Source organism: Lissotriton vulgaris, chromosome 8 (genome assembly GCF_964263255.1).
Source record: "Lissotriton vulgaris chromosome 8, aLisVul1.2, whole genome shotgun sequence".
Taxonomy (NCBI): Eukaryota; Metazoa; Chordata; class Amphibia; order Caudata; family Salamandridae; genus Lissotriton; species Lissotriton vulgaris.
Window position 1 is genome coordinate 612,230,803 of NC_141696.1, and position 72,089 is coordinate 612,302,891.

Consider the following 72,089-nt stretch of genomic DNA (forward strand, 5'->3'; position numbering starts at 1 on the left):
ATTTGCTATATCAACAGACTCCAATTCCTCAGAATATTTCCTAAACCGTTCAACAACTTCTGCGGCAAACACCTCTGTAAAATACACTTGCTCTCTTTCCTGCCAATTCTTCATGTCATCTAAAAGTTCAGAGGCAGAGGCAGTATTACGGGCGGCCTTGCGAGCAGCAGATCTATGCTCAGCAGAATGCGCAGTGGGCAACATAGAACAAGTTTCTCGCGCTTTATCCTGATCTGTAGAAGATTCCTCATCAGACTTATGAGGAGCGGAAGGGAAAATATACGGAGGTGGAGAACGATCTAATAACGAGAAATCATCTTGCGGTTTATTAAGGATAGGATAAAGAGGTTGCCTAACAGCGTATTGGCCAGTTACCTGTAAATGGCGCTCCTTATCCTCTCTCTCTTTTAGTTCTCTTGTTTCCTTGTTTTTTTAACTCTAATGCTTTCTCATAAATGTTTTTTCGCTGTTCTTTTTCAATCAAGGCTTGCTCACGCTTCATTCGTTCACGCACTTCTTTCTCCCACATCCGCACACAGTCCAACAAATCTTGCCTAGTCTTTCGCTTAAACATACATTGTTCCACATACTGAATCTTTCGCAAATCAAATGACCCATGCATAGGCCAATGCAACTCAGGATCTTTACGAGTGTTTTTATTCCATAACGTGCTGTACATTATAGAAGAAATACCATACTCAATATACATGTCCCTATTAGGCGTCCCCTCCTGGGGGGCGACGGGGGGGGGGCGGTTGTGGTTCATCGATTCTCAAACTGGTACGTCTACAAAAGCAACACATCCTACGAAGTGTGCTAGAAACAGGCATGTAAAAAATAGTGCAAAATATACAGTATTATGATCAAAGTAGCGCTTAATGTACTCTTTGCACGTTGCGCCGTTAAAACAAATTCAAATGGAGAAAAATCTCCTCATTACCTGCCTATATAAATTGCAATTTATATATACCTTACAAACAAATACAAATATTGGCCAATCCTTCAAATCAAAAGCCACAGTAAGTGTTACTAAACTACCTTACCAATCCAAGGCATCAAAAACCAACAGCAAGTGCCGCAGAATGACTCTTACCAATCAAATGGTTTCCAGGTTCCAACTGCCAAGTTCTCAAATCGACCAAATGGTCACTGCAAGGCGAATCAACGAAGAGATCTCAGTCGAGGACCGGCACCACATGGAAGGTCAGATCAGAAAGAAAGGAAAAACGCCCTGGTTGCAAAGACTCGGGTCTCCTCAGGCAGCGATCGCGTCCAAAGCGAGATTCCAATCCTTTGTCTAGACCACTCCTTCGGGCATCCGTGTCGCCGATGAGCCCTGCGTTGGAAGCGCCAATTTGTAGTAGTGGGCCTCAGCAAGGCCGACCAGTGCAAGGGATTCGCCCTTCTCTGCACAGAGTCCTCAGACCAATAGGAAGAAGTTGGCACAGAAACTGAAATAGAAAATACAGAGTTTATTAATCCTCATGAGGTGGAACTACATTCACACAACACCCTTCAGTAATGTATAAAGTAGCACACTGAATGGAAGGAGCTTGGTCCTTTTATACCCACACAGGGGCTCAAATTAAGGCGGTACAAGTACAAAATGCTGGGTTTAGGTACACATAAGGTCATACAGAAAATGCACAGTCAACAAGTGGGAGGAGCTAACAGTTGCTAATTCTGGTGAAAACATCCTGACAGTTACAGACTGGGGACAGCTGCAAGGACAGCTGCAAGCTCAACTGTGCATGTGTGAAGCAGAAAAAGGCTAAATATAACCTGTCTCCAGGCAGATTTCAAGGGCAGACAACAGAAAGGTAGGACAGAGCACATGGTAGCACATGAAAAACAAAATGGCTGACAGAAATACAAAATGGATTCCACAAAGTGGACAAGATAGCTTCTAAACACAGGATGGCTTCTGCTAATGCCAACCTAATCACTGCCAAATTACAACGTCTTGGCTAAGCGTGTCAGGGGTTTGGGTCTGTGGACATGTGAACTGCACAAGAGACCATGTCACATAAAAAAAACATGATTAAAAAGAGCTGGATTAGAACAATTAGAGCTTCTTGGATCAAGGGTACAACAGTCATGAAGGAAAATAAAAAGTGCAGATAAAAACTGTTTTATTCTATTTCTAAACCTTTTTTTTAAACAAAAAAATGTCAATAAATATAAATTCCGATCACTCTTATAGTGTCAACATATTTACTTGCACCGGCTTCAGGGCACTCTGAGACAATGTTATCATAGAGAGAACTACAACAATTTCAGGTTTAATAAGATGCAGGGCTTCTGAGACCACTAAACATTGCAGTGGGCCCTTTAATATATTTTACTGTTTTTTTGTTACTTTAGATGAGGTGCTTGGAGATTTTTCCGAACCTGAATAATCACAGGCCATATGACTTTCTTTCCGGCTTTGCATGAAACCGGCACCTGCCTTGGTAGCCTTCCACAAGAGCGTTAAAACACATTTGTGAGGCATTGAAAATGGAAGGCAGAGCTGATCTGGCCCTGCTAATGTTGGGAGCTGTGTTTGTGAAGCACAGTGCAATTTATAACAATAAAAGGCACTTACTTTAAGAAAGGAAAGCTACTTATTAACTCTCCTAATAACTATACCAGCTGCAACTTTATGGGGACCGGACAGCACAACATTAAGGCGGACAATGAGAGAACACAAAGCCTCATTTTTGCAAATGAAAGTGAGGTAGAAGTCTGTAAATCCTGGCGTAGGAAGAGTGCCATGGGTACCAGTGGAAACAAGCAAAATGAGACCTCATGTCAGCAATTAAAAAGTAAAGCACAGCCACGATTGGTGTCGGAGAGCACGTTACATGTGTAGGTCCTGGGTTCAGTTTGTGTGTGAGTTTGAGCTGTAACTTCCATGACAGCTGACGCCCAGAGATGAAGTGAGGCTATTGCCTTTATTTGCATCAGGGCCCATGACAACTGTAAAGTATGACAGGAACAAGGTAGTATCCAAAAAGGGGTTTATTAGAAGAGGAAAAGGCACAGAGCATCCAAATGACAGGAGTACAGGATTAAACTGCCAAACAGGGAATCTGGAACATAGAACCAGGGGAGCTCACGCAGGAGCAAGGTTCTAGTTCCAGTAGATGAAATAAATAATTAACAAGGAACAGCAATGAAAGCAAAGGGTAAAATGCAACACATCACCTTCCTTTAAAACAAACTAAGTGAAGGAAGAAGGACAAATTAGGACAGAAACCTAGAAGGAAGAATTACAGGTCTGGCATTGGTTTTGACCCTATGAGCAACAGACTGAGAAGGTAGAACACAGTCGCTTTTGTCATGAGTAGAAGTCTGAACAGAACTTTTGTCATGAGTAAAAGTCTGAACAGAACCAGGAGGAACAAACTTACACTTTGCGACCTTTCTTATGTTCCAAGCTCTACCATCTTGGGTAATGACAGAGTTCCTGAAAACTTTAACAACCTTAATGGGATTGCTGAACTTAGAAAGACCCTTGAGAGTGAACCCAGGTCTCTTGATCCTAACCCATTCACCCACTGCAAAATCAGGAACTTTCACATTCATTTTACGGTCAAACAAAGTTTTCATAGTGTTCTGTTTGGTTTCAACACGATTGGCCACCTGCGAAATGTCCAAGTGGTCAACCTTAACATCCAATTTCTTAACCCACCAAGGACAGATATCTGAACTCGGAGTTCTCCCTCTCAGAAGCTGGAAGGGACTGACCTCCGTGACTGCATGCGGGGTGATGCGATACATCCAGAGTCTTTCCCTTACCACATCCCTCCAAGACTCACCCGAAGAACAAGCAAGCTCCACAGCATTTTTAAGAACACGGTTAAACCTTTCAACCTGGCCATCTTCTCTAGGCTCATACAATGAAGTAGTGTGGTGCTTGATACCACAAGAGACAAGAAAATCCTCCATGTCCCGGGAAATAAGTTGAACGCCGTTATCAGTAACCAAAATCTCAGGAGACCCCTCTCTAGCGAAAACCTCCCTAAGAAAGGAAATAATGACCAAGGTGGTGGCACAGGAGACAAATTTAACTTCCGGCCATTTGGTGTGATAGTCAATTAAAACCAAAGCAAAACGAGCATTCTCAGGAAGACGATGAAAGGGGCCTGAGATGTCAAAGGCAAGTTTTTGCCAGGGATGATCAGGTCAAGGAACAGGACAGAGAGGAGCAGAAGACACCTTAAGCATCTTGTCACTATTGACACAATCCAAACAGTCACAAACAGTTCTGTCTACCATCTTGTCAAGACCAGGCCACCAAAAATTGGTCCTAATAAGGCGTTTCATAGAAGACATTCCAATATGAGCTTGATGGGCCAAGGAAAGGATTTTCTTATACAAAGAAGCAGGAGGAATCATTTTCCCGGCCTTAAACAAAATCTTACCAATAGCTTCAATTTCGGAAGAAACTTGACAAAAAGGAGCAAATTCAGGCATAACAGACCTATCTTTGGGCCAACCTTTCTCCAAACACTCAAAAATAAATGAGAAAACAGGATCCTTCTCAACTTCAGACATCCACTCAACTTCAGAGATTCCCTTGAAATCACTGGAAACATAATCATTGACAACAGAAACAATATCAACCTCATGATTATCCGAGTTGGCACCAATGTCAGGGCAAGGCAGCCTGGAGAGAAAGTCTGCCGTGACATTACTTCTACCAGGAACATACAAAACATCAAAATCATACTCCTGCAACTTAGAAGATAAACGCGCAATGCGAGCAGTTGAATTCCAACCACCCCCAGGAGACAAGATTCCAACCAGAGGCTTGTGATCGGTTTTGAGAATGAACCTGTTGCCCCAGACATAATTGCGGAAGTGCTCAACAGCCCATGTGCAGGCTAATAACTCCCTTTCAATGACCGCATATCTTCTCTCAGTGAGAGATAAGGTCCGGGATGCAAAAGCAACACACCATTCTTCCTTGCCTGAAATTTGACTCAACACAGCCCCAAGACCATAACAACTGGCATCCACAGTGATGATGCACTTCTTGTTAAGGGAAAAAGATCTCAAGGTGGGAGCATTCACAATATCTTCCTTAATAGAACAGAAAGCAGACTCTTGCCTATCAGACCACACAAAGTCTGAGGACTTTCTAGTTAGCTCCCTGAGAGGTTCCATCTTAGTGGCGAAATTCTGGATAAACTTACTATAGTACTCGCATAAGCCAGCAAAAGAAAGTAGTTTCTCTTTATTATCCGGAGAAGGGGCATTCACAATAGCGTCAACTAGGGAACGCTTGGGAACGACACCATCAGCGGATAATGTGTGACCCAAATATTCCACACTCTTACAAAAAAACTTACACTTGTTAAATTTAAGGGTAAGACCAGCATCGCCTAACTTGTTGCAAACATCCTTAAGATGGACATAGTGATCATCCACATTCTTGGAGAAAATGAGGATATCATCCTGGAAGCACTTCACGAAAGCACAAACATCCTTAAAAATGTGATGCATAGCCCTTTGAAACACCAAAGCGGCGGAGGCTAGGCCAAAAGGCATCCTTTTAAATTGAAAAAGGCCAAAAGGAGTGATAAAAGAAGTAAAATGTTTTGCATCATCAGTCAATTCAATTTGGTGATAAGCGGAACGCAAATCAAGGGTTGAAAAGATGCAAGCACCATCCAATAAGCATACCATCTCATTAATGTTGGGAAGAGGGTGACAATCAGTGATTAAATTGGCATTGAGAGCCCTTAAGTCCACACACAACCTGATGCTTTTATCGGGTTTCTGTGCTAAAACGATGGGCGAAACCCATTCAGAGGACTCTACTTCCTCAATAGCACCTCCAAGAATCATGTCATCCAATAAGATTTTGAGTTCAGCTCTGATACTAATGGGTACACCCCTCAATTTCTGTTTAACCGGGATAGCACCATTTTTGACTTTGATTCTATGGGAAAAACCTTTAAGTTGGCCTAGCTTTTCAGAAAAAACTTGAGGAAATAACAAAGGGAGATCTTTCTCTAGATCACTCACACTCTTGGAAGTCTCAAGGACATTCTTACCACATTCAGACAGAAGTGCACTATCGCAACAGGAACCAGTGTTGTCCAAATGTGTAGCATCACAAGTAATGGCAACAACAGAGATAGGATCTTTGTTCCTGGGATTTAAAGTAATACCAAGTCTGGCTTGATCCCTCCAGCCCAAAACATTCACACCTTTGACAGCAATGTACATTTTGATCCAAGCATTATTTCCCCTAAACTCAATGAGGACTTCCTTATAACCAATAACATTTATGTAAGATTCATCAAAGTTGTGTGCAACGATATCAGGTTCACATAAGCTTGTTTGATCAACCAGATTCCCAAAAACTTCATGGCAATACACTTTGGTAATGATGGTCCATGGAGAACCTGAATCAGCCATTAGTTTGAGCTGTTTTCCCAAAATGTTAACAACACAATCAGGAGGACTCAAACTTTCAGCAGATTTGATATCAAAAGTATTGCGGATAGACACAACAATACCATGTTCAAGATCCTGAGATGATGACATACCCTGTGACACCGTAGAGACTTTGCCTTTAGAAGAAAGGTTAAAGGATGAATCTTTTCTTGCATTAGGGTCTTTGCACATTTTGGCAAAATGACCTACACGTCCACACTTGGTGCACTCCTTTCCAATAGCAGGACAACGAGGATACGAAGCAATGTGGCTGGGATGACCACATCTGAAACAGTAATAATTTTTTGAATTGGACTGAGTCTTCGTATTCGTATTAGGCTTGCCATTGGAAAACGAACTAGTAGGGGAGACAACATTAACATTACTTTGTTCAACACTAGAAGATAATTTACTAACAGAACCAGAAGAAGTTTTACTTTCAAGAGTTTTCATCCAACGTTCAGACTGTTCAAGAGCTTTGGAGGTACTAATAGTCACTTCTAAACTGGGATCACCCAAAATCCAAAGTTGTTCTTGAACCTTTTTACTTCTCACATGAACGATGATTTGGTCCCTGAGCATTTCATCAGTCATTAACCCAAAATTGCAATGTAGGGACAAAGCTCGAAGTGCAGTAAGGAAGTCATCGAAACTTTCATTTTCCTCTTGAGCTCTAGTGTAAAATTTGTATCTGTTCAATGCAACACTAGTATTGGGTTTAAACCTATTCTCAATGCGCAACAATGCTTCATCATAAACATTGTGATCACCTCCAGAACGCATAGGTGGAAGAGTTCTGAAGACATTTTGACCCTCTGAACCTAAACAATGGAGAAAAATATTTTTCTTTCTTTCAGCAGACATACGCTCACCATCAATGGCCTTTAAATAGGTAATAAATTCTTCTTTCCATCGTGACCATGGAATAGTCGGTTCACCCTTACTCTGTAGAAATTTGCTGGGAGGATCAAATTGCATGGTTAAATAATATGCTCACACGAACTTTATGAAGTACCTGTAAACTACAGAAAAGATCAACTTATCATTTAAAACTGTAAAGAATTGTGCCAAAACGTGTACAAAACGAGGAAAATATCCCTGAAAATATCAAAATGTTACTTGAAATAACAAAACTTAGTGAATGGATATCCAAAGGAACATGAAGCACAGTTTTAAATTATGAAGCGCAAGATCCTCATAGTGCAGTTGAATCTTTGTTGAAAATAAGACACTGGAAAATGTTCACGAGTCTTTCCAGAAAGTGGTGACAGTTTAAATCAAAGTTTTCCAAAGTAAAAGTACCAACCAGCATACACGCCTCAGTCTTGAGATGCACCGCCCAGCGCGTTGAAATTATGTGAAGTACAGCACAGCGCGTTGGCTTTTAATAGTGTAGGAACTGTTGTTGCGTGTCAGGTGTCAAGCACACAGCGTATACAGCTTGCGCGAAAGGCTTGAGAAGCGTCATCCAGAGTGGACGCTTTGTGACGTCAAAACAACGTGAAAAACAAGGCACATCTAGTTTAGAAAGAGCGTGATGACGTTGTAGAAGACTGGTGGCTATGGCAACAAAATAAACGTCACGTTGCCGAAGAGAGACTCGTAGCTATGGCAACTGAATAAGTAAGGTCTCGGAATCAAGAAAAAATCATAAATTCCATAACTCCCGAAATGTACATACCAGGAAGTTGCCGATAGGACGTTCAAGTAGAGATTTCTTTTAACAGCGAGCCGAAATTGTTGAAAAACGAAGAAGTTGACGGGTTCGTTATTTTGAAGAAAATTTTTCGCACCTGTGCCTTTAATGCCGCAGAAAAGATTCTTCAAGTTCTCCAATCGTCGCCAATTTTGTAAAGTATGACAGGAACAAGGTAGTATCCAAAAAGGGGTTTATTAGAAGAGGAAAAGGCACAGAGCATTCAAATGACAGGAGTACAGGATTAAACTGCCAAACAGGGAATCTGGAACATAGAACCAGGGGAGCTCACGCAGGAGCAAGGTTCTAGTTCCAGTAGATGAAATAAATAATTAACAAGGAACAGCAATGAAAGCAAAGGGTAAAATGCAACACAACCTTATGATGTCACTGTGGAAAATCCATATTTTCCAATACATAGGTTTCTATCTTAAATGATACAAGTGGTGCAGCATCGCAACAGTGAAAAAGGAATAATAGATTTACTAATTCGTCTCCTTTTTACGGAGGCGCTTTATAAGTGACAAAGGTAGAATTTTCGTAACATTTTTAAATTATTATTCATCAGTGCCACAGACATTCTCAAAAACTTATTTTGCCACCTCCACACCCAGTACTGTCCGCACCATCTTCAGATGCATCATGCATGTCCCCTCAACTCCGAATCATGTTCTGGTATTCCCCGCTCTTACACCCTTCCAGTTAAACCTTCTCAGACGTCACACATTTTTTTCTTGAACCCGGTCTTATCAAAAGTAATTGACCTGTGTCTTTCACCGCTATCTGACCCCTTTGCAGTTGCTGCTCATAACTCTAGGGCGGGGAGGGGAGGTTGTAAAATTAAATTAAAACTTACCTGATCCCAGTCTCGCTCCGCCTCTGCTCCTGGGCTGGTCGGAGCAGCAACAGATCTTGGTCGGTTTGGAGCAGGAAAGTAGGAACAGGTATGCTACCTCCTCCCCTCCCCTCCTGTTGCCAATCACAACGCTGGAATGGCAGCGTTGTGATTGGTGGGGAGTCCCTTACAGCGCCCAGCAGGGCACCAGTAGGGATGCTGTTTTCTCTATGTAGGCTGCATGAAGCCTACATAAGAAAATGTAGAGTGGGCATGACTGCTTTGGTCAGCCACAGGGCCGACCAAGCAGTCAAGGCACTCAGAGTGGTGCAAGGCACTCAGAGTGGTGCAAGCCACTCCTCCCCGACCTGCCTGGTCACCCGCCCACCCCCTACCAGGCATATCCTCCCACATGCCCCAACCAGGCATACCTCTGCATTCTTTGAAAATAAAATGCTATTTAAAATACCATTTAATTTTCTGTTTCTCATACTGCGAGAAAGCAGTGGGGCGGCGCTCCGACGCTGTAATGGAACAGCTGCCACTGGTTCAGAGGTAGAAGAGGCTGCAGGCACCTCGCAGAAAACGTTTCCCCCGCAGTGGCCGCCATGCTGTGTGATGAATCGCCACAGCCGTGAAGTCGGCGCTGCACTGAGCATGAAAACAAAACACAAGCACTGACAGAAAGTGCTTGCGACAGCCGTGAAGTGGGCACAATATTTGCAGATAATTGCCTCCGCATGAGCTGAAGCCATTTTAGTTGTGGCATCCATTTTGTTAGCCATGTGAATCTGCTGTCTTCACTATTGCCTGCCTTTCTATTCTGCTTGAGTCATCAACTGTAGTTAACTCCTTCAGTACTGAGCCAGAATACTGTGTAAGCTCAGAAAGGCCTGTAGTTGCTATAATGTACTTGTTTTAGAATTTAACTGTCAGGCTATTTAAACTGATGTAAGCAGTTATATCTCCCCTCCCACTCTGCTGACAAAGTAGTTTCTACCTGTCCATGTTAGTCAGTATATTCTCCTGTGTAGGCCTGTACCTTTTATTTGAGTCTCCATGCTTACTGTGCAACAAACGGGGTATAAAAGACCCTTGGTTTCTGTATTCCTTGTACTACCTCATCCAGTGCCCGAGGGTGTTGTACTGATATAGACCCACTCATGAGTAATTAATAAACGTGTTATTTGATATTCCAGGTTCCCTGCCAATCTCTATTTTGTTAGTTTAAGGACCAGTGGACAGATAAGGGTGAACCCCTGCACCAGTGGGCCCCTAAAAAGGCTAATTTCCGCAAATTGGCACCAGACTAGTAGGGCTCATCGGAGATGTGGCCATACGAAGGAGCGGTCTTGACAGAGGAATGGAATCTACTGAAGAGGTACCCTACACGAGGAGACTCTTTGTTTTTGCAGACCGACGTGTTTTTCCGGTTTTCCTGATCTGACCCTCCAGGTGGTGGCCGGTCTCCGACTTAGATCTCTTTTGGCATAAGTATTGTAGTGACCATTAGGTCAACCCAGAGCTTGGCAGGTGGAGGCTGGAGACTTTTGTCATTTAGTAAAATTCGCAAGTAGAGATACAGAGCGCTCTTGAGTGTTCCGCCAGCCACTTGGTAATTCGGTCTCTTCTTGCAAAGGCTTGGGGGTTTACCCTATCTTGTTTTGGATGGGTCTGCAGACCCCTGTAATAGGCATGTCTTATGATTTGGTAAAGACACAGAGTGTTTGTGAACACTCTGCCAGACCAACTGGTAATTTGGTGCATTTTGGAAAAGGTCTGGGGCCTAGAGCCTGTCTTCTTTGGTGAGGTCGCTGAAGGGGCACTCTTGATTTTGAATTTGCTTGGCCAAGATTCTGGTTTTATTTGTTGCAATAAACAAAGGCAGGTAATGAGGACATTTTTGTCTCTACTTTTTATACTTCGGATAAAGACTATTTGATTATAATATTATATTTTATTATATTTTTGACATGCCGGCTCCTAGCACATTTCGTAGAATGTGTTGCTGTCTTGGAGGTACCAATATGGATCTAGAAAGCAGTCAGCTGGCTCCCCTAGAGGGGACACTTAATAGGTTTATGTATATTGAATATGGTAATTCTTCCATAAATGTATAGTACACTGTGGAACAAATATACGAAAAAGGATCCTGATCTACGATGGCCAGTAAATGGGTCATTTGATTTTCAAAAGATTATATGTTTGACTGTGTATAAATGTGGATATTTTTCTCCTTATGATATTTGTAACATGGAACAGTCTTAGGGCTGTTTACTTGTCTTGGTGCACTCGCTGGACTACTTTTGAGAGCTCTTTTGTTTGTAAATATGATTTACAATTGGTTTAGTTTGATTACATTCTGTGGGCTGTCTCTTGTTTTTGTCCTAGTGTTGATTTGTAGGTTGATTGTGTGTTTGAGTGTCTATGAGGTTTGTGGACTGACACCAGTGGTAATGCTTGTGAAGTACTTGTTTGAGTGAGTAGCGACTGTGCTCTTTGTGTAAGGATGGCTTGCCTTTGCAAACTGTGTGTGTGTAATGAGTGTGTGGCCTCTTCTTGAAAATGTCTGGAATGAGCTCAATTTGGTTTGTTGTCGTTATTGTGTTCTGTAGATGCAATTGGAAGAATTAAACTTTAAATTTCAAAGAATGAATTATATAAAATATGTTAAGTAGCTGCACACTACTATGCGAAGTAAAAGCAGTAACAAAGTATAGATGTGTGAACATTCAATTATTATATTGCCACAATGGTAAAAAATTAGAATTAAAATTCGAAGCAGAATTGACTAGCATTCCATATAAAAAGAGAAAATGTTATCTCACAACAAATAAAGCGCTTTGAGACCTTTGTGTATAGCAAGAGTTATATAATGTTAAAGCTTACTTTACCTAGAAAAAGGTACTCAATAGGAAGTAGAGAAAAACGAATGTGTGTTTTATACAACTAGGACTTAACAAAATTAAATATAGATACCCAATATTTTATTAGTACTGCCTATCAGCTAATGATGTTACAGCATTATTCTTAGATAAATCATATTAAATATTAAAAGGCATTCACATTATATGTGTAATTGGTTGCTGCTAAAACAAAAGCATATTCCTTTTACTGCACTGCAAACAATAGATTTTGGCATTAATAGACATCAATTACAAATCAAAGATAAAAAATTAAGTAAACTAAAAAGGGATGAGCGGGACTATAATGAAGGAAGGATTTTCACGTTTGCCCACGGTTATGATGAGGTGGCCAGACCTAAAACTAAATTAAATCAGGCATCTGGGAAAGCTCAATCAGGTGATTTGAGCACATCCACGAATTACATCAGTTCTAGTATTTCTTCTATTGATGATACTACAGCTGGGGCTGTAGGAGGCACCCCCAAAACCAATTTGTCTTTTTGCGATGAGTTAAAAATGATAAAGAAAGGTCGGAGAAAGTTTACAGGGGGGTCAGAAGGGGGAGGAGGAAATCCCACAAATACCAGGATGGGTACCAGGAGTCAAAACAGAACCAAGAATTAGACCAAGATCAGACTACCAGGGGAGAACTAGAAGTCATTAACTTGTCGGATAGACATTGAATGAATATGAAGTATCTGTATTAAAAAAAGGCTTGAAGTACTGTCCTGTTAATAACTGTGATTACACTAATCTTGAAATTGACTTGTTCAAGTTTTGTAGAAATTTAAAACTTAAAAGTTTCTTTTCACTTCTGGATACAAATGTACAGAGAAAAATACTAAATAAAAACTCAGAAATGACAACAGCAGAATTACAGAATATTCATTTATTTGGGGGAAATGGATTTGAATTTGGATGATGTAGCCAGTCTCTGCGATATAGAAACAGATTATCACTGTACGAGTGGGTTACGTTGTAAATCTAAGTTTATCCCCCATGGTAGCCAGTTCGCAGCCATAGATCTATTTATGGAAAGAACTCTAGAAATAGTTTCATAGATTACAGGATAAGCCGTTTCGAAAAGGCAATAACAAAGATAATTTGTCCCAGATGGAAAGAATAGCTCTATCAGACCTTAAACAGGATACATCAATCATAATTAGGGAAGCCGATAAGGGGGGAAATATTGTGGTTATGAATAAATTGAACTATGTATCTGAAATACGTGAACAATTGAGTGACCTTTGTTGTTACAAGGAAAATAAGAGGTAATCCAATGAAAGAGGTCACAAAGATTATATCAGAACATCTTTATGTTTGGAAGGAAGAGGGTCTGATTGAAGCGTCAGAGTATAAGTATCTGAACGTTATTCACCCCACCTTTCCATTTCTATACACATTATCTAAAATCCACAAATGCAGGGAGAATCCCCCCGGGAAGACCAATAGTCTCCAGCATTGGCAGTGCCACTGAACACCTTTCAGAATTTGTAGATGGTTTTTTAAAACCCTTAGTGGTTAATCTACCCTCCTATGTGAGAGATACAATAGATATCCTGAACAAATTAAATGATTTCAAGTGGTAAGACGGTATTATTTTAGCCACGTTAGACGTGGTTGGTCTATACACCTGCATTCATACAGATAAAGGAATAGAAGCATTGGAACATTTTCTTAGCAGCAGAAGTGCGAGTCTAAGGCACCACTCAAATGCTTGTAGAAATGAGTCGGTTGATTTTGAACAATAACTATTTTCTCTTTGAAGATGAATGGTTTCATCAAATCAGAGGTACTGCGATGGGTTCTACATTTGCTCCCTCGTATACCAACCTATTTATGGATTGGTATGAGAGGGAGCATGCCTGGAGCCGCAGAGCAGGTGAATGGATGGATCTGTTGGTATTTTGGGCCAGATTCATCAATGACATCTTACTAATATTGAGAGGCACTTCCGATGAATTGAAAGACTATTTGAATTATCTTAATGATAATGATTTCAATGTAAGACTAACGATGAACCAGAGTTCATCAAGCATAGAATATTTGGACGTGACATTAATGGTAGATGGGGAAAATATAACAAGTAAATTGTTCAGAAAGGAGACTGCCACCAACTCCATCCTAAGGGCAGACAGCTTTCACCCAGAAGCTGTTATCTCAGGCATACCATATGGAGAAATGGTTCGGGTTAGAAGGAATTGCAGTCGTGAGGAAGACTATACTAGGGAATTGAACAAACTGCAAGAAAGACTGGGCAGGAGAGGTTATGCCAATAAAGATTTAACACGGGCAAGAGATAAGGTGTCAAAAATTAACAGAGAAACCACTTTAATTTCCTATAGGAAAGAAGCGATTAAACGGGGACCATCTTTTGTTACGACATATTGTATACAAAAAGACAAAATTAGACAAGCCTTAAGGAGAAATTGGGCTTTACTTAAAGGTGTGCCAGGTTTGACGACTGAGTTAGATGATAAACCACGAATAATTTTCAAAAAATGCCCAACGATTAAGGACAAGATCTCAGCTAATTATATTCGTCCGATGACCGGATTGATACAGGACTGGCTTCCACCACAGCCTAAAGGTTTTTACGTCTGTGGTTCATGCATAATATGTGCACATGGCATGAATAAAACTAAAACTTTTAAGTACAATAGCAATAGACAATTCTGGATCAATGAATTCAGAAATTGTAACAGTACGGGGGTTATTTATGCCATTTTATGCAGTTGTACGAAAGTATACATAGGGAGTACTAAGAGGCCCCTTAAAACCGGGATACAAGAAAATAGGCGGGCGATTATTAATAGCGATGTGAAATCCTCATTATATGTACACATGGAAAAGGAACATAGTTCCAACTAAAACTTCAAATTTCATGGGATACAGAAAGTATCTCAACATGTCAGATGCGGGGATTGGGAGTTACGAATCCGACAGACAGAAGCACGATGGATAATTAAATGTAGAACTATGAAACATGGTCTCAACATTGACTCGGAGTTACATCATTTTTTGGCATAATGTACGACTTAAAAAGTAATATCAAGGTCAAAATTGGGTATTTGATAAAATTCTGGAATATACCAAAATAGATCATGCAAATGATTTGAGTTTCAATGTAAAATTTGGCGAAATAATTTTAAAATGTATTATCAACAGGTATAAAGCTCTGTACACATATTGGGATAAATATTAGGCAACCTGTTTTATATATAAAGCATACACATTGATGAGGTATTACCATTTAGTTGACCCGCTAAAAATCTGAATCTTTAATTCAAGGTCGCATCTATTTTTAACATCAATAGATCGATTTAGTTAAACGTAACCCATTCGAATCGGTTAAGTAAAACATGTGTCATTTATTACACAAACTACATGATTCATGGACTTTACGTCTTTGTTTATCTTTCGGAACAAAGAAAGGTAAACATGAATGGCAGTAGGACCAGGGCCCTATCAGATAGGGGCATACATATTAGAACAGCGAATGACGTCGCTGTTTATAAAATTGTGCTTAGAAAATTGACGCGATCTCGGCATGTTGATAAAAACGGAAATGAATGGGCGCACACCGGATGTTATCCATAGGACGGACCACGCTGTAAGCTAGATTTGGAATAGCAGGAAGGTTGTACGTATAAACGGAAGTTGCCGGGATCAGACCGGATATAATAGAGGTGTCGGAACTTGGTGTAAACAGGTTGGAGTACACAGGTGTATCTTGTTTAATTTTGCCCGGGAAGTTGATTGGATATTGGGCTCCTTATATTGCGCAGGAGTTTATGGGATGACTGCTATCGGGATTTATCGAACCCGGGCGGAGTTGGAGAAAAATGAGGCTTCCAGTGCGTTGGTAAGTGCCTAGCAAACGAGGAACGGTTTAACTAGACCGAGTTAAGTTAGATTATATTAATAGTGTGACGTGCTTGTCTTTTTCTACCCTTGTAGATTATGGTTTTTGCAGTGAAGAAATGAGGTCTGAAACCAGAATTGTCAAAATATTCATTTTTTAGATACTCTTTTGGGTGAGTGACTATCAGCGTTATATATATTTTTTTAACATAGTAGGTGATGTACAGATGTTAGACTCTTCATGTTTAAATGTACGATGAGTCTAAAGTATGAACTGTTTAAATCACAATAGGTGAGATAATTGGAGAAGTTTACTTGAAGAATTGAAACGTTGAACGAAGGGGCAGATCCGGTGTGGACTATATTAGCTTATTGGCTCAAAGGTACATTTACTTATGTTGATATAGAATTTAGCAACAGTGATGCATTGGAAACGATTATAATAAACCGGTAGGGGCTACATGCGCCTACATTAAATAATTGGACATAGAATAACAGAAATTGGAGAATGTATTCTAATAAGGGGTTTCACAATTGGAAATCTCTTTTTTAAAGAACATGTTTTTGTAGTTATTAGGAGTGAGGAACATGGCAGACTCAGATTGATTGAACCCTTTTCCATTCCTAATATAAGTATGGCATTATACTTTTAGATTGATGAAGGTGCGTGACTAACCTTGGGAGCCTCCTAGACTTAAGGCATATAAACATTGCAGATTTGGAAGCATCGAAATAATAATTTTCAAGGTGAGCTTAATAAAGTCGATTATTAGTGAATGTAACCCATTTGGAATCATACTTGCCTATTTTTAAGGGGTAATTAATAGAGTTGATTATTAGTGAATGTAACCCACATGGCATCATATTTGCCATTAGAGTTAAATTTTGAACAGGTTGCCCATACTATCCCGGTATGTCAAACACATGCAATAAAACAAATGTACAGATGTTTTTGTATACATAGTTCCCGCAGAATCTCTTAGTTGGTGAACAAATGCTATAAGAACATTTTGTAATAATGTTACCTTATTGGCACCAGGTTGTAAGGTGTTGTAATAATAAATGTAAAATAACCCTTTGGTCTTTCCACAGAAACAATAATCTGTGCTATTTGACTTACGTATATGCATTTTGTGTTTACATTTACAGCCCTGATGACGTCCTACCTCTAGGACGAAACGCGTCGGCTGTTGGCAGTACAAAGAAATACACTTGGAATACAAGAATTACATTGTTTTCTTGATGAACTGTTTGAAAATCATTGATTTTGTTGTGTCAATTGTGGTCAATTGTAATTAAATAATTGTACTTTCTTGAGAAAATTTAGCACTCCCAGCTCATTCTTTGAGTACCTATTTGGATAATTTGGGGTTGGACGGTGCCTTAGTAGCTGGTAGTAGTGTAACCAAAAGGATATTAATTGATAAAATTATCCCTCAGAGTGCACCGAAGTATACCCTACGTCGTCCACTTTTTTTGTTAAAACAATAGATTTTGACTGGCTTGGAATGCCTGTTTTTTAGAATGGACCGAGCCTCATAACCAGCACCAGAAAGAGAGCTTTTTATTTTTTTTAAAAATATTTTTATTTGCATTTTGTGTAAAACTCAACAGTACAGTCATGCATTTAGCAACAGTCTTCCCTCTGTTTCCATTCCAGCCACCCCACAATCGCAATCTGTTGGTACACGTCCCACCACATAGTTGTGAAAGAAAACTGAGCAATGAGTAGGCATCTCTCAACTTCCCTCCCCAGCCCCTCCCGCCTCCACTCGTGTGAACTGGTAAAGTAAGCATAGGTTCAACCGTCCCCCAACCCTCCATCGAGTCCATGATAGTGCCTCCACTTGGACCAAATCTTGCGGAACTTCCTAGGGCATCCCCTGGATTTGTAGGTCACCCTCTCAGCCGCCATGTATAGGTCCAGCCCATATCTCCATTGTAGGAGAGTAGGGTCTGCAATCCTATGATCACCCCAGATTTTTGCTTTTTGCTTCACTGGTTTACGACTTCTCTGGCTGTGGGCCTGCTAATCAGACCCACAGCCTTGCTGTTCTCTCACTAAATTGACACGTGTACCTTAGGTGCATTATCCAATTGGTACTGGGCCACCTTATCAGACCCTGTAACTCAGGGCATAGGTGTACCCAGGGCCTACCAGGGGCTGCAGCATGTATTATGCCACCCCTGGCTGGCCATCTAAATCTGACACAACTAGCTGCATGACAGCTGGGGCAAGGTGGTGTAGTCACCCTTTGCTTTAGATATAGTATACCTATATCTAACCCTAAAAATGGACACACAGATTCCTATCAGTCACTCCTATGGCAGGCCTTGACAATCCTGAAGGCAGAGTGCTTGGAATCGTGTGAGATGGTGCTCTGGCATGAGCTGAGCCCGTTTGCAGCTTGCGGAACCAAGTCCTAATAGCTGTTCCATGATAACGCATACCATATACTCTTAAGTGCATTATAATCCTCGCGGTTAAGTGCCAACTCTGGTATCGCTTTATCAAAACATGTCGAGTAAGGTGTCATACGAATTGGAATACTAACCCCTCGCCAATTCTGGCGACGGGGTTAGCCTTCCACCCTTCTATTTGGACACGACATGTATGTAACTGTGAACCCCGGTTAAAGTTAACTCGAGCCTCAGCATCACAAAATGGATGCTGCCACCACAGACACAAGTCTGACCCCCTGCAGCTGGGAGTCCTTCCAGCGAGGGGAGCTTGGACAAAGGGTTTCCTGTCAGGGGCAGTGCTAGCACCATCCCAGACAGGGTTTTGTGTATCCTGGGTAGGCAGGGCTTTAGAGGAAGGTGACTGCAAGTGGCACCCCGGTGCTCACTATGCATCTGCCGGCTAGAACCAGTTCCAGGGGCACACCAGCCCCTGAGCTGGGGAAAGTCCGGCATGGGAGAGGGGTGTAACCACCCCCCTTCCTGGTCCCACCCATGGGCAGGACCTAGTCGCGTGCCAGCCCCTTTTCCTAGTATAAAGATAGGAGCGGGCCCCCTTCCAAATTAGATCATCTTTGAATCCTGAAACTACTTTTTTTTTTTTCCTCCAAGACCTTTATTGCAAATACGTGCTCATACACAGCAGTGTGCCCACAACCCTGTATAGGGTCGGCTGCTACCAAATCAACAGTTAGCAATTAGAAGCACATATCAAATGACATCAGGCGAGCACATACAAAGATCGCAGAGGGCAATAATATGTCACAATCCAAACCTAGGCCATCCTCCGCAGCCGTATCTCGCTCATCATATATAGGTCTTATTTTACAGTTTTTATAACCAACAGGAACAACCCCCAACCCCCCAGCCCAAACATTCCCGGTCCCCGGTCACAGTAAAAGTCCAGTATAGGAGTACAGAATGGTAGATTAACACAGAAGGTACGTAAGACACCATCAGTGGTCGAGCAAGTTGTGCAACCCCGGACACAAAACCCCGCATGAGTCCTCAGTCATTGGGTGAATACCATCAAGCCTACTGAACAAGACAGCCCTTCCGCACGGTGCACATACATCAAATAGGAAGGACAACTCACCCCTGGCAGCGTCACAGTACAACCATTCAGTTAGGTAAACACTCAGGCTCTCCATCTCCAGGTAACAGACCCTCGCCCTCATCGTCGGAAGCATCATCACCCGCCAGTGATAGCATGTATGCAGTGTATGGAGCCCAAATGTCGCGCGGACGCGACCTCACCGGCAGATTTTCAGCATAGCAAGTCAATTGGTCCCTGCAGTAGGCCATATCTCTCAGCCACAACTGGACATCAGGCGCCCGCCTTCCACCCCACACCATAGCCACCCTCCGCTTGGCAAGTTGTAATGCCAGGACAATCAACCTCCGTTCCGTACTAGGCACACCGGAGGCGAGCCCCAGCAAGCACAGGCGTATATCCACCTCAACCTCCGTAGTCACCATCTTAGTCAGTGCCTCAGTCACAGCCACCCAGAAGTCATACACTTGTGCACACCCCCATGCCAAATGCACGAAATCCGCATCATCTTCTCCGCACCGGACACATTGAGCAGAGTCGCGTAGCCCATACCTAGCTAGCTGCGTAGGTGTATAATACCATTGATGTAGAAATTTAAAATGTAAGAGGCGAAAATTGCCGTTGGCCACATACCCCCCCAGTCATGGAGCAGCGTTCAGTCCATTCATCATCTGTTAATGGCTCTGGCAGACATTTATCCCATCTGGCCCTAGCTAGTACAGCACCCCCTCCTTCGTCCTCCTGAGCAGCTCGGTATAATCTGGAAAGCAATTTAACTCTGTCAGTCGCGGTGTAGAGTAACTGCAAGGCCCCCAATGCTAAAGGCTCCTCCGGATATGTAGGGTATAAGGAGTGTATAGCCGCCCGAAGTCTGACATAAAGGAAAGTGGCCATGATCACATTCGTGGACCGCTCCGTCACAGTCTGTAACGAGAGGAACGTGGCCCCTGGGAAGAGATCCCCCATATTGTGTAGTCCAGCTCCCTGAAGGATCTGCAGACCACCGACTTCACCCGACACCGATATGTCCGAATGATATAATAGCGGCATGCTTGGGGCGTATAACGGCAACCTGCCCGCTCTCCTACCAAGCTCCCGCCACGCATTAGCCGTGGAGCGCACAGTGTCCACCTCGCCCTTTTCGAATACGGAGTGATTGTTACCCACCATAGCTCTCAGCGGGTATGGGAGAACAGAACTGGCTTCAAGCGCCACATGCGGGGTATACGGGGGCGCAGACACCCAATATGCAGCAAAATGCGCTTGCGCACACAGATAATATAACTTCATATCCGGCACAGCGTAACCTCCTAAAGTGTATGGTTTAGTCAGCACATCCCACGACACTTGTGGCTTTTTCCCAGCCCAGGTTAACGTGGTCAGCAAGGATCTCAGCCTGGCAAAGAAGTGCGACGTCAGCGGAAGTGGTATGTTAACAAAAAGATACAAAAATTTCGGTAGCACAACCATTTTAATTAAAGACACACGATCGGCGAGGGTGAGAGGGAGCTTAGTCCATCGAGCCACCTGATCCTCCAGCTTGGAGATAGCCACGGCATAGTTGGCTCTAATGACTTCTTGACTATCTCGATGAATCCAGATCCCAAGGTAGCGCACCGAGTCCTCCGCCCATTCTAGTGGAAATTCCAAGGGAAAAGGAAGGGTAACATCAGTGAGAGGTAGCATAACAGACTTATCCCAGTTGATGGTCAGACCCGAGTGGCGCCAAACCGTATGAACTCTCTAAGGATAGGTTCAAGATGGCGAGCAGGCTCGCGCACATAAAGAACCATGTCATCGGCATACATGGACACAGCCAGCGAGCGAAGGGGGAACTTTAGAGCCGCGTCAGCATACGGTTGCCTTAAAACAGAGGCCAGGGGCTCCATCACAATGGCGAACAGCAAAGGTGAGAGAGGGCATCCCTGCCGAGTGCCCCTCTGTACCGAGAACAAGTTTGAGACGTGTCCGTTAACCCTCACCCGTGCTATAGGGTTAGTATAGAGAAGAGTCACCAACGATGTGAAAAAGAATGGCACCCCCATCCGGTGCAAAATGGCTATCATATACCGCCATGCGACTGAGTCGAAGGCCTTCGCGGCGTCAAGCATGACAGCCACCGCTGCCAACTCCGGTTTGAGCAAATGTAATACAGCAAAAAGAGCCCTGAGATTGTGGGTGGTAGACCGGAACGGCACAAACCCCGATTGATCAGGTAGTACCATTACCGGGAGAAGCAGTTTCAGCCTAGTAGCGAGCACCTTGGCTATGATCTTAAAGTCCGTGTTCATGAGGGAGAGAGGCCGGTACGAGTCACATTGGTTAGAAGGTTTCCCGGGCTTTGGCAATGCAACTAGAAGCGCTTCTCTCATTGTAGTTGGAAACTGGCCCTGCTCTACAGCCTCCTCCAGCACCATCGCCAGGTGCGGGAGCAGAAGATTGACATACTCTTTATAAAATTCGGACGGCAAACCATCTGTGCCTGCAGCTTTCCCATTAGGAAGCGCAGCTATCGCCTCCCGAAACTCCTCCACCGTGATGTGGTGCATTAGAAATTCCTGCTGTCCCCTCGAAAGCCAAACCAGAGCTATGTCCTCAAAATATCGATCTATTTCCTCCTCCGTCGCCGTCTCCCGATGCTCATACATACTTTCATAATATTTCGCAAAGCAGCCCAGAATGCCCGGCGTGTCTGTCACAACCTCCACCCCATCCACTATTTCCTGCACCGTGCAATGCTTGGCCCAAGGCTCTCGTATGCGATCTGCCAGGCCTTTCCCCGGTCTGCCCCCTTCACCATAATAACGCGCCCTGGTATGCTTGGATAAGAACTTCACCTCCTGGTCAGCTAGTTCGTTGTACTCAGAGACTTTCGACCTAATGTCTGCTAACAAGGCTTCTCCAGGACAGTCCTCCAATTGGCGCTCAAGTGTCAACAGGTCTCTCTACAACCTAGACATGGAATCTCTTAGCGATGTCAGGACCCCAGATTGAAGACCAATGCACGCCCCACGGGTAGTCACCTTAAAGGCCTCCCACACCGTGCATGCACTATCAACCGTGCCAACATTTTTGTCGAAAAATTCCTCAATAAGAGTTCTGAGCCCCTCGCGCAGCACCTGATCAGTCAAGGTTCCCGGCGACAGGCGCCAAGTGAATGGAGCAGGCGTGCACGTCGGTATCCTCAACACCAAGCGGACCGGCGCATGATCGGAGAGCATGCGCGGCAAATGATCAACATCCATAACCCAACCACAGACATCCCGAGTCACCAACCAGTAATCCAATCTCGACCACGTATCATGAGCTGACGTATAGCAAGTACCTTCTCTCCTACCCGGGTGCCTCAGACGCCACACATCCACCAGTCCAAGTCCGTCCATTCCCTCATGAACCTCAGCAGCCGCTTTCTTTCGTACGTAGGGCTTGACTTGTTTCCTGTCCATCTCCCCATCCAGTACAATATTAAAATCCCCCCGCAAAGCACAGCCGACTGTGGTAACATGTAGACCTTATTACATAGTGCAACATAAAAATCAGGGTCGTCCACATTTGGTCCATAAACATTAAGAAGCGTGACAGGAGTTCCACACAAGTTGCCATGCACTATAATATAGCGACCCTCCTTGTCAATATCCTCATGCAGTTTAACAAACGGGACAGATTTTTTAATCAGAATCATCACACCACGTGCGTAAGAGGAGTAATTCGATGCCGATCTAATTCCCGCCCATCTACGACCCACAGTCTCTGCAGCCCTACCCCCCAAATGGGTCTCTTGAAGGAAAGCAACTTGTGCACCATGTCTGTCTAGAAATGCCAACATTTGCCTAGTCTTTTGAGGGCGATTCAACCCTCTCACATTCCAAGTAACACATGTAATTTTACCCCCCCGGCCATCCATCCAGATCAAATATTTGTCCCAAAGGCTGTAAATCCATCCCATCAGGCCACATTGAGCATAACGCACACAACCATGCCTTCCATGAGGTCCAGTAAGTAGAGTCACCCTTCCCAGGCACAACAGCGCCCAGTAGCCACCCAACCCCTGCATAGCCCTCACACACCTCCCATCATACTCAAGAAAATACTGCGACCGCACCCAGGAAAACCAAAACCCCCCATCCTCCCTCCACCCACTTCAGCAACCCCAACCTGCCAAAGCTGACCCCTGCCCCCCTCCCCTAGCCACCCCAACCATGCATACATAAGTGTGTGGGGATCTCCCATGTTTGGGGACGCAGTGGCGCACAACCCCCGCCAGAAATCTGACGAGAGAGTGGACCGCGCAAGCAATTAGAACATCCCGCCCCTCCCCCCCAACCCTCAGAGCCTCAAGGATCATTGCAAATCTCAGCTGCCTGACGTAGTCAGTAAAGGAAATGACTCTCCCAACACCAGCACATCAGATCCATCGGTACGCCAATATCTAGGAGCTAAAAAGCAGCTACATATCAATCACACAACTCCATATGTGCAGGTGCCACTGTGCACAACCCGCTTATCAATCTGGGCGTAGGAGCCCCTAGTAAGTAGGGAACCAATCGACATCCGCCCCACAAATGAAGCACAGTGCAGCAGTACGCCAGTATCAAAGGGCAAGCAAGCAGCTACACAACAGTTCCACAACCCCAGCCCTATGAGCGCGTCTGTGCACATCCCAAGTATCGTTCTGGGCTCAGCTGCCCCACGCAAGGAGTGATGCAATCGCCATCTGCCCCTCAAGTGAAACACCTTGCAGTACAGGAGAATTTACAAAAAACTTTGAAACTGCGTTCCGCAGAGTAAGGCAGGGTATACAACGCAGCAGGGCAACAAGCCACACAGTACCAAGCAAAAACGTCTCTCGTAGGAGCAGCCTCTTCAACCAAGAGTTATTTGCAAGGCGTCAGATGCCTATTCCACATCGTCCATCAGGTCCCCTTCTCCCTCCTGCTGCACATTTGAGTCCCTTTTGCGTTTCCTCTGTTTTTTCGCATAGTCCATAGCAGCCTTAGGGGTAGCGAAGATTTTATTGTCAGAAGGGGGCCCTATCCGAAGCCGCGCAGGGTACAGCATGGCATATGGAATGTTCTCCTCTCGAAGCAGTTGTTTTACCGTAGTGAACTCCTTTCGCGCTGTCTGCACCGCCACAGTGAAGTCGGGGAAGAACTCCAGTTTATTCCCTTGGTATTCAATGGAGCCCTTCTCCCTGGCAAGCCGAAGTATCACATCACGGTCCTTGTAGTTAAGTATGCGAGCGATGATTGGGCGTGGATTTGTCCCAGGTACCGGTCTCTTCGCCAGCGTGCGGTGTGCCCTTTCCACGATGAAGACCCATGACAACTGGTCCGAGCCAAAAATGTCCACCAGCATTCGCTCCATGAAGTCCTCCATCCGCCCCACATTCGTGGATTCCGGCAGGCCAGTGACGCGAATGTTATTGCGTCTGGACCTCCCTTCCAACTCCTCGTTCTTCGCCTGAATCACCGCCAGCACCCTCTCCATATTAAATACCTTAGTGGTCACTGTGGCCAGCCCATCCTCCGTGGCGGATACCCTCTGTTCCACCTCGCCCATCCTCTCGTTCTGCCAGTCGAACTGCGTCGCCATATGGTCAAGCCTATGATTGACCGCCTCCATGGTGCATTCAATGGACTGCAACGTTTTTTGCATCGCCACCAGCGTATTCTCCAAGGTCGGGCCTCCGCCCGCCGCCCCCGCATTCTCAGTGTCCGGCGGTGATTGTGAGGAGGACTGCACAGTTTTTTTCGCCTCAAAATTGATCTTGGGCTGATTACGCTCCGGCCTGCCCATGGCGCCACCTCTAAATCAGTCTCAGCCCAGAGGTAGTAGTCCGTGGGGTCGGTCAGGCACCCCCGCAATTCTGGCCCAGGCGATCTTCAAATCCAAGCAGATGGGCTAGCGCTGCAGGACCAAGGACCCAGTAGGCCCTCTCACCAGCAGCAGCAGATCAGGGAGCAGCAGCGTGGTCAAGGCGTCAGGCCAAGGACACCGACCAGAGCAGCAAGTCAGACCTCCCACGCGGGGTCACAATGGTAAATGGCCCTCCAAGCACGCGGGGCCGCAACGCTCCCCCAACACCCTTCCGTAGCGGTTCAACACCGTCCCGCACCCCAGCCAGCCGAAGCTTGCGCGACGAGGCCCAGTGCGGCCCAGCGCCGCCTCCGCAGCCCCGGTCTCGCGTAGTCCCTCGCCCCACTCACCACCACCAGCGGGATCGGACTGCGGTCCGCTCGAGTTTCAGGCACCGTCCCACCGTCCTCAGTGCTCCGCCACCTTCCGCAGCTCAAAGTTCAGGGCACCAGACCGGTCATCCGGGCAGGAAGAGCAGGCAATAAGTTCCAAGCCGCTGTGCGGTTCACGCTGCTGGATCACACGCCTCCGGCCGTCTAGGATGCGGCGCTCGGCACCTCCGGAATCACGGGTCAGTCGACCCTCTCGCTCAAGGGAGAGCACCGCTCTCGAGTCACAGGCACTTCAGGTGAATGACGCCTTCAAGCTGGGGGGTCAAAGCAGCAGGATGTGCAGGATTTTAGCGCATATTAATTACGGTCCCGGCAGAGCCTCACATACGTGCGGCCATCTTGCCCGGCGCCCTCTAGACCGACGACATCAACCCCACTGGTCTGGTTGCTCCAGACTGGCCCTAGCTCCCTTCCAAAAGAGGAGCACCCCGGACCCTCCTGGTCCACTCCAGACGCCATTTTGGGTCCACCGCGTGGGCTTGAATTTGCCAAGACTTGTTGCCCCAATCCTGGATCCAGCGACGTCGACAGCAGCAACCATCGTGGGACAGCTCGCACCTCCATCCTGGTCGCCGACAACACCTCCTGGTCCGTGAGACTGCAGAGCCCAGCGTCGCCCACTCACCTGGTCGAGGTGACTCCATCCGGTGCCATCCTGGTGCCCATCTAATCACTGGCTAGTGATTCAGAACTTGGTCCCCTCTGCTTACAGGTGTCCTCCATCTTCGATCCAGGCTTGGATCCACCGAACAATCTTCACTGGTCGCCTGCCAGCAACTTCTTCTTTCAGACTCCATAGACTGCAACGAGGATTCCCGACGTCTTTTCAGACCTATGCAGCCGCAGCCCCTGGGCTAGGTAACTTCGGCATTTCGGTGCCCCAGCATAGCCTCACTATCCAAGGGTCCAGATCCTTTTTCGTTTTCAGCCTAACTAGTCGGATTCGTCCGATATTCTTAACTTTGTAATTCCTAGCAACCATAGACTTTGTCCCGCATCCCGCGTGAGAGTGCACACTCTGCACCCGAGTCCCCTAGGCCTCCTGCTAGTAATCTGAAGGTTCAGTAGTCAAGTCCTAGCGATTCCAAAGCCTATTAGTATAGTACTTACCTGCTAGTAATTTCGCATTCCACTTTTGTAGTATATGGTTTTTCGTGCCCCTCGGGCATTTGTGTAAATTGTGCAACTTAAAGTATTTTCATAAGAGTTTTGTTGTGTGCATAGTACCCTGTCCCCATAAAGAGTACACGGCTGTTGTGATCTAAATAAATACACTGTTTATTTTCATAACACTTGTGTGGTGTCCTTTCACTTGGTGTTCAAGGGGTATATGTGATGGTATAACAGCTGGCTTAACACGCCCTCTAGAGTTTAGCCCGAAGACTGCTCGTATCCATGCTACTAGGATAGCTGGTCTATAAGGTTGACTTACAACCAATCATCAATAAGGGTTGTTTGGACTAATACAAAGTGCTCACTAGAATAGTGAACATTATATATCAGGCCAACTTCTCACATCCATTCCTCCAGGTCAGGAGGAGTCGGGGACCCCCATCGTTTCGCAATGTCTCTCTTGGCCACCACCAAGGCCAGAACCAGGAAGATTATAAGTGGGCATGGCAGATCTACATCATTGGACATCCCCAATAAAGCCAGCTTAGGCTCCTGTGTCAGTGGTACTCCCAGTATCTCCTGTAGTTCTAAAAAGATGTGAGTCCAGTAGGTTTGAATTACTGTGCAAGACCATAAAATATGATAAAAATCTCCGTCCGCCCTGTGGCATCGAAGACATCTACCGTTCTCTATTTTCCCCATCTTATAGAGTCGTACCCTGTCAAAATAAGTTCTGTGCAGCACATTGTATTGAATGAGGCGTAATCTGGACTTAATTGCAACCTCATGGGGATGCATTAACATCATGTCCCAATCTAAGTCATCAAGTGTTCCTACCTCACTCTCCCAAGTACTTCTAAGCTTCGCCAGGTCCCATAGCATGTTATTGGTTAATGTTTTGTAAGTGAGTGAGACTGATTTCCCCTGCATCCGTTCTTGTAGAAGCCTCCCCTCCAATGGTGCATATTCTGTTATCCCCGACAGGTGTATATGTTGTGCCTTCCAAGCGTGGCGGAACTGGGTATACTTAAAAAACTGTGAATGTTGAAGTCCGAATTCGGCTCTCATAGCCTGAAAGGATTTCAAATCCCCCTTAGCTATCACATCACCGATGGTGGAGATACCGATGTCATCCCATCGCTTGAAACCTTTTAGTTTGTGTAACTCATGTAGCCACACACCGTGCCAGAGTGGTGTCTGTCGGGTGGGAGTCCTGTCCCAGCCTGTGCGTTTCATGGCCTTATTCCAGACACGTAGTGTTATAAGGGTTGCCGGAAGCAGTGTGCGATGTGCGGGGCCTCCATACAGGTAGTGCAGTAAGTTGTGAGTGGATAAGGTATGTCTTTCCAATGCGGACGTGAGATGGTCTGCCGGCATATGTAACCATTCATTAATTGGGGTCATGTGTTCCGCCCAATAGTAGGCTTCCAGATTCAGGAGTGAGATTCCTCCGCTATATTGGTGTCTTTGAAGCGTGGTTAACGCTGTCCTAGGTTGTTTTCCTAGCCAGAGGAAGGTTCGGAGATCCGAATGGATCTTACGTAGTAGTGTGTCCGGGAGGGAATAATATTCATTTTGTAAGGCGTACAAGTATTTGGGAAGAACGATCATTTTATACATGGCCGCTCGCCCTAAGAGTGTGAGTGGCAGGCGTTTCCATCTCTCCATGTCCGCGGCTGAGTTCAACGAGACCCTTTCTATATTTCTCTGAAGCGAGAGTTTCTTATCAAGGGTGATGTAAATCCGTAGGTATTGAAAACCCTCTGTAGTAGTTATTAATTGTTGGGGCAACGTCGTCCAATGGTTACCGCCTCCAGGGTCGTATAGGATTGATTTATGCCAGGTAATTGTATAACCAGAGTGTTTACCATAAGTTTCCAGCTCCCGGAAGAGCTCCGGGATGGTTGTCGCCGGGTTAGTGATGTATAGGAGGACATCATCCGCATAGAGGGACAACTTCTCCTGGGCAATATTTGTGTTTGTTATTCTAAATCCGCTGATTGTCGGGTTCTGTCGAACCCGGGCCGCCAGGATCTCAATGGTGAGTGTGAATAGAAGGGGCGACAGAGGGCAGCCCTGTCGGGTTCCTCCCTGGATCTGGAATTCCCGAGCTAGACTTCCATTCACCCGTACTCTGGCTCGTGGCGCAGTGTAGAGGAGTCAAACCCAGGCCTGAAATTTGGGGCCAAATCCAAATTTCCCCAGTACCCCCTCTAAAAACGGCCAATGAACCGCATGAAAGGCTTTCTCTGCATCGAGGGAGAGGAACCAGTGTGGTGATTCTCTGTCCCTTACCTCTTGTAGCCAGTTGTGTGTGTGCCTAAGGTTAAATTTAGTGGCCCTGTCAGGTAGGAAGCCGGTCGGATCCAAGTGTATCAGATCCGGTATCACCGATCGTAGTTTGAGTGCCAAGACAGTTGCAAGGAGTTTCACCTCGGTATTCAGAAGGGATATAGGTCTGTAGGACGCGCAGTCCTTTGAGGTTTGCCCTCTTTGTAGATTGGGATGATGGTAGTCATGGAAAGGTCATTGGGGAGTCTCCCCTCCTGATACGCTCCTAGGAAAAGATTTCTCAAGTGTGGAGCCAGGATGTCCGCCGTGCACTTGAAAGATTCTGTCGGGAAACCATTGGGTCCCGGAGTCTTCCCAGATCTCAGCCTAGTAATAGCCCTAAGAGACATCGTCAATCGTGATGTCGGCCTCAAGGGCCTTAACGGTTTCAGGGTCTAAAAAGGGAATCTCAGTCTGGCTCATATACCGAAGAGCATCATCGCAGGAGCCGAAGTCTCTGGCGGTGTAAAATCGCTCATAGTGGGTAGCGAAAGTCTCAGCGATGAGTGTATCTGTGCAGGCGAGTCTGCCGTCTGCATCTTTGACGTGTTCTATCCATCGCGCTGCCCGTTCCTTCCTACTGAGCCACGCCAGGAGCCTGCCAGATTTGTCCCCCACGTCGTATAGGCGATGGAGGGTGGCCAAGTTCTGAGTCTTAGCCTCTTCTGTCACTAGCTCTCTTTAGTGGCGCTGTGTACCTATCAATTTCCGTAGGGTAGTGGGGGATTTTGTAGTCAGGTGCTCTCTCTCTAGGTCTAATATGGCCCATTCAACCTCTCCCTGGAGTTTTTTCCTTTCCTCTCCTAGTCTACTCATTATCCTGCCTCTCATGACCAGTTTCAAGGCTTCCCAGAGGATTACCCCTGAGTCAACCGACCCCTCGTTTTCGGCCAAGTATACTCGCACATCTGCCCGCACCCCCTTAAGGACCGTTGGATTTTTAAGTTCCCAAGCGTCTAGTCGGCAGGTAGCCCCTGTCGTTCCACTTCTCTGACCCACTTTGATCAGCAGTGGCGAGTGGTCTGAGATGCCTCTCGCCCTGTAGTCTGCAGTAGTGTCCATGGTCAAATCCTGTCTGGACATAAAGATGTAGTCCAGCCGTGAGAATACCTTATGTGAGGCTGAGTAAAAGGAGTATGAGAGTTGACCCGGGTGCAACCACCTCCAGACATCAGTAAGGCCGATAGCGGTAATCATCTGGGCGAGTGGGGTCTGGGTATCTTTAGTGGGTGGTGTCCCCGAGCGGTCCATCTTCCTATCCATAACGTCATTGAAGTCTCCGCCCACCAATTGAATGGTGTCAGCCGTTTCGAGAAGTATGTTTGCCAGTGTCTTGAGTGCATTGGCCTGTAGTTTCGGGGGTGCGTATACTGATATTAGCGTGTATGTGCGTCTACACCATGACCCCTGAACCCCCACGCATGTCCCCTGTGGATTCGCCCATGTGCGTGTGATGCAGAATGGGGAAGTGGTCTTTAGAATAATGGCTACTCCTCTGGAATCCGTGGTGTATCCCGCGTGGGCCAGCACTTTATAACGTCCCCTGGTTATGAAGGAGCAATTAGATCCCTTAAGGTGTGTTTTTTGTAGGAAAATTACATCTGGTCCTATTCTTTTAATGTATGCATTTACTAGTCCTCTCTTAACCTTGTTACCAAGACCATTTACATTCCAGGTCAGGACGCTGAGTCTGGATTGGTCAACAGGTTGTGTAGCTAATGCACTTGCCATTCTGGGGTATTAACAAGGTAGTGTGGGTGATCCCTGGTGTTTGAGCGTAGAATGTTGCAACAATGGACATGACTGTGATCAACCAACTGTTTCCCTCCCACCTCCCCCCAAAGTCCCCCCCGCAAACTGTTCGAACTTCCCAAACCCCCGCCACCCCCTCCCCACCTTCCCCTCCCGTCCATCCCATACTTGTAACCAAGAGAGCACAGGACTTTTGGGCGGTAAAGGTCTGTCGCCCTCCCACTAACCACCCCAACTAGGAGAACACTAGGGCTTCAGCCGTTGTTGCAGAAAGAGAGCTTTTAACAGCTGCTCAAGCTGTCTGTCTGAAGGAAGCTGTCTGTTAGAGCAGAGGGAGGTAATCAGTGGTTTATCAACTTTTTGGGGTTTCTGTGAGGACATTAGAATAGAGCACATTGCTGTCATATTGGAAACAGACAGCATCATAAGGGGCCATGTGCCATTAAATAGCAGACAAGATTTATCAGTCTGATAGCACAAGGCCTTCTCTCCTGAAAAAGTGTAGAAGCTAACACCTGTCAGTCGTAAAACACAACTAAATAAATAAGATAGGCCTTACCCAGGCATAAGCTACAAATAAACACTGTGGCAACTAGGTTTTAAGTTACTACAAAATGGCATAAAAGCAGGTGCATTAAAGACTACTAATTTTGAAAGTTGGAAATACAGCTTCATTATTGTGGATAAAAGAGAAAGGATAAAAGTAAGGACTTTCTTTGTGTTGCTTTCCTAAGAAGCACCTCTGTGGATCTGATGGTAAATAATAACGGCTTTCTAAAAAGTGAAACAAACTATTCTATGTTTTAGTAAAGCTGCTATGCTTAGTTTCAAAATAAGTTTTGTAAGTGTTATAAATAAATGCACGTAAAGACAAAAGAAAAGGAATGAGGCTTGCTTTTCATATGTAGGAACAAGGAAAGGGTTAGTGATCATTATAAAAAAATGACTACATGAAGCACTTTATTAAAAGTTATTGCACTAAAATCGTTTTTGCATTATCATGATTTTTAGTAATAACATCACTGTGAAAAGTCAGTAATATTTAGCACTGTAGAAAATTACCCTGTGCAAATTGTGCATTAAGATTTCAATGTTTAAATGGTTAAATATATTGTGCATCAAAATTAAAAAGGCGAGTTAGTTTCTCTAGCAATGACAATATTACTTATCTTAGTGACAAACTTAAAATATGATTTCTACTTTGGCCTAATGCCTACAGTCTCAAATACAATGAAGTATTATACAAAAAGAGTAGTTCTAGAGACATGTGAATTACATCACACGCCTTAATGCAAAATAGTTCTGAGCACATTATGGCGTTCTGAAAACTAAAATATTGAGATAGTTCGTTAGGTGCTAGAACGCACAGTGCACAAGAATAAAAAAAATAAAGAGTAAAAGTTACATCCTACCTTTAAAATATCAGCACAGAGGCACGGAGCAGGGATGCCTTTAGGCATTCTTCTGGAAGAGTTCCTTTGAATTGTAATGGCCACATAGGAATAACTTTGCTCAGATGAGGGACAACAGGTTTAAGGGTCAGAGGCCAAGTTCTGTATTTAGCGAACTAGCACGACTGAAAGCAAAATACCCACACAGGAGGGTTTCTTTCTGACAGGCTTGCTCTGGCACACTGACCTTGGAAGACATTCCGAAGGAGGGGTGAGAGCGTAGAGAAAGAGGGGAAGCTTTGCTTATTATTTTTGGCAAAAAACCAGGCAGGTTCTATGAAGTCATAAGAGAGAAGGAGGGGCAGTAGCGTCTGTGGGCCATGTGCAGCTCCTACCAGCTCTGCCATGCATACCGAATGTTTTTCAACTTAAGGTTGCTGTGCCAGGACTAGATAAGGAGGCAATGAAATTAAGTTTGCATTCATGCGTCATCATGTTAGACAGAACAATAGCTAAAGGAATTGGTAGTTGGTCATTGGATTCATGTTTTCTAATTAGCTAAATGTGTTTATACACCAAAATTTACAAAGTGGTACAGTCTAATAGTATTGGGCATGGTCTCCTCGGTATGGATTCCCCTATCTACCTCCTACAAGTCTGTCCATGTCCAACTGCCAAAAAGGGGTAAATATTGTCGATAGGCGGTCACCTGCTTAGCTTACCTACTGTCGAAGGGGGGTAGCTCCTGGGAAAATTAATGGTAAGCAAAATTAAGTAACATACTATATTACTTTTGTTTTTCGTTTGTTGTTGTGTGCTCTCTCTCTCTCTCTTCCTCTGGCCTGTATAAGCTATCCAGGAACGGCCATGAGACAATTGGTTGGGCTCGCTTTTGTCATTAATTTCACAGGATGCTGTGAATATGTTCTTGAATAAAAAGAGACAAAGCACCTCACCAGTGTATATCTAATAGTCTATTAAGTAATACTGTTTGAACAAATTGTTAGAATTAACTAAATGAATAAATAAATATGCCATGTTACAGCCCATCCTGTCTGTAAACTGATGAAATTGGAATTAGATAAGGATGTAAGGATGGGTAGACTAGACTGATGTTCCCTTATTTAAGAGGAACTATATGTTGGGGGGTTTTCCAAGTGGCACTAACATTATTGTTGATGTTATTACAGCGCTACATAAGTTGCAGAAGCATTATGAGTCCCTCATTAGTTAGTCCATATAATCAAGCTGACAGCTCTTGCTAGAGCTGGTGAATAGGTTTCTCCCCTAAATATGATATTACATGGCCCAGATCGTGAAAAGTATGATTTTTTTTTTTTTTTTTAAATATATTTTTATTGCAGGAATTAGTAAATCGTTACAATATCGACCAGCATTGTATCATAAGCAATATCAACACAGTAAAACCCTCTGGCCCCCCACCGTAAGTTTCGTACACAGCCATCCGGCCCACAACCCTGGGGTCGGGCGGCGAAATGCAATGGGGGCTCAGCAGGATGCTTGAGCTGGTCCGGATGATCCACTGTCCGTCATCTGCTTTTCCAAACAAGGCTATAAACCCAAGAGAAACCCCCCACCCTCAAAATACTACTAACCAAAAGAAACCCCACCCAACCCCGCCACCAGCGCCTGGGAGCTACCGCTACAGGATCTGCCATGGGACCCACGGGGAAAGCAATAGGACTAACGGTGCAAACGTTTACCGGGACTCGGGGCGAGTCGCTTCTTCACCTTCAGAGTCGCTGGGGGCACAATAATCCCTGAGGGCCTGCACCAACATTTCCCACTCCAACGCGGCCTCCTGCACCTTCTCATTACGCTGCCTCCAAGCTAGTTGATATCTCAGCGCGCTCTCCCCCGCCGCCCACTTCAAAAGCTCACTGTGCCATCTGTTGCCTGTCGGACCAACTCGTGCCTTCCAGTTCCTGGTCACCTCTCGTTTAGCAAGGAGGAGCCCTAGGTCGATAAATTTACTAGAAATTTTATTCCTGGGGGTATGGGGGAGCCAGTGTAGGAGCCCCACCGCCGCATCAAATGATAAGGACCTCCCCGTCACCTCCTCCAGGGTCTTCTCTACTTCCTGCCAATAAGATGACAATCCCGGACAGGCCCATAACATATGAAGGAGGTCCGCCTCCTGAGCTGGGCACCTAGGGCATTCCGCCGAATTCGTGGCAAAATATCGCCTAATTTTCACTGGGGTCAGGTACGCTCTATGGAGAACGTAATAGTGGACCAGCTGGAAACGGGCGTTACGTGTGCCCTTCCAGGCTCGTCTCACCAACTGGTCCCAGGTCGTCTCCGGGATCTCCCTGCCAATGTCCTCCTCCCAGCGGTTTCTCAGAGTGGTAAGAGGAGCCAACCCTTCGCTAATCAACCTGCCGTAAAGGCAAGTGACCGCCTTCACCGTGCCCGCAGACATCATCACATACTGGCACACCTGAGATAAGGGGGGTTCCTCCTGCCCGCTCTTCCAGTGTGCCTGGATTGCTCGGACAATGGCCGAGTGCAGCAGAAAATCACCACGGGGGATCTCGAAGCGGTCAATAAGATCCTGGAAGGATAAGAGCGCTCCATCCTCGTACAGATCTCCAACCAGCTGTAAGCCGGCATCCTCCCAGGCCGCCAGACGTGACCAATCCCCTCCATGGGGGAGGGCCGTCAGCATCCCCAACGGTATTTCAGGCGCATAAGGTGTTCTCAGTTGGCCTCGGGCGTGAGCCCGATTCCAACACAGGCGGACAGTCCGCTCCTCCATCGACAAATCCCGCAGGGCCAAACGTTGTTGCAGCACTATAAAGGAGAGAACATGCCTGGCCATGCCCGTCCCCCTCCTGTCTTCCGGGCCCCGGAATTCCCTGGCGATCTCCTGGGTGAAGGTCTGGAGCTGCGCCGCCAGGTAATACTTTTCAAAGTCCGGCACCGCGAGCCCCCCCTCGTCTTTCGGCCTCATCAGGGTTTTGAGGGCTACCCGCCGGCGGCCCGACCCCCAGAGGAATCCGACCACCATAGAGCGTAACAGTCGAAACGTGGCCGGTGGGACCCAGATCGGTAGAGTCCGAAAGTAATATAGTAGCCGGGGAATCGCCACCATTTTAAGCAGGGCGATCCGTCCCGCCACCGAAAGCGGCAGCGTGGCCCAAAAGTCCATGCAGCCTCGAAGTGCTCGAATGCTGCGGGCAACGTTCCCATCCAGGAGGTCGGGTTGGTCGTGGTAGACGAACACCCCAAGATACTTAAAGCAGTCGGGTTCCCATCTAATCTCCCTATTTAGGGTGGGGGCGGGAGCACCTCTGCGCACCGGAAAGAGACAGGTCTTGGACCAATTCACTCGGAGGCCCGAAACCTCCCCAAACTCTGTGAGCGCCACCGCCGCTCCACGTAAAGCGTCGAGCGGGTCCTCTAGGAAGAGCAACAGGTCGTCCGCGTACAGCGAAACATAATGCTGGCCCGCAGGCGTCCACAAGCCCGTATAGTGGGCTCCCGATCGAAGGTGCAGCGCGAGTGGCTCCACCGCTAGCGCAAAGAGAAGTGGGGACAATGAACACCCTTGCCGCGTGCCTCGTTCTACCGGATACTGTGAGGAAATCAGTGGACCCGCCCGGACCCTGGCGGATGCAGAGGCATAGAGAACCGCGGTCCACCTAACAAAGCCCTCCCCGAGGCCGAATCTCCGCAGCACCGTGCAGAGGTAGTCCCACTCCAGGCTATCAAAAGCCTTCTCTAGGTCCACCGACAAGACGACCGGGGACGGGGCATCCACAAAAGGTTCCCCTAGCAAACGGAACAACCTGCGAATATTCATAGTCGTGTTTCGCCGTGGGATGAAACCCGCTTGGTCTTCATGTACTAGGGAACTCATGTGTCCCAGCAGCCTCGAGGCCAAGACGCTGCTCAGTATTTTATAGTCCACCGTCAACATCGATAGGGGACGGTAAGACCCCGGGTCGGACGAGTCTCGACCCGGTTTGAGGAGAGGAACCACCAACGCCTCACACATCGAGCTCGGGAGTCGCCCCAGCCTCTTCGCCTCCCTGTAGACCACCAACAATCGAGGGGCTAGGAGATCAGCGTAAGCTGCATAAAACTCCACGGGTAGGCCATCCAGGCCCGGGGTCTTGTTTCTCGCCATCCGTTTAATGGCCCCGCGGATCTCCCCCAGTTCAATGTCGGACCCCAGGGTCTTCGCCACTTCTTGCTCCACTGTGCGGAGCTCCAGCGGACGTAGATAATTATCGAGCCGGGCAGGGTCTCGTGCGGAGCGACTGCGGTACAAACGTTCATAATAATGCCGGAAGCAGCTAAGAATCTCCGGTTGAGTGTGTACCTCGGTGCCGTCTGCCTCACGCATACTTGTCGTCAATTGGGACTGGCGCGTAGGGTTGGCCAACCACGCCAGCAACGCGCTCGATCTGTCCCCCTCTGCGATGGATCGGACCGTATAGGCTTTATAATCAAAACAGCGAAGCCGTTCGACCTCTGCCGCTACCTTTTCCCTCGCCTCTGCCGTTCGTACCTGCAATTCTGGGTGCCCAGGGCGGCGAATTTCAAGCTCGCGGAGTTGCTGGTCCGCTGCATCTAAGTCAGCCAGGATAACGCGCCTCATGCCCACTTTCTTAGAAATACAGTAACCCCTCACCACTACCTTGAAAGCGTCCCATTCTAACGCTCGTGTACTCGCGGTGCCGCCGTTGGACGCAAAATATTCCACTACCTTGTCCCCCAGGTCCGCTCTGAAAACACTGTCCTCAAGAATCTCGGGTCGCAGCTTCCAGGTGGGCACCGCCGGCGCCCCGGGGAACCAGCGAAGGTCCAGCAGGAGTGGGTTATGGTCTGAAATGGTTCTGGACAAGTACTCAGATCGAACCGCTGCCGAAACCAGTACGGGCGACCCAAGAAAGCCATCCAGTCGGACATGCAACTCATGAAGGCTCGAGAAGTATGAATAATGCCTAGACGCTGGGTGGTGCGCCCTCCAGATGTCCGTCAAACCCCATCGGGTCTGCCAATCCTGACGCCCCTTAGCCGTGCGACGAACTGGAGAATCGGGAAGTGGTGGATGGGAGCGGTCAATATCCACGTCCACTACGGAGTTGAAGTCTCCCCCAAGCAGAAGGGGCCCGGAGAAAAAGTGGGCCAACGAGCCCGATAACCTGGAAAGGAAGGCAGTCTGGTCCACATTAGGAGCGTACACACAGCAAACGTTCAAGTCCCTCCCTCCTAGGGTGCCCGAGATGGCCACGTAACGCCCCTCCGGATCTATCACTGTTCTCGTGACTTGGAAGGGGACCCCTGCTCTGATCCATATTAGCGCCCCTCTGGCATACGCGGAGTACGACGTGGAAAAGACCTGCCCCCGCCATCTACGCTGTAGCGCCGCCCCTTCCGCCTTGGTCAGATGAGTTTCCTGCAGCAGCGCCATTTGCACTCCCCTACGCACTAAATAAGCGTGGACTTTGTGGCGCCTGGACATAGTATGAAGCCCCCTTACGTTCCAAGTAACACATTTCAAGTTAGAAACATCAGCCATTGTCCCATATTGTTCTCGCACAGTCTCCCCGTCCGGGCTCCCACAAAGAAAAGACATCATACACCCCAGTACTGATGGCGGCCATTTTCCCCAACCAAAACCACACAACCCAAGAACAAACCGAACTCCCACCCACCCGCCCCAGAACAGGACCCAAACTCCACCATCCAGATCCCATCCAAACCTCGCCCTCCATCAACCCAATATCCCCTACTAATCCTACGGTCGCCACCGTAGGAAGGCCTTAAGGGCCAGGTGCGGGCCGGGCGGAGGCAGTGGGCCCTCGACGCTCAAGCCACTAGGACTAAAACAAGCCCTAAACAGTACCAAAAACTCCTCGGGGCAGAAACAGGGGCACCCCACCCCTCCCTCCCTCTTTGTCAGCATCAGTGGACGGCAACCGCCTCCCCCCCTGCCGGGCCCCCACCCAAAATAAGGCAGCACACCCCGTTACCCTTGACCATCCAACAGGTCCTCCACCGATTTCGGTGTGATCACCGGTGTATGGGCACTATCAGTCACTGAGTCCTCCGATTCCGATGGTGCCTCCTCATCCCCCGGGTTGTCTTCCTCCACAAAGGCTTCGTCCCGTGCACCAGACAACTCCGACAGTACTTCCAACACTCCCCTCCGCTCCGACGATGTCTCTGCAGTTGAGGGCCCTCCCGTACGGCCGCGGCGATTCCTGATCCTCCTGGATCGCCGTCTCTGTTCCGGCTCATCTGCCTGTTGGAACGAGGAGCCAAAGCCATCTTTCCCTGTCCTGTAAAGCTCGAGCCAGGCACAGACATCCTCCGGGGTGTCGAAGAACTGAGTTTTGTCATCGACAATGATGCGGAGCCTCGCAGGATAGAGGAGCGAGTACTGGATGCCCTCGCTCCTGAGCTCGCGCTTGACCGCCAGGAAGGAGAACCGCTTGCGTTGAGTCTCATAGGTGTAATCCGGGAAGATGTTCACCTGACTGTTCGCCACTTTGAATGGACCATTATGTCTGGCGGCATTAAGGATTAAGTCCCTGTCCCGAAAGTGCAATAACCGTGCCACCACCGGTCTCGGGGCGCGTCCCTGTTGCGGTGGCCGCGCCGGGACTCGGTGGGCACGCTCCAGAGTGTAGAAGGAGGATAGCCCCTCCGGGGCCACCGTGTCACGGAGCCAGGTCTCCAAGTATGTCACCATGTCGCCCTCCTCGATCTTTTCTGGGAGGCCCACTACACGGATGTTGTTCCTTCTGTTGCGGCCTTCCGCATCCTCCGCCCTCCGCTCCAGGGACGCAATTCGGGATAAGGCATCCTTCATCGTTGCAGCCAAGGTCCGCTGCGCCGGCTCCAAGGTTTTCACCGAGCTCTCCACTTCCTTGACCCGGTCCGAAAGTTTGCCGTGGTCCGCTCTGAGGAGGCCTAGGCTCGTCGCCACCTGGGCAATGTCCTGTTGGAGGGCCGATCTCGTGGTCGCTATCGCCTCCAGGATGCGGTCGAACTGTTGTTGCATCGGTGCGCCACCAGAACTCTTTGGGTCCCCATGTTCCTCTTTGTCCTGGGCTTCCGAGTCCGAGGCAGTCGGGGTAGTCCCCTTGGCTCCTCTAGGTTTCCCCATGTTACCGGGGGCACTCCGTGAAGGTCCCGGAGTAGGCGTCTCCGGGTGCGGATGTCGACCACGACCCTCCCGGTTACTGGTCTTCAAATTGAGTATGGGAGACCTCCTTCTCCAGGGCCTGTGGAGACTTCTCCGCTTCGGCTCACGCCACCGCCACGGCGTCCGAGGGCACCGATGAGGGGGCGGAGACAACCGCCGCCGAGTCGGGCAGGCCCGCTCAGCCGCTAGAGACCCGGGGTGAGGGTCACCAACTCCACCGGACGATTTGTGGCGCCAAAGTGTTGCGCCTCCCATGGAAGTGGACTGGCCAGGAAAACGTAGCTAGGTGCGGTGTCGAGAGTTGGGCCACCGCCTGGATCACAGGGCGTCCGCTCCCGGGGTCCCCTATAACGTGGGCATCCGCCCAGTCACTCAACCGAGCGCAGGCTCGTTGTAAAAAGTCCGATCCAATTGATACCTTGTGCACAGAGCCGCCTGGGATGGCAAAGCCGGGCGCAGGTCGCTGCTCGCGACGCTCCTCCGAGTCAGTGGGTCCGACCAGGGGGACAAAGAAGTCCGGGCGCCATGTTGGGTCGCACTCCGCAAACTTCGGTGTTACTCCGGATCAACCCTCGTCCAAGCCCCACCAGGGGCCCCGGCAGGTCTCTGTCGGTCCGCTCAGCGGAATGCGGGGTCTGGGGTGCCCCGTAGCCTCCGATTTACAGGATAATTCCGGGCTCAGTCCCGGGGCCGAGCTCTCAGGCGACCATCGCCATCGGCGCCCAAGCCACGCCCCTCGTGAAAAGTATGATGCATGTGGTTCACAAAGCTAGGAAAGATGCCCATATGCCCTTAGCACACATTTTTAAGAACAAAATGTTCTTTTGCTTGTTTTCTTGTCTGCCACAAACAGGTTCTGCTGGAAAATCCATGTACCTATTAAGGTATGTTTAATTCATCAGTTATTCATGTAATATGGATCTCTGCTACATTCACAGTTTCAGAGTTACCCACTATACCTATAATATGAGAGCCCGGTTGTAAGAGCAAAACATGGTTGTTCTTATGCAAGGAAAATAATTTTAGAGGTGTCCGCAGTTTTGCACAATACTGAAGGTTTACAAAGTAGAAGCTGTAATGTGATTTCTATGACTTATTAAGTACAAGTTTGTTAAAAAGAATAGTTGTTTTGAAATTCCTTTTTTTTAGGTTCTCCAGAAGAAGAATATTGGAGTGTTTCTGAAATGGAATATCCTATTTTGATTAATTATTTGTATGTTTTGTCTAAAGATTTCTGTTCTGTTCACTAAAGATATCTGCTGCCCTACAACCATTGCCAGAGGGGTCAGGACATCAGATCCAACCAAGAAACCAGGTGCAAATCTAATTTGGAGCCAAGGTGAAGGTGGAAGACTGGAAGAAACTTGTATCCCTACCACTGTCGGATAATTCTTGGGTTAAAGACGGAGTCACAAATCAGGACGGAGAGCTGATCCTTCGCTTTTGTTCCTGTTTCTTGATGCCAAGCTGAGAGAGGCACAGACCGATAACAAGAGCAAGGAGGTTTTTCCTGAGGGGACCCCCTCTGAAACAAGGGTTGCTTCGGATACACCAGGTTCTGTGCATTAGGCCTCTGAGTTCCTGTCCCCAAGTGAATGCAAGTCTGCACCTTTGTTTGTTGATAAGAAGGTGCATGGGCACACAGGGTACAATCTGCGGCCCGACAAAAGAGCAGTGCGCCAGCGGAGCAACACAGGAGTTAGGGAAGGACTTGAGTTTGAGGTACAGGTGCTGTGCCACTGGTGCATGTTAGATTAGAGTGGAGAATACTGATGCATTGCCTGAGACCCTGAACAGGATCATTGAGGGTATTTGCCCTGGAGGGTGATTGCCCTATCCTGAAAGACTTTTTCCTTAGCCTGGGCATTGATTGTTTTTCTGGGTTGCAAGTTGTGCAGCTCCACCGTGCGGGAAGTGAACACTTGATGAACAACAAGAGGCTGCCTGTGAGGCTCAGACTAACACAGGGAGAAGACTCCCCTCTGGCTGGTTGTGCAGTAGCTTCAATGTCCCAAGTACTTTTTTTGCTAGTAATGTACCCCTTTGGTCATCCCATTTTTGAGGAGAAGAAGCACTTTGCGGCTCTTAGTCTTAATCCCCATGGCCCCATTTGGTCCTCCTGGTGCCCCAAAACAAACATTGTTCTTTAAACAATTATTGTATTTGTTTTAAAATTCCTTTTTGGAATACTCTTTTTTCTGCAAGAAAAATATTTTGTGCACACTTTGATAAATACTACTCCGCCCCCCGAACATATCTTTGGTACTCTAGCCCTCATAAAGAACACTAGAAGGTCTATCAAGATAATGTTTTTATTTAGACATTGCTTCAAACATGTGCTGTTGGCTATTTCCAAAACTGAATAAGATAGCCACTGAAATACAACAGAGCCCTGGAACCTGAAACCTGGAATTGGACTGGGTGGTTTTGGGATTTACTTTCTGCTTGGGGTTGGAAAATATTGACAATTCTGTTTTTGATAATAGCCATTATTTTCTCCCTTTGTACTTCTAACTGTTCCTCGTGTATACCAACCAAACAAAATGCCAAGAATGTAAATTGCCAACTAGTAACTGACCAAGAAATAAGAGAACTTGATATAGGTTATAACTTTCATGTTTCTTCTACTGCATAGCAATGTCTTCAGCTAATGCTAAAAGGGCTGAGCCTGGAACAGAGATGGCCGCACTTTAAGTGAACTCCTCCGGGAGGCCTAATATTTCACCCCAATCCTGCACAAATGACATGGGTATTCCATACCTAAGGCGATACACTTGAGCCAGACACTTCACCCCTTCATCCGCCGCAGGAATCTGGAAGATTGTGCCAGTAGAGCCGAAATTGTGTCGGACCCGGCGCGTGCGGCCTACAAAGAATCGGAACAGAGGAGCACCGGCCCACAGTGCGTGAGCTAGCCGAGACACGCAGCACGCAATCCAGGCCGAGGCGGGCCGCGCTCCCGAGGGTGCAGAGAAATATCGCCGGAGCCTTCCGGGAGGGCTCGGGAGGAGACCGGAGGCACTGCGCTGTTCTACAGAGGCAAGTACGGGGGCGGATCTGCTGCGGGGGCAAGTAGGAGCAGACCCCCCCCCCCGACCCCAACCTACATTGCTGTAGGCTGAGTCGGGGCCTGGAGGAGTGAAGGCCCGAAGCGCAGACACTGCTGGGAGCGGAGGGAGCACAGAAGAGAACAGGTGGGGACGCCCAACCGGAGTGGGGGTCCAGCTTGCTCCCTAACACGATCCTGGGAGAGCAGCTTTGACGGCAATTAAGTTCAGACCCGCCTATACAGGGTAACTCTCACAGAGACAGGACACCTGCTCCTAATTGGACACGTGGACGCCATAGTCACCGGCACGGCTGGCACAGATTTTGGAGGTCCTGGCAAGGTCCCTAAGGGGCGACTACCGAGCTAGAGGGGGTAACGTGGAGGCCAGCTGTGGCACCTACTGAGACTGACACATCAGCCCATCACCTTCAATATACTACCCTGCAAGTAAGTCGGGCTAAAAAGTGCGTGGAGAGCCCGCATCTCGCCGCAGCATGGGATAGTGGGGGTCAACAGCTGTGGGGGTCAACAGCTGAGGGCATCGCGGGGGTAGAACCCGGCAAATGTTTCTTTTGCTGTGGGCCATTGTGGTTTGTACCAGACCAGCCAACTGTACAGCTGCATGCGCTGCCTTGCGGATTGCAGTCCTTGAAATAGGGTCCGAGAGGTGAGGGACGGAGAGTGCACCAGCCAACGCGATGGGCAAGCCCGACAGGAACCAGACAAAACTTAATTTTGACCAAGCTAGGAAGGGAGGTGAACAATCTGGGGAAGAACAGCGAGCGCCCCCACGTGTGACGACTGCTACCAGCGGGATGCCGGCAGATAACATTCAGGCAATGTTTCTGACGATACAGACAACGTTAACGAACATAGACTGGAAAACAGGCTTTCTAACGCACAGAGTGGACAGTATGTCAGAAAGGTTGGATAGACACACGGAGCGGATTGATATGGCTGAACGCAGAATATCAGATGTAGAGGGCATTAACAACCAAGTCACGGCGAAGCAAAGTGGGATGGAGAAACAACTAGCAGCACTCTCGGCCAAAGCCGAAGATTTGGAATCCAGGTCACCAAGGAGTAACCTCCACCTAATGGGCATTGCGGAAACCACAAACACTGGACCAATGGAAAAATACGTAGAGCAACTACTAATTACGTTGCTGGGCAGAGACACTTTTTCGGAGGTCTTCATCATTGAGAGGGCCCACAGATCTCTCGTGCCCAAACCTCCAGTAGGCACCAGACCGAGGCCCATCATTGCAAAAGTGCTAAATTACAGAGATAGAGATGCGGCATTACGTAAAGCATGTGAACTGGGGACACTAAGACATGAGGGCATGGACATTGCGCTGTACCCGTACTTCACACAAACAGTACCGGAAGCACGTAAAAAATACGGACCGGCCAAGCAGAAGTTGAGAGGCCTGCAAATCCCATATGCTATGCTATATCCGGCTAGGCTTAGGATTACAGACGAAGGGGCCACAAACATCTTTAATGAACCTAAAGAGGCTTTGAAATACTTGCAGACGAGGAAGCCGAAAGGGGAATGCAGAAGATCGCCCCGGGAGCGACAGGCGGAGCAGGAGAATATGTCAGACGTGGAATGATGCATCCTCGTCCAGTATGCTATAGCGGCGACCTATTTGAACACTATCCATATCACGCAGTGATTGAACTTTGTTATGGCACAGATGCACAGACGGCAGACATTTGAACTGATTTATAGCTTCCTGTGACTCTGTGCCCCCCTGGCCATCCTACATTCCAAGATGAGTACGCCAAGGTATCCAGAACGACGACGGGGAAAGCAGATAACTATCACATAACGCGACTATGGCGAATATAAGACATTGTATCACGCACCATAGACTACCTGGAGAATAAACACATGCTACGTAGGGGCTGATTCCATATGTGGGCACTAAGCCATATGGTGACACTCGTTGTGCGAATCATATCTGTCAGAGGCCCCCCCCTTCGCACAATACAGCGAGGGGATGGAACTAGGCAGTTCCCGCCCACCTGTGTGCACCACACTGGTTTCATTTGTTGGGGATGTTGCATATTCTATGTATGGGGGGAGGGAGTTGGGGAGTTGGTTCATTCTAAAAGGTTTGTCTTCGTTGTCACAGGACTGACGAAGTGGGAGGGGGGGCAGGGGGACAGGTTAACAGAAAAGCACCAGGCGGCTGCAGGAGTACATGTGACCCGCGTTCTTGCTCTCCACTACTACGGTTTAAGCATGACTATGTCTATGGATAGTTCTGCAATATAACACATGTGGACTGACACACAACAGGTACGAACGCTAACCCTCATGACTTGGAATATTAGAGGACTGCAGGATCCACGGAAAATACGAAAGGTACAAGCCTACCTAGACAGACATAAAATAGATGTGGCCTGTCTTCAGGAAACTCACCTTACACCACAGCGAGAAAGTAGAATAGGCTATAAGTGGGCGCAGTACATCGTAGCATCTTCCTTTTCAAACTATGCATGGGGAGTAATGCTGCTGATTAGACGTAACGTCCCCTTTGTACTTGCTAAAGTGATCACGGACGACCAGGGTAGATATATTGGGTGGCTCCTTTGCAGGTGCGGATCTCACGATTGAGATGGTATATGGGCCCAATACAGATGACCCCACGTTTTATGACGACATATTTGCTAAATTAAGAGACCTTCAGCCTACTGCTGTTGTGCGGGGTGGAGACTTTAATACGTGCTTAGACCCTGCACTTGATAGTTCATTGGGCACTGATAGGTATGGCAGGAAGGCGGCTGGGTCCTTGAAGGCGGGAATGGCAGATTGGGCCTTAGAGGATGTATGGAGAAAGCGCAACCCGTGACGTAGAGAGGGGACATGCACCTCATTGACACATAATACGTGGTCGAGGCTGAATTATTGGCTGACCACAAGGGAGAATAGTACATGGGTAACGGCCATAGCACATCTGCCCAAAACATTGTCGGACCACTCTCCAGTGCGTATGGAACTAGCTGTTCCCACACACACTCCCAAACAGTTCACATGGCGCCTGCAACCCTTGACCCTGACAGATCAGGTATTTGGAAGCGAATTACGGCAGGCCATAGTAGATTTTTTTCACACAAACACTGGATCGGTAGACAGTACTAGGACCCTATGGGAAGCATTTAAGGTTACCATCAGAGGGCATTGCATAGACAAACATGCTGGCATCCTCAGAGACATTCGACAACAACTAGATATGACGGAGAGGGACATTCATAGACTTGAGTGGAGTACATGGACTCCCTAGACTCTTCCCTACTGGCGGAGGTCAGAAAAAAGATAGATACATACCATGAATATGCAGACACCGAACTCAATTACCTGTCTAAAACATACACCGCTAGGGCATACGGTGAAGGAGGCAGACCGGGAAGAACACTCTCCCACAGGATCAAACCAGGGCGCAGTAGTGCATAGTCATGAACGCGCAAGGGGCACCAATATATGACACTCCTTCCATACTAAATAGCTTTTTATCTTACTACTCTTCCCTATACACTAAGCGGACATCGAACTCCACACAATATATACATGAATACCTAGATGATATAGGACTGGCTTGGCTGTCAGATACACACAGGGAATACCTGGGCCATTATATAACAGAAGATTAATTTAAAGAAGCCATAAACTTGTTGCCGAATAATAAAGCTCCAGGACTGGATGGCCTACCGGGTGAATTCTATAAAGAATTCCAAGACCTTTTAATACCCCATCTAGCACAGATGTATGAGGAGGCATATGAGGAAGGGGCCCTTCCACCATCGCTACGAGAGGCATTGTTAATATCTCTCCCTAAACCAGGGAAAGACCCCCAAAAATGCGAGTCATATCGCCCCCTCTCACTTATAAACATCGATGTCAAAATCTTGGCCAAAATATTGGCGAACAGAATACAGCCATTGTTAGGATCTCTAGTACTACCAGACCAGGCGGGATTTATCCCCACTAGGTCCACAGCACAAAACATACGAACAATCTTCACTCTATACCACAGCCTCAACCCATAGTTGCCAGCGGTAGCTGCACTGTTGGATGCAGCGAAGGCTTTCGATTCTGTGGAATGGGAGTTCATGATTACGGTATTGTCCAGAATGGGATTTCCACCTCCGTTCATGAAATGGATTGCCTTGTTGTACTCTGGCCTTGAGCTAGAGCGCGCATAAACGGTCTCACGTCGGAGCACTTTGAAATAAGCCGGGGAACCAGGCAGGGATGCCCGCTGTACCCGATACTATTTGCGCTTACGCTGGAGCCGCTAGCGTGTAAAATCAGGCAAAAACACCCAGAAGCGGCTTTACAATTTAACCTTCGCCCTGTAGGCACCCCCCACATATAGCAGTGGAAACAGACATCATTAGTCCAAAGCGATTGACACAATTCATCTCTGACCCCGTTGGCTGTTATCCTAATGATGCCATCTACCCGGTCAAGTGCACGTCTAGGGCATGGCATGTTCACGCATTTTAACGAACCATCCCAAAATATCGGTCCCACAAGCAAAAAAAATGTGCACGGTACTGGGGGAAATGGGGTATTGGACTATGGGGGATATATTCCCTAATAAAGAATTCATCCTGTTTAAAGACCCATTGCTATGTGCACATCAAACGCCATTGAAAATGTTTGCTTATTTCAGACTGCGGGCGGCGATCAAAGACTTATATGATACATCCCCGCCCGAGCCCGCCCCACTACAGCCCCTACAGATACTTTTGACAGCCTCCACACGGGTAAAACTAGTCGCGCGCCTATACACTGCTTCCCAGAACGAACAAGCTTGAGGTCCAGACCGATCATTGCAAAGATGGGAGGTGCTCACTGGAGAGAGCATATCGGAGGGCGACTGGAGCTATAGCTGTACACAACTACATTTGCTCACGTCAAACTGCAATTTGAGGATTATTCACTTTAAGTTCCTTCACCAAACATACTACACACAGGTTAAGTTACACTGGTATGGCCTCAGGGCAGATGATAGGTGTATACGCTATAATGCACACGGGGCTGACTTTTTGCACATGGCATGGAATTGCCCGGAACTGAACACCTACTGGCAGGAAGTGACTAAAGGCGCTCACACGAATGCTTGCGGAACGAATCCAAAATGCGCCATTGGTATGCCTGTTAGGTATATATATACACTGAAATTGGCCAAGCGACGTAAACTACTCGCAGTAGCATTGTTACTTGCAAAACGCCGAGTGGCCATGAAATGGGGTAGCAAACGTCCGCCTAGATTCAAGGACTGGATTAATGATCTACTATATTGTAAAGAAACGTTAGGCACTTATGAGGAAGGCATACCTCAAGCCTCCAGGCCCAAAGACTTTTGGCAACCATTTGTAGACTATCTGCAGCTAAGTGCGGAGGACTCTTGAGATAACTGGAGGAACGATGAATGTTTAAATGAATGTAAATGATACTCAAAATGTGATACTGGAATAGGTTTACAGCCATGTCTATCAAACGTTGGTCATTGCTGGGTATGAAGATAAACGAATGTAACTACGAGATGATTTACTCCTGTCATGGGCACTCTGTGATATGTTTATGTGTAACTATTGCTTCAGACGTATTATTTAACGAATGTGGGGGCGAGGGCCTGGGAACTACTTATGTTTACCTACAAACTGTACTATGTTCGAATTTCTGTATGCTGCTTGGTGGAATTATTATTTTTTTTTAAATGCTAAAAGGGCTATCTGTGGATATCGCAGATAATTGCCTCGGCATGTGCTGAAGCCATTTTAGTTGCTGCATCCATTTGTTAGCCATGTGATTCTGCCGTCGTCATGGTTGCATGCCTTCCTATTCTGCTTGAGTCATCTACTGAAGTTAACTCCTTCAGTACTGAGCCAGAGCACAGTGTAAGCTCCGAAAGGCCTGTAGTTGATAGAATGTACTGGTTTTAGAATGTAACTGTCCGGCTATTTCAACTTATGTAAGCAGTTTTATCTCATCTCCCACTCTGCTGACAAAGTGGTTTCTACCTGTTCAGGTTAGTTAGTATATATTCCTGTGTAGGCCTTTACTTTCTATTAGTCTCTCCATGCTTACTGTACAGCAAACCGGGTATAAAAGACCCTTGGTTTCTGTATTCCTTGTACTATCTCATACAGTACCCAAGGGTGTTGTATTGATGTAGTCCCACTCATGAGTGATTAATAAACGTGTTATTTGATATTTCGGCTTCCGTGCCAATCTCTATTTTGTTAGTGTAAGGACCAGTGGACAAATAAGAGTGAATCCCCGCACCGGTGGGCCCCTAAAAAGGCTCATTTCCACATACTAAAACCAAATAAAATGCAGATCGAAAACAGGAACAGAGTGACTGAAATCATGTATAGTGTTATGGTTAGAAACCAATGCAAAAAATAGTGCCTGAAATGTACGTAAATGGTCATGCGTGAAATGAGACATGTAACGGGGCCAGTAGCCATGGGAGGGAGCTACACAACAAAAGGAGGGACGAATGGCTACAATTCACCACTGAAAAGCAAGGAATTTTTAAAGGCACACGAAGGAGCCAATGAGAAGCGATGGGCGTGCAGAAGGCTCACAGAGTAGACACTGCATGTCTTGAAGAGACAGCCCATGCACTGCCTAGGCTCGATCTAAAAAACATAAGTGTATCTTTTTGACTTTCAGAAGCGTTTCAGCTTAGTGCATCAGATTATGTCTCTGCATTGATAGTATTTATTAAAAGTGAGTTTTTAAACTTGGACTTAGAAATATTGCTTCCCCCACCTTGATGACAAAGCTAATAGTAAACTGCAAGGCAAGTCAGGTGTTATGTGTACTGTATATGTGGCCTAGATTCGTATTACTGAAGGATTAGCATTATATCACAAAACGACCTGTTTTTGCAAAGGGGGCACCTGGGTTTTTGACTGGGCTCGGCAGCCATCTAGGGAAACCTACCAAACGCATACATTTCTGAAAACTAGACACCCTGGGGAGTACAGGGAGGTACGGCTTGCGTGGATATCCCTTGATGTCTACTTTAAAAAATGTATAGGTTTGCTAGGTTTCCCTGGGTGCCGGCTGAGCTAGGGTTCAAAATCCACAACTAGGCACTTTGCAAAAAAAGGGTTTGTTTTCACTGTAAAAATGTGGTGCGTCCACATTGCGTTTTTGGCCCTTTTCTGCCACGGGCACTAGGCCTACCACACAAGCTAGGTACCATTTTTACTGGGAGACTTAGGGGAACACAGAATTGTAGAGCAACTGTTATTACCTATTGACTTTCTATGCATTTCTGCATTCTAAATGGAAGACAATGTGTAAAAAAAAAGAAGGCAGTTTGAAAAATGTTCTATAATTCACATGCTAGTATGGATACCCACAAATTGGAAGATGTGCAAATAGCTACTGCTTCTAAACTCTATAATTTGTTCCCATTTCGAAAATACATGTGTGTGCTTGATACCTATTTTTCACCCTTTAAATTTTACCAAATAAATTGCTATATACCCGGTACACAATGAAAAACCATTGCAAGACGCAGCTCAGTTATTAACTCTGGGTCCCTCTGGTTCTTGGTGAACCTACAAGCTCTATATAACCCCACAACCAGAAGGGTCCAGTGGATGTAACAGTATATTAATCGGTCATACTTAGGAGTTACAGGTGAATCCGTAGGCACAAATGGCTGTTTTTTTCAACTCATTTACAATTTTTCTTATTTTCAACTGATAGATTCTATAAAACAAAAATCTTGAAGGATCTACACAAATGACCCCATGCAGAATTCAGAATTTTGTGTACGTCTCAGAAATTTATAGCTGTCCGGGATCCTATATTAATTGCGAAACCCATTTCTGCCACTAACTGGGAGGAGGTTGAAAGCACAAAAAGTAGAAAAATAGGTTATGCCCCAGTAAAATGCCAAAACTGTGTAAAACATTTTAGTTTTCTGGCAAACGTCTAACTGTTCTTGAAAGCTGGGATGATGGTGATTTCAGCACCACAAACCCTTTGTTGATACCATTTGCAGGGAAAAAAACAGATGCTTACTTCTGCAACACTTTCTCCCCATTTTTGAAAAAAACTAAACAAAATATAGCTTTATTTTGGCTAATTTCTGGGTTCCCTCCAGTAGAAACCACAAACCCTGGGTACCTTTAAAACTCCCATGATGTTTTAAGAAAAGGATGCAAATTTGGCATGGATACCTTATGTGGGAAACAACGTTACAGGGGCGTAAGCGTTAACTATCCCAAAAAGCCCAAAAAAGGTTTAGCACATGGAGGCCTACCAGTAAAATGGTTAATTATCACGCAGTGGTTAGATGTAGCTGTGGAACACATGTTACAAGTGTTTTCGGTATGTCCTGGAAAAGAGAATAAAATACTATCTCTACAGGTGATCTTCCTTATATTTGTACTGGGCTGGACAATAACATACTGGTCCGGCTAGTATAAAAATGGCCAGTTGGCAATTTTAAAGGGCAGGTCTGAGATAAGAATAGGCAATATATGCCTAATTGAAAAAGTTGCTGGGCAGAGATGGTACGGCCTAGTCCAGTTCCTACACTGGTGATATGGGGCATGCACACTAACAATAAATTATGCACTACTCAGATGCACTGGCCTGCCTTGATTACATTACCTGACTATGAAGAACCATTCCTGGCAGGCAACAGCGTATTCTAACAGAAGCAGGACTCAAGCTAAGACCAAAAATAAATGGCACCAAGTGCAACAATTATGTTTGGCCTGCTTGTTCATGCTTCAGGCTACCCAGGAGGACTGTGTGTGGATAGTGTTTTCTGGCCTGTGTGACACTACTACCTGCTCAAGGCCTCGAGTGTATTGTGGTGCTTACCAATCCATTAGAAAAGTCTTAGGTCCTGATTTAGAGTTCAGAAGATGTAATGCTGTAGTTAAATAAACATTGCGAGATTGTGCAATGACCACAGACTCTATTCTGTATTTACTACATTTGTGAGCACCGTTTCATCTTATGTCTGTCTGACCCTGCCTTTTAGCTGCAAACGTAGGCAGACCCAGGTTACTTGTGCACACAGAGAATTATTTATGTTTCTCACGTCACCGAGTGGGAGAGATAAGCTGCCAGAACAGACAGTGTGGGAGGTGTGCAGTGTCCAAGAATGAGAAAGTGAAGAATTCTGCCTCAAAGCTAATCAGAGCCTGGCCAGATCCATTGAGTGACCTCAGCGCAGAGTTAGAAAGCACATGTAGTGCAGATGAAGGGAGGTGGAGCTTATAGAAGTCTCTCTCTGTGTTAATGAAAAGTATAAAGACGGAGACTTCTTGACACTTTAACAGGAAATCTCCTGGGAGTGGACACGCTGCCCAGTGCTGTTGTGCCTGGTTGAGACTCTCCTGCCCGAGACTGCCAATGGGTTCCACTGTCATGCTGGCAAGGATGATGAAGCTGAATAGACAGCTGGTGAAGTATTCCAAATTTGAATTACTCATTCTTGTGTACATGCAGTTCTCTTTCCATGCAATTATTCTTGCATATATGCATTAACCATATGCATTTATTTTATATGTGCATTATTGCCATTTGATATATGGGAACTTGCTGCAATAAATATTCCCCTTAACTTGGCAAATGAGTGTTGAGCTTTGTTTCCTATTTTGAAGAGTGTTCACATTGTTTCCTGGTATTTTGAAGTCTTGCTGAAGTGTTCTGAAGAGAAAGCAAGACAGTGGATGGAATTTATGTTGTCAGGGTGATGGAGTAAAGTGCTATGTTGCTCTGATGGACTACCTTAACCATTAATTTTAGAGATTTCCGCTGGCCCAATGGATGATGGAGCATGCGGAAAACCTTCAATATAATTTTTTTTTTCAAAAAGAAAATCCCACAGCCAGCTTTTCTTTTTGAAAATAAAAAAACTATGACCCTCACATCATGGGAGTTTTCTAACCGTAACAGTAAAGTGCATTGCCTTTCTAACCCTCACTGGACTGGCTACTTCCCTGGCTAGGAGTACTCTTCTGCAGCTGACCCATGCTTATGTAATGCAGGGAGAACAATGTGTTTTTGTGAGTGCAGGGTGAGGAGTGTATTTGCGAGTCCAGGATACCTGTATGAGTTCAGGTTGTCCAGTGTACCTGTGGATGTAAGGTAAGCGTGCGATCTGTCTGAGAGCAGGGTGAATGGTGTCTGTGTGAGTGATATGCCTTTGTAAGGGCAAAATGAGCTGGGTGAGTGCAGGTAAAGCACTTTTGCTCTGCAAGAGCAGGGTAGGTGGTGTCTATGTGAGTGATGTGCATTTTATAAGTGCAAGATGAGCTTTGTAATTGTAAAGTGAGCTCTGTAAGTGGAGGGAAAGCAGTGTTGCTGTCTAAGAGCAGGAAGAGCTGTGCACCTTAGTGAAGGTAGAAAAAAAGCTGTGTGTCTGTGTGAGTGCAGAGTCAGACTTAGGTTTGGGTGTGTAACGTGAGGTTTGTAGTAGGGCACCAATTTAACTTTTTTCCCAAAAATGTATAGAAAAACTTTCTGAAATGTCTTTGGTTAAAAAAAACCCACAATTTTCACCCAGCTGAGAGTATTCCCCTTGCACGTCTTCTTTCAATTCAGTATTCCTCACTACGCTAGCTAGCGCATTATCAGTAGGTCGAACTATTTAGCCTCACCACTTTTAAAACACACCAGCCACCGGTGCCTGACACTCCTGAAAAACATTTTTAAAAAGCGGCACAGGAATATAAGTTCTCTTGCAGCATATTTCAAAAAGAATCGGACCTTTTTTTTTTTTTTGGAAAGTATTTTTTATTGCAGATACATACAATGCATAGTCATTCTTATACACATTCCTGCTTTGAGATTGACAAGGAATAAGTCGTTAAATAAAACATTACACAGCCAGCAGACCCACATCCCGGAGGATGGGTGGCGTTATTCATAAAAGCAATATATGCATATTAAGAAAGAACAAGTGTAACTTTTCAGCAGGAAGTCCTTGCATCTGCTTTTCTATTATCACCCCCCCCCTCCCTCCACCCAATCCCCAACATATAAACTTGTTATAACGCTAGGAGGCAACAGCACAATATCAATACAGTTGTTCTAGAATGGTGGTATCCCATTTCCCACAGGGAAGTATCCTAGCCATGCTTGCACTCATCCGGTAGTGGCCCTACGTTGCAGATCCCCTATCCCGCCCTCTTCCGTCTAAGTGTACAATATCGTATTTTTTCAGTCTAGGTGTTTCTCTATTACAGGTCATTCTGTGCTTCTCATCTACCATTCCATGGCTCCCCACTTCCCTCACGCCCACTGACCCGCTCCTATGTGTTTTGATCTCTTCAGAGACCCCCGTCCAGGCCATGATAGCGTCTCCATTTACCCCATACTTTGCGGAATTTCCTCGGACAGCCTCTTGCTTTATATGTAACTCTTTCCGCCGCCATGTAGATATCTAATCCCTTCCTCCATTCCCCCATCTGAGGCGTATCAGCCGCTCCCATTTCTTAGCGACATCTCTTTTGGCCACCACCAGCGCCAGTACCAGAAATATTAGCTGTGGGCGGGGCAGGTCTATGTCATTGGTCATTCCCAGTAGGACCAACTTCGGTTCCAGTGGAATGTCTATCTCTAGTATTTTACTTAACTCAGTGGTAATCTCGCTCCAGTAGTCCTGTATATGCGGGCATGACCATAGTATGTGCAGGAAAGTCCCGCTCTCATGTCTGCATCGTACGCAGCTGGGATCTGACACCCTCCCCATTCTACATAGTCTTATCCTGTCGTAATATACCCTGTGTAAGATCTTAAACTGGATTAGGCGTAGGCGCGATTTGATTGCTACTTCTCTAGGGTGCATTAGTACTCCCCCCCCAGTCTACCTCATCCATTTCCCCCACTTCCTGTTCCCACGTGGCTCTGAGGCTTACCAGCGTGTTCGGTCTATTATTCATAATTGTTTTGTATGTTAAGGAAACCGCCCTCTCTGGGATCTTCTCTTGCAGTAAACGGCCCTCTAGTGGTGCGTATTCGGGGAGTGGCTCTCGCAGTGTCTCTTCCGCCATGTATGCGTGTCTGAGTTGTAGGTATTTAAAAAGTTGAGTGTTGTAGCCCAAATTCAGCCTGTAGGGAGGCAAAGGGTTTCAATGTGCCGTTTTTAACTATGTCCCCTAGTGTGGAGATGCCGATATCATCCCACCCCCGGAACCCCTTCAGTTTGTGTAATTCTTTGAGCCAGGCGCATTCCCATAATGGCGTCTGCTTCGTAGCCTTGTGCGTCCACCCGATGGCCTTCGTAGCTTTATTCCACGCCTCTAGTGTAATCCTTGTGGTCATCAACAGTCTGGCCTGTCTCTTTCCCTCATATATGTAGTGTAGACTTGAGTGTGTGCCCATTTGGTACCGTTCTAAAGCATATGTGGGGTGAGTGGCAGGCGCGTGGATCCATTCATTAATGGGAGCTAGGTGTTCTGCCCAATAATAGGTCTCTAGGTCAGGAAGAGAAATCCCCCCCTCATATTGGTTTCTCTGCAGCGTTTTCAGTGCGACTCTAGGGTGTTTCCCCAGCCATAGAAATGACCGGAGGTCCGCATGTATGTTTCGGAACGTTTTAGACGATATCTGGTAATATTCATTTTGGAAGGCGTAGAGGAACTTTGGGAGCGATATCATTTTGAACATCGCTGCCCTACCAAGCAGTGTCAGGGGAAGAGATTGCCACCTATCTGCATCAGCTTTGGCATTGCGCACGATCCGTGCAATATTACGATCATAGGAGGCTTCTCTGTCAGCAGTGATGAATATTCCTAGGTACTGGAAGCCTATTTCGGTCCTCTGCAGGTTCTGCGGCAGCTGGGGCCATTCCTCTCGTCCTCGGGGATCATATAGTACTGATTTGTGCCAATTAATCTGATAACCTGATCTCGCGCCATATTTTGCCAGCTCCTCAAACAGTGCCGGTATCGAGCTCTCAGGACGTGTGACGTAGAGGAGAACGTCATCGGCGTAGAGGGACAGTTTTTCATCCCCTGTGTCTGTTTGGTTGATATAGAACCCCGTGATCCTCTCGTTTTGCCTGACCGCGGAGGCCATCACTTCGATTGTTAGGGCGAACAGCAGGGGTGACAGGGGGCAACCCTGTCAGGTGCCCCGTTGCATGAAAAAAGTCCTCGACAGCACCCCATTTACCCTTACTCGGGCCCCCAGACCTGCATATAGCAGGCCGATTTTCTTCCTGTACTTGGGTCCAAACCCCATCCGTTCTAATACCGCCTCAAGGAAGGGCCAGTGGACAGCATCAAATGCCTTTTCAGAGTCGAGGGATAAGAACCAATGTGGATCGGCTCTGTCTTTTACCACGTGTAACCAGTTATGTGCCCTCCTCAGATTATACCTGGTGGCCATTTCCGGGATAAACCCTGTTTGGTCCATGTGTATCAAGTCTGAGATGACCCTTCTCATACGTGACGCCAGTATGGTTGCATATATGTTGGCCTCCACGTTTAGCAGCGAAATGGGGCGATAGGAGGTGCAGTCCTCCGGGGGCTTCCCTGGTTTATGGATCGGGACAATCGTAGCCTGCCTCAGGTCTAGTGGGAATTGCCCCTCGTCCTCTGCATCCTGGAACATGCCCAGTAAATGGCGCGGTAAGAGGTCAGCCATGCTTTTAAAGAGTTCCGCAGGAAAGCCATTTGGGCCCGCCGCCTTCCCTGTACGGAGTTTGGCCAGTGCCTCTCGAACCTCGTCTTCCGTAATGTCGCCCTCTAGATCCTCACAGTCAGTGTCATCAAGAGCTGGGAGGGTAATGGGCGCCATGTACTGCAGTGCCTCTGTTTTGGAGCCCAGATCTCGGGCCGTGTACAAAGCTTCATAGCATTCTGCAAAAGCTTCCGATATCTTATCATCTGTGCATGCCTATGAGTCCGGGGCGACCTTTATTTTCTCCACCCAGTGTTCATCTCGCTCCTTCCTACTGAGCCAGGCCAGTAGTCTCCCAGATTTATCCCCTACATCATAGATGCGATGTAGGGTCGCCAGTGCTTGCGCCCTGGCCTTTCCCGTCACTAGCTGCCTATAATGTGCCTGTGTATCTACAAGACGTCTTTGTGCCCTTATATCTTTCGTGAGTAGGTGTTCCTGTTCTAGCTGTAGTATTTGTGCTTCCAGGGTCTGCATTTCAGCCTGGTTCTTTCTCCTAGCCTCCGCCAGTCTACCGTGGGCCCTATCACGCAGTACTACCTTGAGCGTCTCCCCTAGGACTACTCGGGAATCCACAGATCACTCGTTTTCCCGCAGAAAGACCTTCACGCCGGCTCCGAGCCCCTTCCTAATGTCCGGGTTTTGTAGATCCCATGCCGAGAGTTGGAGGGCCCTGGGACCTCTCCTCCGCCGTCTACCTGTTTGAATCACCAAGGGGGAGTGGTCAGATACCCCTCGAGCGTAATAGTCCGCTAAGTCCGTAGCCTGCAGCGCCTGCCGTGCCATGAAGACGTAGTCGAGGCGAGAGTAGACTGTGTGCCCCCGAGAAGAAAGAGTATGCCCTAGCGTCCGGGTGTAGCCAGCGCCATACATCCAGGAGGCCCAGTATCTCCATAGATTTAGCTAAAGGAGTCTTGTTTTGAGGCCTATCTCAATCACCTGTCCGGTCTGCAGAGGAGTTCATCACATCATTAAAGTCCCCCCCATGAATTTGGATCGTGTCCGACATGTTGAGAATTATGTCTAATATGCCCTTCATAGTGTCTGCCTGTAGTTTGTGCGGGCCGAAGGTTTAAATGAGTGTGTACTCCCGCCTTCTCCATGACCCCCAAACCCCTACATATGTGCCCTGCCTATCAGTCCAGACTTGCGTCACTCTCATTGGCATTTTTTTTTTTTTTTATGAGTATAGCAATCCCTCTATACCCCGAGGAGAACCCTGAGTGTGCCAAAACTTTGTATTGTCCCCTTGCCAAAAAGGCGCATCTATTACCCTGTAGGTGTGTTTCCTGAAGGAGTACAATATCGGCCCCAGACCTCTTAATGTGATTGTTCACCAAGCCTCGTTTAATCTTGCAGCCTAGGCAGTTGACATTCCAGGTCATCACCTTAATGCCCTCTTCGTGGGCAACCCCCTCTCAGAGTCTCCCATAGTCATGCTGATGGGGAATGAACGGCTGGCCTTGAAGCATCTGGGACAGTGCCTGTCGCGGAGCATAGGCCGCTAATTTGCATAATGTGTCTGGTAGCGGTGGGTAGTCTCCGACTGTGTGTGGTTGGATGTGTTGCCTTTTGTGCGTGTCCATTCGGGATATATTTGCGGTACTCAGATTGTGTGATTCTCCCCCCCTTCCCCTCCAACTCCTCCCAACTCCCTCACCCTCCCCCCTTGCGCTAACCCCAACATTCTGTTTCAACACAACAAATCCCCCCCTTTCTCCCCCCACCCCACCTCCCTCCCCTTTCAGTTCCATCCCAATGCAAGGTAGAACTGTCAGTAGAAGAAGGTCTATCGCCCTCCCAAAGATCCCCCTCCCTTTTAACCTACTCTGATGGACTCAGTGCAAAAAGCATATACTGCCTTTCCCATGGAATAGTCTGAAGAGTCAAATTCAAGAAATGCGCACTAAAGAGTCTGCGCCCAACAGAGCCGATAGGTAAAAGAGGGTTAACAACTTGCGTGTCTTCTTAGCGGCGAGCTGCAATCTCGGCTGCCCAATCTGCCCTTGGTCAAGAGTGTGAGTCCTGCGTATCCGGACGGGGATCCGCCGGCTGCCCAGAAGCATCCTGTTCCAGGTCATGGATCGCCATTTCCAGTGGATGGATGGAGTGTGCCTCTCCCTCATCCTCCCCCGATGAGTGAGCCTCGGAGTCTTCTCTCTCTTCGCCTTCTGAGCGAGAGGTCCTGTTTAGACGATTGGATCCAGGCCCCGTCGTGTCTCTCCCTCCGGGTGATGCCGACTGTCCTTTTCGCCTGTTCATCTGAGTACGTCCCGGATAGGGCGTAGTTTGCGTCCGTCTCCTATTCCTCTGCGCCTGCGGCGGTCGGGTCTTCGGGCGTTCCCATTGTGGCCGTCGTGGAGTCGGTCCGTGTGGTCCGCCCCTCACATTATTTTCTTGTCTGTGGAATATGGGACGTTCCTCCAGTCACTGCCAGGCATCCTCCGGATGGTTAAAAAAGTGGGCTTTGTCTTTGTAGATCACCTTCAATTTCGCCGGGAATAGCAGCATGTAGGTGAAGTTCATGTCTCTTAGTTCCGCTTTGACTGCATCAAAGGATCTGTGTTGCTTTTGCACTTCCTGGCTATAGTCGGGGAAGATCAAAATAGTTGCGTTCTCCATGCGTATTTCCCCAAGCTTTCTGGATTCTCGCAGTATCAGGTCCCGGTCCGCAAAGTTGAGGAAGCGCGCAATGACGGGCCTGGGTCTTGCTCCCTCCGGTGGTCGTGCCAGTAGGGCCCTATGTGCCCTTTCGATGATGAAACAGTTCGAGAACTGCACCGCCTGGAAGGTTTTTGTTAGCCAGGTGTGGAGAAAGGCCACCATGTCAGTCTCCTCAATTCCTTCCCTAAATCCAACAAAGCGCAGGTTGTTGCGTCTCGCCCTATTTTCTGCATCGTCGACCTTCCACAGCAGCTGACAATGCAAGGCCTGGAGCTCCGCCATATCCTTCCTCAACGTGGAGATCGAGTCTTCCGCCTCCCCTATTCGTGTCTCCGCCGAGGTCACCCGGTCTGACAGTTTCCGAAAGTCTTGTCGCAGCAGCGTCACCTCCGATCCCACTTCGTCGACTTTCACCTCCAGCGCCGCCCTGGATTCTAGGATGTCGGCCCTGGACGCCTGGATAGCCGCCATCAAAAGGTCCGTGTCTGTTGGTGCACCATTAGATGGAGGCGCGGCCGCTGTGTTTGACCTTGGCGCGGCAAAATTGTCCATGGGGCCCTGTTTTGCAGTCCTGAGTGGCACATCTTTCTTTCCCATGCTTAATGGCGCCACGCAGCACCTCCACGCGGGGCCCGAGACCTCCCCCTCTCGTGTTATGGGTCTGCGGATTTGCAGCTCGTGGCCCTCAGGACGTGTCCGTAGTCCCGATTCAGGCCCCGTGTCCTTGGTGCAGCCCACGTTCTTCCCAGCACCCTCCGTAGAGATCGGGGTACAAGGCACACGCTCCCCCAGGTGAAGCGCCGTGCATGTGTTCAGAGTTCTGTGGTATCCTGCCTCTCTCCCCCCTTATCCCGGCCCTCCTCGCCGGCTTCGAAGTGATATGCAGGCAAGGTAGTCAGTTGGGGAAATGCCACGCAATTGCCCCCGGGGACCCACAGACCCAATCTCCTCCTCTGCCTCAGGGGGTTTGTCTCGTCTCCAAAAATGCGGTTGCGTAGGGGCCCAGGTCGCGCATCTCACATCGGGCCGCCACCAGGTCCCAGCCCCAGCTGCCAAAGGGTCAGGGAAGCGAGGGAACCGTCCCACACCACAGGAGAACGTATATAGGGCCTGCTCACCGCATCAGGCCTTCTCCGTCCCGCAGGGCCCACCGCAGGTTGCTCGCGCCAGTTTCGAGCCAGGAGGCCAGGTGCCCGTGATGTGAGAGGGGTTCAGGAGATCTCTCCACCTCCTGGGAATCAGCGGTGCTGTGCGGTCCTGCAGGCTATGCAGCGGCCGACTCAGCCGTAGTGAACGCTCCACTGCAGCCGTTTCTGTCTTTCCGGTCCGGCGTTGGAGCCTCTGTTGGTCTGTAGGGGGAGGGGGGGGGGGGGGAAGTCTCGGTGTCCCGGTTGTGATCCTCCGCCCGGCCCCGCAGAACTGGATTCAAGCAAGCCGGGCTGAAGACGGCTGGAATGCCAGAAACCGGTCTTTGGAGGCTTGTTTCCGGTCCAGGGAAGACATGGCTTGGCAGTTCGGGCTGGACTGTTCCCATGAGGCACAGGGTCAGACTGATTTGCATATAGCCATGTCTGAACTGGGGTGGCAGAGTGGTCTAAAGAACGGTGATGGATTTAACCCAGATCTTTTGACTGGGTGTGAGTGTTTGATTGATTCAGATGCTCCGTCCATCACCACCCACTTTTATAATACATGCTTCAGCACATGGGAGGCCTCTGGGGTACCTATGCCCTGGGTACCTGTATACCATATTCTAGGGACTGATAAGGGTACCCCAGTATCCAATCTGGAGTGTACCAAAGTACATGTACCAATTTAAAGGAGAACACAGATAGGCTGGGGTCCTGATTAGCAGGATCCCAGTCAGACTAGTCAAAAATAGTGCAACATCAAGCAAAAAGGGGGAGTAAGCATAAGAAGCAGATCCTACTTTCCTACCCCCAACTCAGATGTATCAGTTTGAACAATGAATTGTTCGGCATAGTCAGGACTTTGCAGAATGGGAGCAGTGGACAAGGCCTGCTTCATGTCATCAAATGCCTTTTGACAGCTAACTGTTAACTGAACTTTCTTGGGCATTTTCGTAGAGGTCAGATCATTTAAGGGGGTCACTATAGATCCATATCCCTTAACAAACCTCATTTAATACCAAGTCAGGTCCAAGAAAGCTCTGACCGGAGTCTGGGTAGTTGGAGCAACCCAGTCCATGATGGTCTGGATTTTACTCTGTAATGGTTGAACCTGGCCTCCACCCAGAAGGTGGCCCAGGTACACAACCTTACTCTGGCACTTAGTGGCCTTGATAATGAGGCCTGCCTTCTGCTGGGCCTCCAGAACATTTCTTCAGTTGGACAGGTTGATCCTCCCAGGTGGAACTAAAGACAGCAATATCATCTATATAAGCTGCATTGTAGTCTTCCAGGCCTATGAGAACGTTATTCACCAACTTTTGAAATGTGGCAGGTGCATTCTTCAAGCCAAAGGGCATCACAATAAATTGATAATGCCCACTAGGGGTTGAAAATGCTGTTTTGGGTTTGGCATCCTCAGCTAGTTTGATTTGCCAATATCCAGCAGTAAGGTCAAATGTGCTCAAGAACATGGCTGAGGCCAAAGTATCAATGAGCTCATCTGCCCTAGGAATAGGTTGAGCAACAGTCCTAGTGACTGCAGTGGGCCCCTATAGTCCACACAAAACATCATTTCTCTCTTCCCACCCTGGGTATGAGGTGTGGGTACCAGAACCACTGGACTAGCCCAAGGGCTATCAGAGGGTTCAATCACACCCAGCTCCAGCCTCTTTTGGACGTCAGTCATGATGGAGTCCCTGACATGGTCTGCTTGCCTGTACATCTTATTTTTAACAGGCAAACGTTCACCTGTATCCACTTCATGGGTACACCAAGTGGTCTGACTAGGAGTCATGGAAAACATATGTCTGTACTGATTGAGGACCTTCCTGCAATCTGTCTGTTGTTGCTCAGCGAGGCTGCCTGCTAAGGCTACACCATCAACTGAGCAATCATCCGGGTTCTGTGAGAGGAGGTTAGGGAGCGGGTCACTGTCTTCCTCCTGCCCTTCATCAGTAGCCATGAGCAAGCCCATGTCTGCCCTGTCCACATATGACTTGAGCCTGTTCACATGGGGTACCCTGTAGGGGCTCCTGGGAGTTCCACCAGGTAGGTTACTTCTCCCTTCTGCTCAAGGATTGTATGGGGTCCACTCCACTTGTCATGGAGAGCTGCTGGGGTCACAGGCTCAAACACCCATACTTTCTGTCCTGGCTGATACATTCAGTACAGCCTTTTGGTCATGCCAAGCTTTCTGTAATTCTTGGCTAGCCTCAAGATTTTTACTTGCCTTCTTCATCCTTTCAGCCATCCAGGAGAGGAGACGAAGTACATAGTCCACTATGTCTTGCTTAGGTGGTTTGAGAGGTAACTCCCATCCCTCCTTCACTAAACACAAGGGACCCCTAACTGGATATCCAAACAGAAGTTCAAAAGGGCTGTAGGCAACCCCCTTCTGTGGCACCTATCTGTAAAAGAGAAGGCAGGGAAACAGGACATCCAATTTTCGCCTAAGCTTTTCTGGGAGTCCCATGATCATGCCCTTCAGAGTTTTGTTGAACCTTTCAACTAACCCATTGCATTGTGAGTGATAGGGTGTGGTAAATGTGTACTTTACTCCAGACTCCTTCCACATTGCAGTGATGTAACAACATGAAGCTTGCACCTCTCATTTAAGACCTCCTTAGGGAAACCCACTCTGGAAAAAAATCCCAGGAGGGCCCTGGCCACCACATGGGCTGTGGGGGTTCTAAGGGATATTGCTTCTGGGTTCCTAGTGGCATGATCCACCACGACTAGAATATATCCGTGCCCAGATGCAGTTGGAGGGTCCATGGGACCAATTAGGTCAATCCCAACCCTCTCAAAGGGGAACCCCACCACAGGTAGTGGTATTAGGGGGGGCCTTTGTAGTACCACCTGACTTGCCACTGACTTGGCAGGTGGTACAGGAGCGACAAAACTCCTTTGTGTCCTCTGATATGTGAGGTTAGTGAAAGTTAAGGACAAGCCTGTCCCAAGTCTTGCTTTGGCCTAGATGTCCTGCTAAAGGGATATCATGTGCCAGTGTCAGTAGGAAGCCCCTACATTTCAGAGGTATGACCAACCTCCTGGTGGCACTAAGCTTGGGGTCTCTACACTCTGAGTAAAGGTGTCCTTCATCCCAGTAGATCCTGTGGGACCCACTGGCACTCATAGCAGCCTCAGCAGCAGCTTGCTATCTGAAGGGTTCAAGAGAGGGGCGGGTTTGTTGCTCCTGACTCAGTTCTGGCCTGGAAGGGCCCCCTGTCCCCAAGAACTCAACCTGATCTGGTTCAAGTCCATCTGAGACAGGTCCTTCACAAGGACAAGGATCATTCCGCTCAGGAGGACTGATCCTCAATCTGGGGGGAAGACACTGCCTTACCCCTCCTTCTCCTTCTCTTGGAAGGCTCCTAGTCCAACTTTTCAGGATCCAGGGCCTGTTCAGTTAAAGACAGTTTGGCCTGTGACCTAGGCACAGCAATCACTTTTGCACAGATGCCTACCATTGCTGCATGTGTTCTGAGTTCCACTTCAGCCCAGGCTGACGTTTCCAAATCATTGCCCAACAAGCATTCCACAGGGAGGTCTGAGCTAACCACAACCTTCTTAGGGCCAGTTACCCCTACCCAGCTGAAATTAACAACAGCCAAGGAATGGTCTGTCCTGACATTGTTAGCATTGTTCACTTGGTACATCTCACAAAGTATGATCTGATCAGGGTCCACAAGATCTTTTGTCACCATTGTGACTCTTGCTCCTCTGCCCCTATATGCCATGGCCTCCTTACTATTGATCAAAGGCTGATGTCTGTATTTGCCCATGTTACTTGGGCTCACAAATAAGAAGGCAATATCTATGCCTCCATCACAGACAAGTACAGCCTGAGCTGGAGTTCTGACTAGGGCAAAACCCATCTCAGATTCCACGGTTAACCATATTATACCCTTGTCCCCTGTACCACCACTTTGAGCTGAACTAGGGGAAACAGTTGCCTTCGGGGCAGTGGTGGTATTAGGTGGATCCTTTGCCCTTGAACAATTGGCATCTCTTGTCCAATGGGTTTTCTCCTTACCCAGGAAGCACGAGGGTTATCTGAATGTTTAGCATCTTGCTTCTTTTGGTCAGCACTCGAGTTCTGTTTTTTCTGCTTCACCCTTGTTCTTACCCACCTATCTGCCTTCTTTCCCAATTCTTGGGGAGAAGTCAGATCAGAGTCAATCAGGTATTGATGCAAGACTGATTTTGGCAATTATTAAGGATCTGCTCCCTCATAATCAAATTGTACAATCCCTTGAAGTCATTCACTTTACTGCCAAGTAACCAGACTTTCAGAGCCTTAGTAGCACAATCTACAAAGTCTGCCCTGTCCTGAGTCTGTGCCTTTTGGGCGTCTCTGAACTTAATCCTGTACTGTTCAGTGGTTAAGCCAAACCCATCAATGAGGGCATTCTTCAGGACTGAATAGTTGTCAGCATCCTCTTTTCTAACAGTGAGGAGCTTATCTCTACATTTGTCAGTAAAGGAGAGCCGCAAGATAGCTACCCACTGCTCTTCAGGGACCCTCTGTACCTTACCGGACCTCTCTAAAGCAGTTATCCATTTGTGAATGCCATCCCCACCGTGGTAGGGAGGGACTATCTTGCTCAGGTTCCTATGATCATAAGTATATTCCCTACTTCTAGGGACACTGTTGCTGTCACCATGGGACTCTAGTCCCAATCATTCCCTAGCCTTCTGCAGTTCTAGGGATTCCTTATCTAGGGCCACTTGACTTTCTCGGGCTCTAGAAATTTGCACAGTCTTCTAGGTAAACTCTGTACTCTTCCAGGAGGAGTGAAGAGAGGGCCATTGGGGCCTTCTCCACCCTCTTCCAGAAATTTTGAGTTGTCCAGGTGAGAATCATTTTGATCCTCCTGGCCAGGGTATGAGTCTAGGTCAAAAAAAGATTCACCTCCTGTTCTATCCTCATTCCCTGCCCCACCCATTCCCTGCCCCACCCACTCTTTCTACATCATCTGACCCAAGGATCTTCCTAAGGTCATCTAAGAGTAAGATCAATGAGACGTTGGTTGTTGGCATTTCTCACGGTCTTCAGCTTCCTAGAAACACACATGGATTTCAATTCCTGAAATGCAAAGCCATTGTCCCTAGAAGGCAGAGAGCCACTGGCTTCTCCTTCAGAAGACATAACTTAGTGTGGTGTATGCACCTACCTAACTTAGTGGGAACTAAACTCATTCCGCGACTGCTAGATTTCTTTTCTAATCTCCTGGTGGTTCCCCCACGATCCCTTTTTCGAGAGCTCGACACCCTGCTGAGGATCTTCATCTGGGGCTCTGGCCGCCGGCGTATTGCCCTTGCAAAACTGCAACTGCCATTGACCAAGGAGGACTAGCAGGCCCATCATTTGAGGCGTACTTCTTGGCCGCCCAGTTGCAGTGGGTGTCGCGCTGGACGGCGGGTCGAGCGCAAAGAGAACTGATCACCACGACTGGGCACATTCAAACCCCTACTATCCACCGCATGCTGCTACAAGGGGCTGCGCCACCGCCGACTAAGCCCCTTCAGGTGATGACTGCGTGCGCCTGCCTAACGTGCATTCACAGAATGCATCGGACTGCACCTCCGTACTCCCCGCTTCTACCGCTGGTAGGGTTCCCCAAAGGCCAGGTACACTACACAGAAAGAATGCTACACATATGGACTGACTTTGCCTTGACAGACGTAGGGGCATTGTATTTTAATGGACAATTACAGACATTTGAGGTGCTTGCGACCGACTTCGAGCTTCCCAGGGGACAGTTCCTATTGCATAGACAGCTCCTAGCAGACTGCCGCAAGCAGTGGCATGCGATTGACACAGAACCCCCCACACATCCGGTAATCCATGCGGTCATGCAGATGGGTCCAGGGCGACACCTAGATATATAAAGCCATACGAACCCTTAAACAGCCCACACTTGCACCCCTCAGAGAAAAATGGGAGTCCAGCATTCGCAGACCACTGCATGACAGGGAATGGACCAGCGCACTTGAACATACCAAAAAAGTATCCCGCAACTATCGCTTCAAAAACACAGGGCTTACCTCACTCCTGAAAAATTACAGAAGTATTTCCCAGCCAGCTCCTTCGCCTGCCCCAGATGCCTGGAGCCCAATGCCTCATTCTTACACATGTTCTGGGATTGTCCATCACTTCACAGTTATTGGCACACGTTCCACACTGCTCTTCGAACGGTAACGGGGCTACGGGATCTATATGTGTGGGAGGCTAGAGCCCTGGGTATTCATAAGCGGCATAAGCACATGAAGGTAGAGAGGAGATTTGCCTCCTTGGTGCTCCTCCTGGCCAAACGGTGCATCATTATGCACTGGAAGAAACCTGAGCGTCCTCCCCTGGCGGCATGGGTGGGCACGGTCAAAAAGTGGGGTTTGGCAGAAGAAGGGCTGCTCCGAGCGGAGAAAGTCCAGTGAATCCGCAAACATCCAATCTCCATGCCTTGGACCATGTTACTTCATTCCTTTGCGCAAGAAACTGTAACAGTGGCAGGAACACAGGCGATTGGTTCCCCCGGGGCTCCTGTGAACCAGGAGACTACCCAGGGAGGCACACAGAGGACCCAGGCACCCGACAGGTCGCAATTGCCAGCTGTGATTGACTCACCACCACGCTCTCACGTGGACAGTGATCCCATCTCCCCCTTTCCCCCGCACCTGCGTAACTCCAACAAGGTACCCCGCAATGGTACAGCTCTCAGGCGAAATTATACGCGCGAGCATTATATGCGACACAGTGCACCCCAGTTTTAAATATCCCCAGTTTGTTCAAGGTTAACACACGGCTGACATTCCATAACCCCTACGGTAACGTGCGAGGGGGAAACAGGCACGCCCCGCAACCCTAGCCAGGCGCAGCGACCACCCTGCGAGCTTGTTAGCTGCAATCGGACACAGGCCTCTTGGGACTGTCACCAGCTGAAAGACTGAACTGGGGGTCTTCATGCTCTAGGCCAGCACATTCTAATGCAAGCGTAGGGTATGCTTGCGCGATCTTGCAAGTAAGTCAATATCAACTGCATCACCAGATATATTGTATGTATTATTAAATAAATGCAATAAAGAAAGTTTTAAAAAAAACACTCCAGTATCCTCATCCCGAGGATAGAACACAAAGCACACAATATGAGATCAATAGAACAGACCTGAAACAACCCACACTTGAACTACCTCGCAAACGTGAGACACTCAAGAGGCTCTAGTGCCGATTGCCCCCCACCCCTCCCTTTTCTCTTCCTCCTAAGGAGTAGCCCATAACACACCGCTCACAACTGTAGGACACCTATACTATGCACAAGTGTATTGCATCACCGATGCTCTATACCACGCCCAACTCGATCGCGCTGTTACACTGCCCTTCCATCCCCCAAGTGACAGAGTCATATCCCACCCCCTATGCATGGACAGACACGACTGTCCCACCCTAGAGACACTGCAAAGACGCCCATGTGATGGGCCCCCCTTGCACCCAGCTGCTCTATCGCCTCGCCCTTAACCCCCATTACCAGTTTCCTCCTGCTGCTGCAACTTCCCTCCCGCTCTCACACAGACAGACACCTCACCCCTTAACAACCCTTCTCTCCCCGCCTTCCCTTGTCAAGGTTCAAGTTTCAGTTTTCACGTTAGCTCTATTTACAAATCAGGACCTTTACCATACCTAAGTCGACGCACAGTAACATGCACTTGTGATGCTGGCACCTACCACTCCGCTGACACTTACTAACCTCACATCACTCACATGATAAGAGGAACATCACACATATCATGAGAGGCGTGACAGAGGGACGCGCTCTCCGAATGTACGCCAGTGGTCCTACACTAAGACTAATATCCCTAACTACCATAGCACCATTACCAATATGAGAGAATGGCGCACACACGCAGAGACACCTGACGTGCGGGGCATGACTATGACGACCGCTTACACCTACCACCGCCGAATGGGATTACTCCTATGCCATGGCACAACACACCATTGACCCAACTATTTGTCATACCGCAGTATCACATGCGATAGACTTGTGCTTCTTCTATCTCGGATCCCACTGTTTAATGTTGCCAATGGATACTAACCATAGATGTTCATGGACTGCTAATAGCCAATCCATGGCACCAGAGACTCACTACCACATAAAAAGTACGAAAAAAATCATAGACCTGACTGTTACCCGTGTTGCCCTAGGTATGATGTATACATGTTTCATCCTACCACGCCGCCGGACCCCAGGGTTGTCGGCTATAAAGGCTGTGTTATACTACTAACTCTACACACAGATTCCACCTAACGCAGCCGGCCCAGAGAGGTTTTAGGCTACACGCTGTGTCAAATGCAACATGTACAATAAAGGTCTTGGAAAAAAAAGAAAATGAGATCAATAGAACAGTAGCACAATTCAAAGTAGGCTCCAGGGGGAGACCAAACCATATACTAAAATAGTGGTATAACAACTACGACGCAGGTCAAGACGAGGTCTGGAGCACGTAGAATCGTTGGAACCCCAACAAACCACCCAAAGGGAGTAGATAGGGACCCCCCAGAGGACGGGTGCAGTGTGCTAACACGACCGCGGGCTCCGTTCAATTCTATGGGAAAGTCACGGTTGCAATTTTACAGTTTAAGGACCCTTATAGGAGGAAACCCTTTGGAACTTTTTAAGAGGTTGGAGAGCCACCCCACCCATGGATACCGTAGTACCCAAGTTACCTATCCCTGAGAAGCCGGGTGCATAAGTATGTTGTGGTGTAGGAAATCGCAGTCGTTCTCAATGGTGGGCTGCGAAGAAGTGCTGTTGCCTTGAAGTTGAAGAGGGTCCGGAGGAATCCCAGTCGGGATTCTGAAAGAATGGAGCCTGAAAGCAGAGGGGACAGAGTCTGGGTCACTTTAGAGTGACTAGGGGCTCGGGAGATGAATGCCCACCGATGTTGCTTGCTTCAGGTGCGAAGAAGGGATGTTTGACTCTGCAGCCACGAGGACCAGGAGACGTCAATGACAACCAGGAGCCAAATACGAGCCTTCTCATGAAGGAAATAGAGAGATGAGGGGTCGGTGTCCGGCTGGAGTACCAATATGCCTTGGCCAAAGCAACCCACGCAGGAAGATTAAGCAGGTTACGGTGGGGACCAGCAAGGTCCAGGGGACTCACCAAGCAATGGGGAGTTAGGGCGTGTCTGCAACAACCAGGGAAGCCCAACAGAATTCAAGATGACCCTTGGGAGGACCCATAGGCCGAATGACCAGGTGTTGCGAGGGGACTTTGAGCAAGGATACAAAGTACAAGCCCACAGAGCACTCTGTGCAAGGAGACCGGAGTTGTTTGGTGGAAATACTGCTCAGGGTCAGGAATACGCGGAGTACAGTGCACAAGCTCGGGAATCACCAACAATGATGCACAGGGGTTCGGGTTATGCAGTCCCCACAAGGGATCTTGGCCTCATACTTGCTGAGAGGGCACTCTTAGATCTTCAAAACCCACCTGCTGTGTTGCTGGAGTTTTCAGAGTCCATAGGAGCAGCAGACTGGTCAGTTGCGTTACAGAGCCTGCAAATGCAGAGGAGTGACTTCACAGGGATTAAATTCTCTGTCGCACTTTGTCCCACATTTGCCTGGTGACCGTGTCCCTTACTTATGCTATCTACTGACCATTATTGCTATCAGCATTATTTCAGTGTTGCACTGTTTTTATCCAATGTTTATCCAATGTTTTTTAATTGAACTTGTTTCTATTTTAAAGTTATTTGCACTTCTTGCAGTAACCCATTTGGTACTGACGGTTTAGACTTACTGCCACTCGCTCTTCGGTCCACCACAGGTGTTTCTTTCCCGATTGAGTGGAGAGAGTGAGCGCGTCAACGGAGGTTGAATCTACTTCCGGTTGTTGCAGTAACCTGTTTGGTTTGGCTGGCTAGTCGGCACGTAGTCTTCCCATTTAAGACAGATGATTTTGCAGATGCGTGCAGCTGGCGGACCGCTGGCGTGCTTAAGGCAAGCCCGTCTGCGCCCGGGTATCGCCAGGAGCCAGGACCGCTGTCTGTCAGGCTACAGATAGTGTATCCAGGCTCTGATACTCTGCCTCTCTAGCCAAGTCATGAAGGTATATGTGGGTGCATCTCGCCAAAACTTAGTGAGGCCCTCTACCACAAACTTGACTCCTTCCTGGAGAGGTTTTTTAGCGAATGTTCGATCTTGGCCAAAACACGTCACTGAACTATGGGATCTGTTGAACTCAGACTCCCCTAACTTAGGCTTCCTAACGGAGACCTGGCTAAAACCTTCTCGCTACCAGTCATTACCCTCGCTCTTCCTGATAAGTACCGGATCCTTAGACTGGATAGGGAAAGAAAAGCGGGAGGTGGTATTGCTATTTTATACAAAGATTTGTTGAATGTCTCCGTTATTGACTTCAACTCTGATAATGATATGGAAATATGTATTTTTAAAAATGATTTTATTCCTCAGGACTGCCTAAAGGGCACTCTTGGTTATCGCCCTGCGGGGCTTCTTACAAATTTTAACTTACAAATTATGGAGAACATAGCCCCTCATAAGATTACCACCAAACACTTTTTGTTATTGGGGGATTTGAACACCTACAGTGAGGATAGTGAGAATACTGATGCTGCTAATTTTCTTGCTGATATGGCCTCCTTGGGACTTGTACAGATAAAGCAGGCCCTTCCCATTTAGCTGGCCATACTTTGGACATTATACTCACTAACTCACCCTATATATCTACAGATCCCCCTCACCAAGTGATCTGGTCAGATCACTCACTGATTCATTTTCAGATTAATGGCTTTTATAGGAATAGAGTCCCCTCGTACCCCCAACACAACCATGGAAGACAATGGCACAAATTCACACTGGTTTCCTTTTGTAAACATTTTGTACCTTCCACATTTGATGAACATAAGGATATTGCCAATAGGCTTAGTGTCTTTTCAACGAAGCTATTACTTCTGTGATAGACAATTTAGCACCCTTCAAACATCAACATACTAACATCCATAAAAAATATGCAGTTTAGTACACTCCGACCTGCGTAATGAATGTTTTCCACCAATTCTCCCGCCCAAAGTGGGGGTCAGAACCAGTGGGAGACGGTTGCTGGGAGCAGCAAAAGGCACGGACAGACTACAAAGGCTGCAGGCTTTTCAAGCTTTCCCTTCGGGGACCCAGCTCATCCTGGCAGGGGGGTTGGCATAACATCCCTGCAAAGGGTGGCCTTTATTTATGAACACAGAGAGCAGAGGCTCTCTACCCAGGGTTCCAGAAACCTGTCTGGTTGTGCCAATTGGCGACCAGCCATTCAAGAACCACATCACGGCTGGTCGTTTTTCAGGGGCCAACTCTAAGATGCCCTCTGAGTGCTTTTTACATTAAATGGCAGACTGGCATCAATCTGGGTTTAATGTGCTAAGAAGTTTGCTACCAAATTTCCCAGATTCCAGTAAAGCCATTATGGAGCAAATCATATACTCTTTATGGCTTTTAATGTTTAAGAAGGGACTTAGGCCTTGACACGGCGAGTGTCCTGCAATGCTCGCTTTAAGCTTATTCACTTTAACTTTCTTCACCACACCTACCTCACTCCGAAATCGTTGAGTCGCTACTTGGAAGACAGAAGGGACAATGGCCCCAGATGTGGCGTAGAGGGCGCGGGGTTTCTACACCTGGCCTGGGCATGCCCGTTGGTGGGGAGTTTCTGGACAGGGGTGGTAACTTGTATAAAGGCTACCACTGGTCTCCGTATCGAACTATCCCCCTTGCACTGTCTGTTGGAATTGGTACCAAAGCCTAGGAAAAGGAAGCTTCCATTTAAATTGTTACAACTAATGCTGGTGCTAGCTAGGCGCAGGGTCGCCATCACATGGATGGGACAGAGGGCCCCTCGGGTGGACGCCTGGCTTAGGGATGTGAGGGAATGGACTCTCGCAGAGGAAACACACATGCAATCCACTAGGAAGGATGAAAAATTACACGATGACCTATTGGCGTGGCGTACCATGTGTATGATGGGTCTAGCTACGGACGGGCAATCGTCACACAGCAACTCAGAAGGGACTAGCGGCGAATTATTTTCGGCACCCGAACTGGAGTCCACTGAGGGGTAAATTGCGGGGTGTGTGATGCGGTATCTGGCCGGTTTTCCCTCACAATGTCAGTAATATACTGTTCTATGTTATTGTACCACATGAACTTCCGTTTCTTTTTCAGAGGTTGCCCTAATCAATGATGTGCCATAATGAGTCTGTCGACCTGTAAACAAATGT